Source organism: Ambystoma mexicanum, chromosome 1p, assembly GCF_040938575.1.
Source record: "Ambystoma mexicanum isolate Mex_15411 chromosome 1p, UKY_AmexF1_1, whole genome shotgun sequence".
NCBI lineage: Eukaryota > Metazoa > Chordata > Amphibia > Caudata > Ambystomatidae > Ambystoma > Ambystoma mexicanum.
This window is the reverse complement of record NC_090921.1, coordinates 619765682-619837770: the sequence shown is the minus strand read 5'-3', so window position 1 is coordinate 619837770 and position 72089 is coordinate 619765682. Positions and strand designations below refer to the sequence as shown.

The 72089-nt window shown below is 45.2% G+C and overlaps 1 protein-coding gene across 1 annotated transcript; it reads right to left on the bottom strand.

Annotated features, from left to right (window-relative positions):
- Positions 1-14658: 14658 nt before the first annotated feature.
- On the bottom strand, positions 14659-62494 carry LSM7 (LSM7 homolog, U6 small nuclear RNA and mRNA degradation associated). Its single transcript, XM_069649609.1, has 4 exons — positions 61784-62494; positions 31018-31108; positions 17311-17382; positions 14659-15087 (listed from the first exon to the last, which is right to left on the bottom strand). Exons 1-4 carry the CDS (start codon positions 61787-61789, stop codon positions 14945-14947), a joined length of 312 nt encoding a protein of 103 aa, XP_069505710.1. The 5' UTR covers positions 61790-62494; the 3' UTR covers positions 14659-14944.
- Between the last annotated feature and the right edge of the window lie 9595 nt (positions 62495-72089).

The following is a 72089-nucleotide window of genomic DNA, read 5'->3' as shown; positions in this document are numbered from 1 at the left end:
TTCAGTTATGGGAAAAAAATTAATCCGTCAACAGCAAAAGCAAATACGCTACCGCAGCAAAGGCACATAATCGCCATCTGCAAAGCAAAAAAAGTTTGTATGACTGCAGAATTGACAGTGCATCGTCTAACACCAGAGAGCTTGTTAAAATCTCAAAAGAACTTGAAAATCCCTGTCCTATCCCTAATGAAACTATAAAAAACTCAAAATGGTGTGTCGATGGTCAGGCTGCCCTGATAAAAAAAAAAGTGGTCTATTCGAGAAAATGTGGTAAACGGGCTGGCTGCTCAGGGCCCTGTGAGTGTTGATAAAAACGTGCCCTTATTGCCCACAATCCCCCCTATTTACCTTTAGAGCAGTGACTGAAGCTGACATTTCTAAGGTGCTATTCAAACTTAAAGCCACCACTTGCAAGGGAGAGATTTGCCTTGCACTGGTTTGTGAACTGTGCATTTCAAAATGCTGTCCCTGCATCGATTAAGCAAGCATGGATTTCTCTTTTGCTGGACAAGCCATCATTGGATCCAGATCAACCTGAAAACTACTGTCCTATTTCTAACATACCCTTTCTGCTCAAGATTGTTGATAAGGTCGCATACACCCAGATCCAAGACTATTTGGTATCACATACCATATTAGGCCTCAAGCAATCAGGTTTTAGGAGTGCTCATAGCAACACATCTACTCTGTTAGATCTGAAGTCAAACATCCGGCACAGCTTCGAAAAAGGTAGCACAGTACTCCTGAAGCTACTTGATGTATTGCAGCCTTTTACCTGGTGGTCTATGCGATACTCAGCCCACTTTTCTTGTGAGGCAGCACAATGGGTACATTTGTTCCTTTCTGGACGAAAAGCGAAAGTATTTTTCAATGAGTCAAGGGCAGAGGGATATCTGGTCTCGTGTAGAGCACCACGGGGGAATGCATATCAGCCACACTTTTTCAACATCTATACAATTCCACTCTTTGAGATGCTGGAAGCAAAATGGGTGATTTCCATAAACTACACGGACGACACGCAATGCCCTATTCCACTTTATGGGGACTATGTAAAAGACGCCAATAGTGTTAACATCTGACCTGGCACGGCCCCCCAGCTGCGTAAACTCAAGGAGTACCACCAGTCCTTCACCATTGGAGGTTGCTCCATTGCCACGTTGCCCAAAGTAAAAACTCTGGGTGCCATATTGGATCAGGAATTGTCTGAGGCCCTACATTAATAGCCTGGTCTCCAGCTCAGCCTACTATTTAAAGCTTCTGGCATAACGCAGGCCCTTTCTTAGCCCCTTGAATTGTGCCACCCTTGCTAGGGCAATTATTGGGGCTTGTCTGAACTATTGTGCAAGTCTCCTGCAAAGCATTAGCAAAAATGAAATGTCACACCTACAGGTGATCCAGAAAAACACAGTATTGCGGATAACCAATCAAGTCTCTGACACCAGAAGGGCGCTGTACTGGTTAGCAGTGGAGAGTAGAATCACTTACCGAACTCTGCATTACACACAAATGCCTTTATGGCATAAGCCCCAAGTATCTGTCCAGCAGACTCTCCTGGTTGCCGGCTCAGAGTCCATGATCTAACAATTCCCATTTGTTGCAAACTCCTAGATCCCAGCTGCCCAGCGTTGCTTGTGGGTCATTCCAATATTTTGCACCCAGATGTTTAAATGCACTTCCCCCAGATCTAAGAGCATGTGTTAGCCTCCCCACTTTCAAATGGGATCTTAAAACTGCACTTTCATTGATTTCTCATGATTACTCGTGCCCTGGATCCAGACCCTCCTTTTATGTTTATATGTACTGTGTGTGCTTCTTGTCCAGCGCCGCTATGGCCTCGGGCCTTTGTGCATGTGCTATATAAATTAAATAAATACATTGTCTCAACAACCATGTTGTTCTCTAAGCCTTCGAAAGATGATATCTGCTATTCTTGAAATCGGTCATTGTGGTACAATTCCACCTGCCTTGTAGGAACTGACCATATAGGATGTTGTTACGCAAGGCTTGAGGATGTTAACTACTCAAATTTAATATTGTGTTCCTATTTGTTTCTTTGCAATATAAGCAGACAGCCAATATACCATGGCGTTCTATTGTCAGATCCAAGAGGACTGTCTCATGACTACTCTGGTTAAGAGAGAATTTCAAGTTAGTATTTTGACCATTAACCCAGGGCAAAAACGTGCCAATGCAACCCTTGTTCGAATCCCAAATAATAAGGACATCACCAATGTAGCATTTTAAAAATTGCAGTGCTGGGAGAAATGATATGGCATTTATAACGCGCCGGTACACAAGTGTTTCTGGATTGGTTGTAAAAATAAACCATTCCTCAAACTTGGCCATGTATAATTTCTCAAAATTAGGAGCGAACACAGTACCCATGGCCGTCCCTTGATCTGCATATGGAAATAATTTTTAAACAGAAATACATGTTTTGTAAGGGTCATTTCCTAAAGCTCAATCACAAATTCAGTAGGTGCAATATGTGGCCTAGATTCTGATGATTTTCAAAGGCTCTCCTTGGGGAATGTTAGAATGTAAGGCTTCAACATCTAATTTAACCAGTAAGTCAGATGTCTAATCGAAGGAATATCCTTCTACTTGTCTTATCATATCCGTAGAATCAGCCAAATAAGTAGCTGTTTTGCAAGCTATTGGCTTCAAAAAGTAATCTAAAAACGTACCACTAGGTTCAAGAAGAGAACCACAAACTGAAATAGGCCGGCCTAGTGGATGAAGGCGGTTCGTATGTATTTTGGCCAAAATATAAAATAATGGTGTACGGGTGTCCGTAGTATTAAGAAAATCAAACTCTTTAGTATTTCGAAATTCCATTTCTAAACCTTTTGCGGTCACACAGGCCTTATTTCATGTGTGGCATCTCCTGTCAATTTATGATTATGATCGCTATTCTCAAACAAACATTCAACATCGTATGTTTCAGCATCCTGAACTACAATTCTGTCACCTTGATCAGCATTCTTGTGTAATGTACTGAATGTAATGTACTGAATTTGTAAAGCGCAAACTAAGGCCCAAGGGCATCTAGGCGCTGGGGGTGGTAATAGGACACAAATGACCTTACAAAAACCAAGGGTACTACTTAAAAGGATGTGTTTTTAGGGTTTACCGAAACTGCAGGTATCCTGCGGTCACCCGCAAAGAGAAACAAGGCATTCTAGTGGGGGCCAAGACCGAAAACGACCATCCCCCCAATCCGAATTTTCTGAATGCATGGAATTTTCAGCAGCAGTTGGGAATCTGAGAGCAGAGACAGAGTGGGTTGGTAGCACTCTAATTTAGCTTGAAAATAGGCTGCACCTGTTTTGTGAATAGCTCGATGAGTAATGCATCAAATCTTAAACTGGATACAGGTTTTAACAGGCTGCCAACAAGGCTGCCTCAACAGAGGGACAGATGGAGTGAGTCTTGGAGCATCTAAGGCCAAACGCGCTGCAGATATTTGTGCAGGCGTTTGAATTTGAAAAGCCGGTTGGCCTAGATAGATCCCATTGCAATAGTCGATTGATCCCATGATCGACTAGGAGACCACCTTGACCAGACAGTCGGCGGGTAGGAAAGGGAGAACCTTCCCAAGTACTTTAAGCTTGGTGAAGCAGATATTACAGACTGCAGTAATCTGTTCCTCTCTTGATCGTGAAGAAAGAAGCTCCACACCCAAACTCTTTACCAAGATACTGGGTGCCGGGCAGCGGCCAAGGAGAGCCTGAGCAGTATTCTGCACTCCAGCTGGCTTTCGTTGTCAGAGAACCAAATGCCAAGACCTCGGTCTTCATTCCATTTAACTTTAGCCAATTAGCTGAAATCAAGCTTCCAACTGCTGAAAAGACGGTATCAAAGTTTGTATGGTTGCTCAGTTATTTAGTGGCGAGTCAAGACGAAACACAAGTTGTGTGTACTCAGCATATGTGTAGCAGTGGATCCCATATTCAGAGATAAGGTCTGCCAGAAGACGTAGGTACCGATTAAAAAGCAAAGGCGAGAGGGAGGACCCCTGGGGCATGCTACAGGAGGGTGCAGAGTGGCAAGAGCGGAAGGAAATAGTCTGGGAACGCTCTGCAAGTAAAGATACGAACCAAGCCAGTGGGGTGCCAGAGATACCAGCCTGTTGAAGGTGGCACTGCAGAACGTTGTGGTCCACTGTATCAAAGGCAGCTGAGAGGTCTAGCTGGATCAGCAACCTGCATACCCTGTGGTGCTGGAGCATTGCTAAATCGTCCAGGAGCGAAACCACATCACACTGTGCCCACCAGAGATCAAAAGCCAGATTGGAATGGATGCAGACAGCTGTTTGTTTTGAAGAAAAAGGAGAAATATGGGGTTATAATCACTTGATGACCACTGAATCATCTCTGCTGAGTTATGAAATTATCTTGCTAATTTTTTTTAAGCTTGAATGTCTGACCATGTCCTTGCTGGTCAGATTTATAAATCTTATGAAACCCTTTTAAAATGACTCTCTCGAAGGCAACAGTATCTTTGGAGACCATGTTTTTTTGTTGGCGTAAAAAGGGATTTAGGCCTAAATGGAGTAGCTCCTTTTGAGGAAGCATCCCGACTTTCTTCAGTGCCAAAAGAAATCCCTTAGTCTGTCTTTTTTTAAAAACAACTGTCTCAGTTCGATCCATTTGAGAGGGTTCCCACATAGGGACAAATGCCATCCCTTTATTTAATACTCCCAAATCTAACTCGAGTTCTTTGGAAGATAAATTAAACACAGGAGTCATCATCTCCTGTGTGCCCTCCTTTGTGTTTCAAATGATTTCGGGAGGGCGGGGGGGTTTATTGTGGTGGTGGATCCTGGAAAAGAATCTGATCTTCGAAATTGGCCCCTATAATTTTGGCCTTCACCTTCCATATTAGCCATGCCTTATGGGATGGTAGCTACCGGGGTCACACAATTATATAGCCAAAGCATTTGGATACCATATCAGTGTCAGCTTGGTGAGCAGTGCTCCAGCCATGACAGGGCTGATGTGTATTAGTTGCTTGGCCTAGGTGTCCCCACAAAACCAATGGGACAATGCCCAGGAAGCTGCTCTTTTGAAACTCCAGACGATGGCCAATACCCACTCCCCACTCCCGGGCACAGGGACCCTTTCAGGGGGATGTCCTCTGGGAACCAGGGTAGGTCAAAGACAGTGTTCCGGGTGACAAAAGCCACACTCACACCAGAGTGCTGGTTTCTTGAGCCCATTTAAAATCTGCAGACTTAGAAGAGGGTGAGGTTTAGTAGCCAGGGGAGGGAGGAAGGCTGAAAGAGGGGATCCATCCTCTTGGTCCCTACTAGGGCACTATACACTTCCTTTCCCTCCCAACTTCTCGCAGACAAAGTGCAAAGGACACTTGTTACAGCATCTGTGCATGGATGCCTGAAAATATGCTTGCTTTGGACCAAATTCCTTTAAGATTTTCCCTTTATAAGCAAAGGAAACCCTTCTCTTTGTTGATTCATCTTTCGATTCTCAGAAGGAGGTGGATTCACTGGAATGCTGTTGGGAATACAGTATCTTGCAAAGTCCTCAGCGACAGCAGTGAAGACCGAATTGTCCTAGGCAAAGGCAAGCTCTGCTCTCTGCCCATCCCAAGGGCATATTTGGGGTGAGAATGCTGTGTAGAAAAGGCCTACTGTAACTGAGGCAATGGTACATAGGACCATGCAACTGGAGGTGACAGTAGCCCTGCAGTGCAGTCTACGAAACGTCTTGGTTACAAAGAGCAGAGGAAAGGACGCACTTTGCCCCTGGAGACACTGGACTGTCCCTCCCATCAACCAAGATTTCAATGTACAGCCCCTTCCCACATCAATCCACTTGTGAGCTACAGCAACCACAAGACTGCCTGCCTTTACCAAGCTTCCTCATGCTGTTGCTGCTTATACCGCACAGAATGTTGGACTAAGTCGATTTGCGTAACAACCGACACCAAAGCACCGCCTCAGAAAGTGCCTAGAAGCCTAGCTCAATACTTTTGACACCTAAAGACAAGATACAAAACGTATTTAAAGAGGCCCCGTTGCCCTGATCCACCTTAAAAGATCTTAGTAACTTTAAGCCTCCCCTGCCCAGTTTGCTTTTTTAAAGGACATATCCTTGAACATTAACATTTGCTGCTCAAATAATTTGCCTGCTCCCGTCACGCTGGGATTCATTTACAGGGGTGGATCTTTAGTGTTTTTAATTGGTTATGTGCATTGCTAGTTTGTAGTATGCCCTTGGCCATCTCCCAGCTTAATCTTCACACAATCGGTTGGTTGACCTCCATGACCATCAGTCTGGCTTCAGAGCTGCCAGAAGCACGGAAATTGCTCTCCTGAACATCCGTGAAGACCTGCTCTCCAACCTTAATTCCAACACCCCGTGTCCTCATCTTACTTGATCTCTCTTCTGCCTTTGGCACGGTCAACCACGCCATCATGCTCAACCATCACTGTGTGCAACCTGGGTATCACCGGGCAGGCCCTGGCGTGGCTGACTTCTTTCCTCTCTGATCGACCCTCCCAAGAACTTGGGTCCTTCCTCTCCTCTAGCTCTACCTGTGGTGTCTCCCCAGGGGTCTAACCTCTCTCCCTGGCTGTTCAACCAATACCTCTTGTCCACCGCATTGCCACCCTCTGCCCCAACTTTCAGTGATATGCGGATGACACTCCGCTCATTTTCATGCTACCCTCGGCCACCTCCTCTCCCTCCGTCATCTCTGTCTGCTATCCAGGAGTCGTGTGCCACCAATGTCCTCTGCCTTAATTCCAGTAAAACCGATTCTCCTCATTGGCACACCACCTCCCTCCTTTCCTGTCACTCTCTGGCCGGCCTCTCTTGGCCCTCTTCCTTCTCCCACCTGCAAGGCTAAAAACATCGGGGTCATCTTCGACTCCAACGCCCCTTCTCTCCTCACATCTCTGACATCTCTAAGAAGTCACACTACCAGCTGCACCTTCGCAGAGGTATTCTTCCCTTCCTCTCCTTCCCCCAGAAGCTCACCGTCTCCAGAGCTTTGGTCGTCTCAAGCTGGACTACTGCAACAGCCTCTTTCTAAATCTGCCCGCTTCCACTCTCCGCAACTCATCCAGAACAGGATTGCAAGACTTATCCTTGGCCTCAAGCCCAGGGATCGTATCTCTCCAGAACTGAAATCATTACACTGGCTCAGAATAGCTGTGAGGATTAAGTTTAAAACCCTCTGCCTTGTCCACAAGGCCTTCTGGGGCCTCAATACCTTCAACTCTCTCTTCCTAAATATCTTCCTTCTCGAGCTCTTTGCTCATCCACCTCCAACTCCCTCAGGGTCAGTGGCTTCTCTAAGCAACGAGTTGGTGCTAGATCCCTCTCCTCGGCTGGGGCCTCCCTCTTGAACAGCCTCCCTGAAATTTGAGGAGAACCATGTCCGGTTCTGGAAGCACCTCAAAACATTCCCCTTTGCTTCCGCTTTCTCCCCTCCTCTCCCCTGCTGAACTCCTGGTTGAAACTGTACTGGTCACCTGCCCACCTTCTGATCTCGGCCCCGGGTCCCCTGCCCCACCAGTACACACTGGCACTGCCGCCCTGGCAAACCCCACACTTGGGGACTGTTTTCTGTATCCCTACAGTCCCCCACCAGCACTTGACACCTGATGTCTGCACAGCTGGCCCTACTTCTCGCATTGTTTTATTTATTTTATTAGCCCCCCCCAACCACCTCCCCCCCACCATGTACTGCACTGGCCCCACCCTCCTCCCACTCTGCATTTTTCCTCTTCCCCCTTCCCCTTCCCCTACACTTGCGATCTGAATGACACCTGGCCTAGTAGGATCGCTGTCTCCATTTCCCTCCGTTACCCCTCCCTTGCCGCGTCGCACCTTGAAACACTACCGTGTATATGCACGGTATAAATGCCATGTCATATCCAAAGATCCAAAGTCTGTATAGTTGTTGGGCTGTGCCGGTTTCATCTTCATGATTGGGATCACTGCTGGTTTAGTGTGTGACTGAGTAGGCGTTTTAGACACTACTCCTGCAGAGCAATAGTCATTTTTTCACAGTAACTTTTGCATGATTGTCTATTGGATCCTTTGTTTTGAGTTTACAGTAACTTCACGGTTTAGGAACATTAAAACATCACTTCTGTGATTTTTGGAGGGCACCTGGGGGGGGGAAAAAAAGTAGACAAATAATGCAATTAAACAGTTTATAGATGTTGCTCTTCACTGTGTAATGTGTCCCGACATCCTGCCCAAAGGTTGAGATATTCAGTGTTTAGAGAGATAAATGTAGGTACCATGATAGAGAACATGCAGTACACAGCCCCAGTTCGGAGATAGGTTGGTGGCTGGGGTTAGCCCATGCAGTTAGGGAGATGTAAATTATGCTGAGCCTAAGGGGTCTCATGTGCACCAGCATGACCAATATCAGCCTCAAGCAGGAAATAAAACAGTGGATACGAGAACATGAAGAAAAGGGGTCTGGTGGAGATGCGTTTCCCTTCTAGTGGCTGAAGAAATTACTTTTTATTGGCCATACATACCCAGAAAAGTTAACCACTTCTATGCATATTCAATTAATGCAAAGCTTCTGAATGTAATAACCAAAAATCAGGACTACTTCTCAGCCCCTGAAATAGTAAGTTTAACATGGTTTCACTCTTATTTGAATAACAGTTTGTATTAACAATGGAGTAATCACCCTGCAACATGCAGCGCTGAACATATTACAAATATTTAAGATTGGGATTCAGAAACCACAGCGCATAAATGACAATGAAGAAGCCCCATTTGACATAAGTCAAGGCGGCATTAGGTCCAGCAAATATCAGAAAACAAAGTTTTTAGCCCTTCCTAAGATGTATTCACATAATCTAAAATGTTTATTTATTTTTCCCCCTTCTAACCTCCTGCCCGCAGTTCATGTTTCTCATAATAGTTACAGGTTGAACGAAGGGGAAAATCATTGTATTCAATATAAGATGATTAAAAGCTAAAGAGCTAAATTTGAGCATATTACAATCCAAATAAATGAGTACACGCAATACAAACGGGGCTCAAGGCACCTGTTCATTCCTATTGGCAGCTGTAAGGGAGGAAGGGTCTCCCAGGCCCCCCCCTTCATTCCTAATCACGCACATGATATGCTCATTCCACGGTTGACAGCACACCTCTGGCCAAGGTGTGAGGTAGCCATTGAATGACACATAACTGTGCAAGGCCTATGAACCACAATACTCTGTGTTAACTACTGACTCCATTTTCTACTAGGTCACACGTGAACGCTGAATGCCAGCCTGCACCTCTCCCCTTCATTCTCGGCGCACAGCCAGCATGCCAACTCCTCCACCTCCTCCCCCTCCCCCTCTGCCGTCTCCATGGCTGTTCTGTTCTCACAGAAGCTTGGGCGCAAAGTGTAGCAAATGAAATACTGTACACCTCCTCTTCATTTTACATCATTGCCCTGTGCGTGACCAAGGGCAGAGCTTGATCCTGGAAAAAAAAAAACAAATCAGTCTCTACAAACCTGCCTCTGCACTAGCAGACCCCTTCTAAAGAAATATAGACCCAAAGCTGCCTAACCTGACGCCTCATTTATGTAACAATTGCAAGCCTCTCGCTCCTGTGCCACTCTAGTTCACCCCCATACCACTAATCCCATGAGGCCATATATTCTTCTTGTACTGTACTAACAAAGAGTAAAGCACCAATGTTAGATTCAAAGAGATGCTTGATTAATGTGATTTTGAAATACTGTGTTAGATAAGACACCTAAGCCAATGTACTCTCACTCTTGACGGCTCAGGTCAAATGCTTAGATGTTATATATATTGTGTATTGAAATGTATGTATAATACTAAAATGCGTGTGGCCACAGGGGCAAAGAGTTAAATAGAATGAAATACAGCTAGGCGGACATTACCTGACCCTGCACCCCTCCCAGATGAGCCCATCTGACCCGCATGCTCCAAGAAGTTACAAAACCAGAGTTGACAAATCCTGGAGCAACATCCCTACAAAAAACATACTGTCCTGTCCTCCTTTGCCCAATGAACACTACTTATTGTATCCCCTATAGCACACGTCATAGATGACGTGTTTTTGGAATATAATGTGTATTTTCAGTTGTTTGGGCAGAGCGCTCTCAGTAGCAGAGTCATCTGCATGCCCCATTTTGACGTTATATAAAGACTTGTCTTTTACCTCACTTGCACTTTGTCCCGATCTCATTCCCTACTGGGGTGTGTCCATTAGTGTCTATTATTTAGTTATTCCTTTGTAATTGTGGGGAATGGCAGCTTTCATTTGGTGACCACGACGCAATAGCGTTCTTTCATTCCTTTGGTACGCGACGTTCCCCGGCCACAGCGGCGAGATCCAGGGCGCCCCCGTCAAGGCTGCCCACCTACTGCAACTGGTACCCTTAGAAGTGCGCACCTTAGGACAGAAGGTTCCACAGGTCCCGGCTTTGCAAATATCCGGCCGTACTGCTCTCCGGAGCTGGGTGTGGCAGCACCTTGACAGACCGGGTCTAGAGGCTCTCAGATCAAAACGGACACGTGCGTATCAAGTGCAAGAGATCCTAAAACAAGGTGGCGGGAAATGGGAAGGGAGTCAGATGGAGGTGTGTTGAGAATATCTGGTGGGGATAGAAGTGGGGGACTTTTCCTTACTGCCCTTTTCTTTCGTATATGGCCATTAGAATTTTATAAGAGGTTAAGAGGTGAACAGAGGTACGGGAACCTAGCTCCGCGTAGTACTATCTTGACTAGTACGGGGATTAAAGAGTGAAAAAGTGAACAAAGCAGGACTCTTGTATAAGGAGAAGACTGGGAGTAGTGTTTTAGAAACTATTTTATTTTTCTTCCTTTGTCTCTTAGAGGGTGGGCCAGGACAGGGGTGAAATAAGGGGAAGGGGAATAGGGGACAGTAGGTAGGCAGGCAGAGTTCATGTTTTTATGTTCATTAGACGTTTTGTTTAATGTTGCATGATCTATGTTGTGTATTTGTCAAACTGTGCGTTACATGGTAAGTGGATAATGTCCTGTTTAAATTGTGGTTCTAAAATGACAATGTGGTATCTAAAAGTCTAAGAAAAATTATCTTTTGAAGAACATTGCTAATTTGTTGAAGAGGCTTTTGTTAAGAAACTGTTTGAAATCAGCATTAGATTTCCATACTCGCACGCACACCCCATAGGTCACTCACGATAAAGGCATGATGGGGGCAGAAACGCCACTTATGAGTATATGTCAGAGTTTGCCGGTGTACAGTGAAAAGATTAAGAAGTTCCACGAACAGTGACACACAGATGAAAGGGGAAGGTATGCCCCAGGTATGGCCTGAAGGTGGGTAATTTGATAAATCAGTACTAGATATGGTAGCAACATATTTAACAATTAAATACAAAAGGTAAACAGGTAAAAAAAAGACGAGAAGTGTTGGATTTCAAAGAAATACCCCAAGCAAGAATAAGAGACAAGGCACACCACCCCAGGCAACGGACAGCAGTGAGGGGGGGAAGAGAAGGTTAAAGCAAAGATAACAGAGCCTACCAGAATATACTTAATGCTAACGAAACCTGCAGAGGGATATAGTGACCCCATGTATGTACCAAAGCCAAGTACACCCCCCCTGTCATCAGCAACAACCCCACCCCCATACGATCCAAAAGAGTCATTTGGGCAGATGTCTACCCCTCTGTTAAATATACAACAGCTCACCCAGGAGCTAGAAACACGATTAACTATGACAAAAGCAGAACTAACACGGCTCAGAGGGATATGTGAACAGAGTACACCCTTAAAGAGGGGCGAGCAGACCCAGTCACCCAAGACGCCCGGTAACCCAGTAAACATAGTGGGAGATGACTGGAAAAAGGGGGGAGATACTATTTTGTATTAATGATGCCCCCGGAAGGGGATACAGCAGGTGAAGTGTTAGGTCAGGCGTCACTGCTCAGAGGATCAGCACCCAGGGATCAGCATCCAATCTGGTCACAGCACATCGCCAAACTAACATGGGTAACAGCTCTTGAGAAACCAACAAAGTGCAATGCGAAATATCATACGCACTGTGCTTCCACAGAGAAGGAAAGTGCCCCTAGGAACAAAGAAGAACTGCAGCAAAACGCTCATTATAAACAGACATGAAGAAAGGAACAGCAGCGTTAATGGACACTTACTGAGTCTGCGGCAACCAGGCGTACTTGCACCTTCCGCAGTCATGGAGGGGCACTTGCGCTCTGACAACGCTGCACTCAGCCCTGATGGTGATACCATCAAGCCACATCCGAGGGGAGAGGGTGCCAGCAAAGATGGCCCAGGCACCCCCGTCAACAACCGAAGAACTCCCTGCATATGACGTCTTATCGGAAGAGCAGCTACAGAGCACAGTATCCCTAAAACGGGGATCATCAAACTATATCTCCACAGAATCCTCTGAACCGTTGGCGCAAATACCTGACAAATTTAAGTTATTTACTTCTGCAGCAACATTCTTCGCGTCCCCTCGTTCCAAGCATCCAAGCTCGAGCAAATGCAAAACGGATACAGATAATCCGCTGGGAACTCATCCAGCTAGCCAACACGAGGGATTTAATGTCAAAGAAGAACCAAGAGCCCTGCGGCTGATTACCATGCAGAACCGCTACGTCCTGGACCTCCTAACTGCAATGGACGGCAGTGTTTGCCCAAAAATCGCGAGTGCAAGTTGCACTTTCATACCCTCTGCCGATGCAGACAATATGACATTATCACACGTGATGGCAGCAGTGCACAATCTTTGAGAAAGAATGAAGGAAGGTGTTCAGTCCAGCACATGGTTCGACAACCTGTTCGAGTTGGTCCCGTCGTAGCTTGGGATGGCCGTGAAGCTGCCGATACCCATCATAGTCTTTTTCTTACTCATTTTTTGTGTGTGCCAATTGGGACTCCGGTGCTGGGCAAAATCTATTCCTAACAGTGCAATGATGATGGTGACAATGGGCAACGGAGCAGGGGTAGTACAAGTAACACATGAAGCCCAGGTTCAAACAGGAGAAGATTCAGAACCCAAGTACAGAATGACTGCTATATACAACACTGGATACATTGTAGATCCGCTATGGCACACCACAATTAAGGAACCCAGTGAATTATAATGGTACGATGAAGTATGGGTAGATCTGGAGGGGGACAGGGGCTGAATATACATGAGCAGGGAGAGCCTTGGGGCGGTGTGTCGGGCCTAGATGCCTAGAAAGGGAACCCCGCCTTGGGATGAAGCAATAGCTGAGGAAAATGAACGGAGATGTTTGGGAGAGTTGCAATATTCGTTACTTAAGTAACAAAAGGGGGAATAAGGGATGAAGGGTCTCCCAGGCACCCCTTGATTTCTAATAATGCACACGATATGCTCATTCCGCGGTTAACAGCGCACCTCTGGCCAAGGTGCGAGGTAGCCATTGAATGACACATAACTGTGCAGGGCCTATGAGCCACAAGACTCTATTTTGTGTTAACTACTGACTCAATTTTCTACTAGGCCACACGAGAACGCTGAATGCCAGCCAGCACCTCTTCCCTTCATTCTCTGCACACAGCCAGCATGCCAACCCCCCCACCTCCTCCCCTCTGCCTTCTCCACGGCTGTTCTGTTCTCACGGAAGCTTGGGCGCAAAGTGTAGCAAACGAAACACTATCTCTCCTCTTCCTTTCACATCATTGCCCTGTGTGTGACCGGGCCAGAGCCTGGTCCTGGAAAAAAAACATCTGTCTCCACTAACCCACCTCTGCACTAGTAGACCCTTTCTAAAGAAATATAGACCCCAAATCCCCCCCAACCCCAAGCCTCATTGATGTAACAATTGCAAGCCTCTCGCCCCTGTGCCACTCTATTTCACCCCCATATCACTAATCCCATGTGGCCATATATTCTTCTTGTATTAACAGAGTAAAGCACCCATGTTAGAGAGATGCTCGATTAATGCGTTTTTGAAATACTGTGTTAGATAAGACACCTGGGCCAATGTACTCTCACTCTTGACTGCTCAGGTCAAATGCTATATATATATATTGTGTATAATACTAAAATGCATGTGGCCACAAGGGCAAAGAGTTAGATACAATGAAATACAGTGACGCGGACATCGCCTGACCCTGCACCCCTCCCAGATGAGCCCAGCTGACCCGCGTGCTCCAGGAAGTTACAAAACCGGAGCTGACCAATCCTGGAGCAACATCCCTACACAAAACATACTGTCCAATCCCCTTTGTCCAATGAACACTACTTATTGTATCCCCTATAGTACATGTCGTAGATTATGTGTTTTTGTAATATAATGTGTATTTTTTGTTTGGGCAAAGCGCTCTCGGAGTAGCAGAGTCCTCTGCGTGCCCCATTTTGACTTTATATAAAGACTCATCTTTTACCTCACTTGCACTTGGTCCTGGTCTCATTCCCTACTGGGGGGTGTCCATTAGTGTCTATTATTTGGTTATTTCATTTTCATTGTGGGGAATGGCAGATTTCACAGCCCAGCACAGAAGTATTTGTGGTTTTAATTCCTCTAATATATAGCCACTCAAGTGATTTCTCGCCTGATCAAACTATGTACACTTCTCTTCAGGTGATGGGGCAATACATCACAGTAAAATTTAAAGGGCACCCTGAAAATAAGACATTGTGGCACTTGCGCTTCGGTGAGCCGTAAAAAACATTTTATTAACCTCTTTAGGATCCACACTTATGTAATGCCTAGTCACAACTAGATTGAAGTCTCCCAACAAAATATTTATTGTACAAAGAAAGGTTTGCAGAACTAAAATTGCATACTTCTGCTATTTAAAAAAAAAAAAAGATGTATGGTCTACCCAATTGTCTGTGTAAAGAAAATGTATTAAAAAAAACAAACATGGAAACTTTCCAAGACACACTTATTGTCCATGTGGTCTTAAGATCTGAGCAAGCCCCAAGGCACATTCTCATCCATCTTGCTGCTGGATAAATGGGTTAGGAATGGCCTCCATGCCATCCTGCGGACAGATCAGAACCACTGAAGTCCCTCGGCACACAACCAAGCCTAGCTGTCGGGTGTCTTCTGTCAATTTGTATTGGTCATCTGGATCTGAAAAGAAATAAACGAAGCACTGATTTTTAATAAAATGTGGTAGTCCGTTGAAGATACATTTTTCAGTTCCTGTTAGGGGGTAGACCCAGTATTGGAGTTATTCACCGAGAGCATTACGAGTAACCTGTTCTCATTTATGTACTGCCAAATGTTGATCAACTGGCCCAATTTCACTAAAGGATCCTCCAAAAAAAATAATGGTTACATGCAATACTGGATTCCATGAACATTTGCCAAGGTTTTTCTTCACAAAAGGCAACTTTGCCGCATTTCTTTACACCACAAACAGCAGGGAAGGGAGCGGGGGGGACACCACACACACACACACACACACATCCCATTATATACCTTAAATGAAATTACCACATCAAGCATCCAAATAGAAATGCAGCACAACCGAATAAGCCAAAGTTGCCATTCGGGAAAAGGGAGCAATACACAACATTCTGCCTTAAGAGAGCATAAAAGCAGTTTCCTAAATGTATTACATTTACCCTCCTTTCCATATCGTGTTCTACAAAGAATTACCAAGTTGCACCTCTAGTACTGTGAAATGTCGTTCTACTGCTGAAACGTTGCTGCATCTGAATACTGTCAGTGTGATGGGAATTTAACAATTTTACTATACATGCCATTGGTCTAAATAACATGTTTGTAAAAGATAAATTAGGATACTTCTTGATGGGTTTGTTAATTGTGCAAAGGGATTGAAGCTCACTTGTGCATTTAAGTAATAATCACTACCTTTCACAAACATGCATGTGTGTTTGTCCCTAACACACTAGACAACCCCCCCTGCCCTCCTCCCGGCCCCCCTTACAACCCGTAGCAATGCTGGGGGATGGAGATTGAAGCTATATGGGATACGTGTCCCAGGCCTAGCAGAGGCTTGGTGCCAAACTCAGATAAGAGGAGGCACTCTGAACTACAATGGGCTGCATGGTTGCCAATGGCTTTAAAACAAAAGATTGGTGAATAATCTTGCAGGCAGAACATTTCTGTGCACGTTCCCCTCTTCTTGGCTAGTCTGACAACATTTAATTAATATGCACCAATTTAAAAGATGTACAAAGTAAAATTGTTGTTAAACAAAACAAAAGAGGCGATGTCTGGAAGGTTTGGAATTAAATCTAAACTCTGCCATTGCACTGGGCAACCCTCCAGACCATTATTCTTCAGCCTGCCAAGCCATTACAGAAGGAGAAAGACCATCTGCAAATCAGGCTTGGTCCCAAACCCAAAAGCAGAAGTCCAGCCCGAACTGCTTGGTCACATCCCTTCTTCCACGAGAACACAAGCATCCCCAGACATGTCTAGTGCAGAAGGGATGTGACCAAGCAGTTCGGGATGGACTGCACCTTTTGGGCTGGGGTCAAGAGATTTGCATATGGTGTTTTCCCCATTTCATAATGGCTTGGAAGGTGAAGAACAATGGTCTGGAAGGTTGCACAGAGCAATGCCAGCAGTTGAGATTAATTCTAAACCTTCCAGCCATCACCTCTTGTTTTGCTGTAGTCGCCCCGAGTGGGCCGGGTATGCCCAGACGTGGGCCCCATGCTGGGCCCTAGAGACCCAAGCTACTTCTCAATGATGAGGCCGAAACATGTCTGGGGATGCCTGTGGTCTCATGCAGAAGGGACGTGACCAAGCAGTTCGGGCTGCACTGCCCCTTTTGGGGTGGAACAAAGTCCGATTTGTATATGGCATTTCGCTTTTTTAATGGTTTAGCAGGCAAAGAACGATGGTCTGAGAGTTGCCTGTCCCGAGCAATACCAGAGGTTGAAGTTAATTCTAAACGTTCAAACCATCACCTCTTGTTTTGCTGTAGATCATTGTCACACCATTCATTGTTTTCATGAGACTATTTCAACTAAATAGCTGTGCAAAAAAAGGGAGCAAAGAGGCAGCAGTCATCAGGCCACCTATGAACAAGAACTATATAAAAAGAAAGATACAATAGAAGTTTAGTTTTTTACATTTGGTCCGTTGAACATCAAAGCCATCAAGTAAAATTGTACTATTGTGGAATACTATTTACATGTATTCTTCGGTGGAGCACTGACCGTTCTACTGCGCAAAGTAGAGAAGACGTGTTAGCCTGAAAACGAACGTTGCAACAATCTAAATGCTGAACTACACAAGACAACAATGATGCAATAGCTCAAATAGATGATTCTCTGACCAGCACTGCTTAATGTACTTGGTCGCAACGTTGCATACCTCTCATATACTCTATTGTGCCATCAAGTACCAGGTTCAGAAGGGGGTCGAAGCCTTTCAAGACACCGCTTGCTAAGAATTAAAATGACAATGATTTAGTTACAATTTTTCGCAGATTTTTTATTCGTTCAACATCACGCAAAAATAATTTCCATATGAGAGAAATACCAATTTTACAAAAATAAGACAGGACTCGTTTTTACATTCAATCTTTTTCAATGACTTAAGCCAACGGTCCTAGGGCTTTGGAACACAACTGCTGAGCAGAAGAAAAATAAACACCACCGCCAGGGATATCACTTCCAATGCATTCTGAACATTCGGTCTTCAAAAGTAAACACGGAAACAACAATGGAATTTCCAGGAGAGATTATTTTCAACAAGACACTTTTTGCTGCAAAATCCTACTTAACACAACAAACAGAAAGCTAAAATTTAGGAAATTAATTTACTTTCTTATAGCGAAATCTTCTAGACACATAATGCATTCCTTTTTAAACCAGCTCCAGTATAAACAAGCTTGCAATTTAAATGCTTACCGAAGATAATCTTATTTAAATACTACAAAATAAATATACATTTAATTTACTAACTCTGTCTATTAACTTTACTTACTTTTAAAAGTAAAAGAGCGTTTTACTTCACCATGAAAACTCGAGAACATGTATTGGCATTAGCACTATGTGCTAATAGCCTTGTAGGATTCGGGAGAGATCATTATCACTGTGGCCATACGTTTGGGGGGGGGGGGGGGTCATTAACCTAAGGCAATAACTTGGTGTTGGATTATTATCCCGCGATAATGACCCCTTACTCTGTCTATAATGTGACAGCAATCTTCTTGCACTACCTCCTGACAAACGTTAGTACGTTCTGGAGCAGACAGTGGGGGATTTTCGGACAGCCACAATGACACTGTGCATGGTTCTGACAGACCAGTAGAGCACCAGTGTGCAATACTCAAGTGTTTTATAGATATAGACACTGAAATGCTCCTTGAAACAAACATTGCACCCATTAAAATATCTACTTCACCCCCGCTTCTACCATGCAGATGCCATTCAAAAAAGAGACACAGCAATGGAAGGCACATTGAAGCTGACTGCATGAAGATATATTCTTTCCGAGGCAGAAATGTCTGATTTAGGGAGGCATTCATGGGTGTAAGGCACCACAGAGAGCAATGGATGTTTGCTGGATTTTAGGGAATAAAACAGGCAGGTAGGTAGGTTGCTTATCTGGAGGGCTGGCTTTATAATTTGACCGAGTTTTATTATGCTCAAATTCGTGCAAAAAGATTAATTCTTCACTACCCACACCGAGATTATAATTTCCTTCATGAGTCTGGCTGCTTTGTGTGCAATATTTCATTAAGAGTGGTTTATAAAATTGGTGTGTACTGGATCATTGTGCTTTAGCTATGCCTTAAATTGGAGCCAGGATGCAGTTTGGGGCAAAAATCCTAAAATGTGACCCCGTTTGACTCGCCCAATTTCTGCTTGCCTTGGCCTGTTTTGTTACCCTTTGAACCCTAATCGAAGGCCTCAGTGGAGAGGAAACGGTTGTGACCCCATGTCCCACTGATTCCCATAACAGTGTGTCCCATTAGTCTTTTCACCAAGCATGCCCGTCCCTCTCAGAGAGCAGTGTTGATCACTGGTTGATGGCAGTTGTGTGTGCACAATGCTGCAACAATTTCATCCTTTTCAGGGAACAAGGGCTTGTTCCCTGCAGGTCTACCTAAATTGACAGTGTTTCTGAAGCCCAACACCTTTGTCGGTGAAATATCCGCTCTCCTCGACAAAACTAAAACTAAATTCACAAACAATCATCCTAGGCGACCTTAACTTAAGTCGTGGGGACCCAAAAGATCCCGTGGCACTAGATCTGGAGAATGCCCCAACTGATCTCGGCCTCACCTTGTACATTCAAGAACCCACCCATATCAAAAGGCAGGACCCTTGACTGGTTAGCCGTCTAACTGCAATATCAAGGTTCTCGACAACACCCCTTGCTTATGGTCTGACCATCACATCATAACTTAATAATGAAGCAACCCGGCGAGCCCCGACCTCGATAACCCCAGCCCGCCCCACTAGAAGTAAAAAGGACATAACTAAGGAGAAACACCTCCCACTGTTACTCCCATCCCTCAATGCGGCCACCAACACCTGCTCTGATCCCACCTCCCTAGCAGACACCAACAACCAAATTATGCGTACGGCTATAGACTCTGTAGCACCCATCAAACTTAGGAAGGCCAAACCACGAGCACATCTTAATTCATGGTTCACCCCACAGTTAAGAATGCTCCGCAAAGTTAAACGCTGTGCTGAAAATCGCTGGAAAAGCCACCCTTCTGATGAGCATAAAGATGGTTTCCTTCTTGCCTCACTCGCCTACAAAGATGCTATCATCACTGCTAAAAAAAAAAAGAGTCTCTTAATAACTGCATTCTGCAAGCTGACTCGAATACAAAGGAACTCTTCAGGATCCTAAAAGAGCTAGAAACTCCAGCCTCCCCCCCCAGACACTTGCACTAAAGATAGTAAATGGTGTGCTAACATTCAAGCAGCCTTACTGAATAAAATCTCTAAGCTACAATCTAAAATTAAAGACAAGCAGGACAGTCTGAAGCTCGACAACCGCCCACTCTCCCCTGCTAGGGCCCTCCCTCTAGACACTGCTAACACCAAACCATTTGCCTTCTCAAAGGTCACCGTCACTTAGGTAGAAAATACCATCCTGATAATTAAACCATCCAACTGACAAGGTGACACTTGCCCAGCTCCCATCATTAAGGACTCTGTACATGATTTGGCCCCATTCATTACGGCCTTCATCAACTCCTCCTTTAAAACAGGTATTGTCCCGGACAATCTTAAGGACGCTTGGGTGATCCCACTGCTCAAAAAACCATCCCTAGACCCAAGCATACCTACTAACTTCCGACCTATCACCACGGTACCGTTTTTGCTTAAGATTTTAGACCGTGCAGCATACCTTCAGATCCAAGATTACTTGGAATCTAACAATCTGCTAGGTCTACGACAATCTGGATTTCGTCCCAGACACGGGACGGAAACTGCTTTAATAGACCTAAAAACCCAAATTGAGGTATTGAAGGATAAGGGCAAACTAGCAATGTTACTTCTCCTCGACCTCTCTGCCGCATTTGATCTGGTCAACCACCAGATCCTATGCAGGCACCTTCACTCTGCTGCCAACTTCTCGTTCTCTGCTGCGGCCTGGATCCAATCCTTTTTGAGCAACAGATCCATGAGGGTCTTTGCCCCATCCGCAGCCGCGGACCCTTGCCCTATTCATTGCGGCGTACCTCAGGGATCCTGCGTGTCACCTACACTCTCTTTCACGAAACCACTCTTTGATGTGCTTGACTATCTGGGTGTCTCCTACACCAACTATGCGGACGACACCCAGATACTCATACCCATTACAGGTGATTATCTAGCTGACACCAAGGCCCTTAACGACGTCTACTTGGTCATCCAAGCCTGGATGGCCCAACACCCGTTATGCCTAAATGATTACAAGACGGAGCTCCTTATCCTGGGCATCTCGCAACGCCTGAGCAAATTAGAGCCATCCTATCAGTCATTCACCATAGACGGTAATACCATACGAGTCTCGAAAGACAGCAAAACATTAGGTTTTTACCTTGACGCCACCCTATCCTTATCTCGACAAACAAATGCAGTCAGATCTGCCTCTGCATACATGTGCAAACTTATTGCAGCTTGCAGACCGTTTCTTACCACCCCTAACAGTGTCACACTAGCTAGAACTCTCATTATGGCCAAAATTGACTATTGTAGTGCTCTTTACTTAGGTACCAGCCAAGAGAACCTGAATAAACTTCAAACTACCCAGAACAATGCCATTCGAGCTGCCCTAAACATCCCCCGTAACCACATTTCAGAATCCAGAACTAGCACAAAGTGGCTACCTGTCAAGCAGAGAATCTCACTAAAAACACTAGCCCTCACGCACAAATGCTTGGCTAACAAGGCTCCCCCCCTCATCTACCTCTGCAGTCGGCTGTCTCGTCACTCGACCTCTAAGAACTGCCCAGACCCATTGTCTATCGATCCCTAGTTTCAAACTCCAAAAAGCGGGGGGCACTAGCTTCTCTGTCCTAGCTTCTAAGCTATGGAACTCCCTCCCCGCTACAATCAGATCTGAAGACTCATTCAACACATTCAAGCCCAAAACCAAATCTTGGCTTTTCGACCAGCACATGCTCTGCGCCCCTGTCTTACATACTCAGGCCCGCTGACCTTACTATTTTCTGTACACCCTATGAGTATATCCACTGCTAAGCCTTAGCAGCACTGTAATTTATGTATATAGAAACATTGCTAGCATTGTTAATGTAATTTTTATGTCTGTATATAAGCATTATTGTAACTTTGTACAAATTTCGCCCCAATGCCTCCGGGCCTGATGGTTTGCACGTTATAAATAAAACAAATACAAAACAATACATCACAGCTGAACTTGGTTTACCCTGTGTGCATGGAAACAAGTGTATGGCCATATACGGTCTTTGTAAAACATTATGTGACCGATTGTAATGATTTCTATTCAATAATACAAGGGGAGAGTGATACTAAAGTGATAGAAAGTAATTAATGTTAAACAGACACAACCAAGTAAAAATAAAATTCAACAGACACTCTTCTCTAAGAAAAATATACCATGTCTGTATTCTGTATGTTAATGTCAAGTACAGATTTTATAATATTCAACAGATCCATTAATGCCCATTTGCTGCAGAGATATGTGCATGACATGAAAGTCATTTATGCATTACACAGCCCACAGTGAAAAGCAAAACAGCTTGAGCTGGGGTAACATGCTTACAAATAAACCAATGGAATTTAAAATACATGGAATATTCTTAAAATTATGTTCTACCTACTTGACTGTTGGCTGCAAAATGGAGAAGCTGGCAAAACAATATTATTTTCTGCTGACCTCAGGTCACGAAGTAGAATAGGCCCATATATTTTAAGCACTCCAGAAGTGCAAATAACTTTTCAAAGAAACCCCTAACAGAACAGATGTCCATTGTATCCTAGGTCACAGGATAGGCAGGAAGAAACAAGGAAGGAGTTAAGAGGGACTGAAACTGAATCTCAGCTTGTTGTGATAATAAGTTTTAAAGTGAACTTAAGTGCTGAACCACATAAAATGCCATATCTTAGCCTTCCAATGGCCTATAAAAAAAAAAGATGTTAGGGAGATCTGTTTTTATGCTTAATCTCCTCTCCTATTGAGACCCCCACCCACAGCACTTTCTGCTAAACTTACGGACCTTTTCCTTTCTCTCCTAATGAGGAGAGCCTTTCTCCCCCTCATTCATTCTTATTTTCTCCAACTTTTGCGCACTCTGTTCTTTGTTTTACCTTATTCTAAGGAGTCTTGTTTTCCTCCATATCTCCTAAAGGCATCTGTGTTTAACGTTTGCAGCACACAACATCCTATGTGCAGTGTAGCTGGGAACCCTTTGGATTCTCCTTGGATATTCTTGGACTACTGTTCTTAAAAATAGAGGGATACTTTGTATTGTGAGGAACTCATGGTGGCAACAAGTAAGACAGACAAGTGAACACAGTTCAAGGGCGTTGATATTGAACAATGAAATGCTGTATGCAGGTTGGAAAAACACCCAACCTAAATCTAAGATGGGAGCAAGAGTCAACCATCAAATGAAAAATAAGGCGGTTCTAGTGCTGTTGTGTTAAATCAAAGGGCCTATACTAAGAAGCCCATCGCCAAACCTCACAACTAATACAAAAAAGGGTGTGGGTTAGTTCTCAAGAAAAGAAAGAAGTGTTCTCAAATAATATGTCAGGATGCGATAGCTTGGGTCTCCCTTCCCCACGTTTAAGCATGGGGTAGGATGAGAGCTTGGAGCACAGCACAGTCTCAGGTTTCTCCAGCACGAGACGACAATTCCTTAGTTTGTAGATCCAAGTCTTTCAATTGTACAGGGATTTTAATAGACCTCCTATGACCACTTGGACCTCTTTCAGGGACTCTCCTACAGCCTTCTGGCACCTGTAGTTTCACTCATATGGGGATCGACTAGAGTCTCTTGAATTAGCACCCACGTGGTGCCAGTTTTCCTTCTGCAACTGGCCTCCCCTTAACTCATTTTACAGTTCATCAAACTTGGTTCAAACTTGCCACTTTGAGCTTCTCATTCAACACAGCCCGGTTCTTATCGATTCTCACCTCGACTCACCGGCTGGGAAGAACCGCTTGGCTTTTGGCTATCCTGGATTCAAGGCCAGTACCACAGCGCGGGAGCTTCCCTCGTTCCAGCTAATCAGCGTAAACTGGCCCCGTGTACCTAGACCCCTGCTGCAAGACACTTGTGCTATTGTTCGCGGTCTTAGGCTCTCTTCCACGAAGGTTCTGCGGGTCTGGGACAAAAAGAGCAAGGTCACTTCTCTCCTCGTCACCTTCTCGATTCCTGCCGCTTTTCTGCTTTGTTTGAACTGCCGCACCTGCTTAGCCGTCTCGTCATGCTGTCTGCCGTCCACGACTTGCTCATACTGTGCTCTCTAGCGCCATCTTTTCTCCCTGTGGCGAAGGGAAAGGGCCGGTAGGTGTGTGTGATTCTGATATATTGCCCGACTTGGCCCGTCCCTTGTATTGGGACATGTCAGGTACATGGCTCTAGTGTTAGTCTGTTGTCCTTTGTGTTGTGCAAAAGTGTTTGTGTTGGAAAAGGGGGACGGGCAGCGATTTGGAATGTCCTACGTGAGAGGATGGGGGAAAAGGCGTTAGGAAGGGGGATACCGCATCTCCCCCATCGGTGTCCCACTCCCAGAGGAGCCAACCCCCCCCATCCAGGTGATCCTCCCTCACTGTTCCACCCCCAGGAACTGGATCCAATAGCGATAGCCGTGTCCTGGCCATCTGGATGACAGATCCCTGGGGACTAGCTAGGGATTCAGGTTTCTCACAGTATCCTTCCTAAAAAGTTAATTTATGAGAGATTAGCAATTTATGAGAAATTAGCACACTCCACTTTATGTGGAGTGCTAAGGGGACACCAAGTAGCCCCCTTCTATCTGCTCCCGTGACTTTTTCGTCACAGTGACAACCCTATAAATATGTCTGGTGGCAGTGGACGTGTTCTACCAACTTTAGTGCTATTTTCTACTGCAGGCTGTATCCCCAATCCCGGTTATGCACAAAGGGGTCACCTATGTTCTAACAAGGTGGCTCCTTTCTTTTTTCACCATTTCTTGTGTGGTTGTCCTTTGTTAGCCCTTCTTCTACCATGCTGGGAAGGGAGGTCTGTGTGCGAGTTTTACCTTTGGCAGGAACCCTTGTGTCCCCTCACCTAGGCGCCAGTGTGTCTGAGGACAGGAAGTAGGCAACTAGGTGCCGCAGCAAAAAGCCAGAGGACCTGCTCGTGAACTCGCTAATAATCACACGGACAGGGACCAGCCCCTTCTATATATAGAACGGCTTCTTGTGAGTTACCATACCTGACCGTTGGCTACCCATAGTTCTGTGACTAGGCCTACTTTTGTAAGGCAGTTTGCACAGAGTACGTCCGTTTATTGGAAATTGATCCAACATGGGGATTTTCTCTGAATGGTGATTTTGCTGGGCTACCACTAAATAAGACAATACACATTTGACTGTGTACGCTAGAAACTGTATTTCGTTCTGATGAAGGGCGCAAACTTGTGACACAGCAGTCGGTGAAGAGACGGCCGAAGCACACTGTGAAGACCTTTGATATACATCTACCACCAGCACTGCTTAAGTTAGGGCAGGTTTAACACAAAGAAAAAAGTAACTGAAATAGGACACAGTGTGACTGGAGTGCGATACCAGGTGTTTGGGTGTCCACCCACACACCTCTTGCACAGGCTTAACAGCTTGTGCGCTTTTAGGGAGCCCTTTGCAGGGTCCTTAACTGTTATCCTACTAAAGCATTTTATTTTAAGTAACTGAAGTATACTGAGGAACTTTACCTTTTCTGCCGCTTCATAAGACTTTTGCTCCCCTCCTACACTGACTTTGATGAACTCTTGAATAGTTAGGAATTGGACTGCTAAAGCATTTAAAGCCTTGAAAAGTGTTGCTAAGAAGTAAATCACTGCTGATAGAATTGATTAACCCTCCTTTTCCTTTCTACAGACTTTGTGTGACTTTGTAAATGAATGAAACTGTCATTTCACAGTAACAAATGCGGGTGTATGCCACTATTTAAAACTGTCATTACTGTCGTAAGCGCAAGAAACTACTATTGAAGCAGTCACCTATGACAAGTATGGTTAATATCTCCTGTGTGTTGGTTAGTCTAAAATAGTATTTACCTACCTTGCCTTGTATATATAAAATAAATGTATATTTTATTATAACTTCCAGTGTGTAAAGGTTTCTTTGGGCTAATGTATTGACTGAGTTCATTGTACTTACCTACACCTCACATCCTCCTCATAAGGTAAGCCTGATTGCTCTGCCATTCTACCAATCCTTTGGGTAGTACAGACTTATACTAAGAGCTGGGGACCTGTACACCAAGGGATAGTTTTATAGAGCCTTATCTCCAAGTGGACCTTCGGATAACTCACCGAACACAAGCATATGTGCAATATTGTGACCATTTTCCGAATTCCTGCATATAAGGATTACAGACATTAAGTGAAGTTTGAAACTACAATATTATAATCATATCTTTGCAACTGTACATAATAGAGCAATTGGTTAAAATGGGTCCCTATTTACACAGTGAGAGACTCATGAAAATGTGATTTTATAAGCTACGAGTTTCACAAACTAGGTTTATAAAATTGTGAATTTATTCCACCTAAAGTCTGTAATTTAGTGAGGTCATATGCTACGAGTTGGACTTATAGGGAAATTAAACCAGATTTTTAGACATACACTTCTGTAGCCAGCCTTCTTAAGTGAAAGAGCCGATAGGGAGGAAATGGGTATGGGATGTGTCATGTTCATGAACCAATAAGAATCAGCTACAGGCATCTTCCCCTCATGGGTAGAGTCACCTGGGTATTTGATCTCAAACTCATAGGAAGAGAATAAGAGTAAGGGAGAAGCAAGAGAGCCCATCTGACATGAGAGAAGCAGATTTGGATTTCAACCGGATGTAGCCGATGGGGCAATCTCATTAAAAGGGACGTATGCAGAGGCCTTTCCAAAAGCAGGATCAGATTACCCAATAGAGGTTGTGGAGCAGGTGCACAGACTGGGAGAAGTGATCTTACCTGATGAGGGCTACCTGATGCCAGTCGGTGTCCCCATCTATTCTGGGCCTTTGAAAAGCTGGCAAAAAGTAAGTACCCAAGATTATTTGGATCATTTTGACCGAGAATTAATTCAATGCCAGATCGTATTTAAAAATATTTTGGGATCATGCTTAAAGTTTAGATCATGAAAAAACAAAATATAGTGCAAGGTGTATGTGCTTTGTGATTTAGAATTAAAACTGAAACCTTACATAGCATTGTAGTATTCGGATTGTCTCTTGCAAGATGGGATCTCAAGAAGCTTTCGACATTTCAAATTGAACATGGAATAACACGTCCTACGATAGGTGTCGGTCATCGTTCTAGTCATGAAACATATTCCCTTCCCCCTTTCCGGCAACTACACCAATTATTCAAACACCATTAACAAAGTCTTCTGCACCATTCAGTCCTGGATGGCTACCCACAACCTTTGCCTCAATGACGAAAAGACAGTTAATAATTGTGGGCTCACCTGCTCGTCTAAAAACCCTCGACCCTCTTATGCCTCCATCATTGATGGCTCTACCATTCATGTCCCCCAAACATGTCAAAACCCTGGAGGTCTACCTGAACGCAGAACTAACTACGATGAGGCATGTTAATGATCTGGCATCCTCAGCCTCCTACACTGCCAAACGTACAATTCTTGAGCCCCAACAATTGCCTCGCGCCATCTAGAGCCATCATTGTGAGCAAACCGACTACTGCAGGGCCTTATTCAAGGGCACATCCACGTCCATTCTAGCCAAGTTACAGCTGCTTCAAAACAAATCCCAGCGGGCAGCTCTGGGACTCCACAAATCAGACCACATTTCTGCAACCCGCCGAGAAGTCCATTGGCTACCAATAAAAGCTTGGATTGACTTCAAAACCTTGACGATAGCTCACTGCTGTATCTACAATGAAGCCCCCATATATCTGAACCACTGCATCACAAAGAAACAGCACCGTCGCTCACTCTGCTCCTCCAACCAGCTTAACTTAGTTGTCCACGCTATAAACAAGCCAGAGCAGAGGGGGTTAGTTTCAGCACCATGGCCCGAACTGTGGAACTCCCTACCGCCACACTTAAGAAATGGAACCTCCTACTCAGAATTCAAGAAACTGTTGAAAATCTGGTTATTCAATCAGTATGACTGTCTCCTACTTTCAGGGCCGGTGCAAGGAATTTTGTCACCCTAGGCAAACTGTCAGATTGGCGCCGCCACCACGATCTTTCTGGGTCCTAACCCTTCTCAACCAACCGTCACCATTTTGTTACGGATTACTGCAACCCATTACATTACCGTCACCTAACACATTGCTCACGTCTTCTGCTGTGTATGGATTCCAATGCACTTTCTTCACATTAAACTGCAAGAGCACTAGCATGTCGCTGGTACACTGTATCCAGGCTTTGCCCCAACTTCTTGATTCTATGACCTGTAACGCTTTACTCTGAAAATACTCTGTACAAACGCTGTGGGTCTCGGCGTCACACAAATGTTAAAATAAAAAAAGTCAGGAACGTAATTTAAATCCATTACTTAATGTACTTAAGCTACTCGAGTACCAACGTAGGTTGGTTGATATTGTATCTAAATACGTTCTATGTAAAATACTTGGCGAAATCGCCATATAAATAACACCATCATTAATTAACACATTGAACACCAATGTTGTGAGGGTGTACGCAATTTCTTGCAGTCCACTGTCTCAGCATTCCAAACGGCTTGGGGTTTCTCATGATTTCTGTTGCTTTATAAATTATAAAAAGCAACAGAAATCATGAGAAACCCAAGCCGTTACAATTATTTTCAACATATCCAGAGAAGAGACTGTTGTGTAGTTTTGATGCCCAAATTAGGAACCAATATTTTATCAAAGTGAATGTGCATTATTTTAGATTTAAAACCACCCAAGTATGAGAAATATTATGTGAGCTGTAACTGCAGTAAATAAATTGTAAACTTGGTTACAAGGACTGCTTCTCCTTTTGATTTTATAGCAGGTGGGGTTGAAAGCATAATTGTGCAGATTGATGGTTTCACAGAAAATAAAAGCAAACTGTTAGGTTGTATGCCTAAACGTAAAGTGAAGTCAACCCTTACATTTGATTCAAATTGTGGTGCAAGTGCAGTCCCAATGAAATTCAGGCGAGGGATCATTCATCAAATTATTGTGATGCCATTTTAGGTGATAATCAATTCATATTCAAACATGCTTGTTTTTTGTTCGACAGTGTGAGGGTGGGATTGTTAGATGCTAAATTATTAACCTGGAGATTGTCAGATTATACATTTCGGTGGTTAGCTTTTAGGCTTCCTTGGATAGGGCGTCTCCCAATTGATTTATACATACTCTGCCATGAAAAAGCGAAAGGTTTGAACAAGACCTTTCTGCGCCAAATAATACTTTTATGTGTCACGATTTATGGAGACTAGCATGTATTGCTTCTGGAAACACTACTCCAAACACACAGTGTATTCTTATGACAAAATTGAAATACAAAAACACTTGCACCCCTCCGATATCATTATTAACCTTGCATGGGCTGTTCAAATTGTAGTAGCAAATCAGTAATTTTCCCCAATCGTCTTTTTTTAAATACATTATATAACCACAACAAAAGAGAACATATTTCCATTTATATTAGGGCATTTATTTTCTTTCTATTGTCGGGTTGTTTGATTGCATTTAGCCACACGCGTTTCATCCTCCTAGGCATTTCTCAAGGCTATAGGACTTGTTCATTCAATGCTATGCATACCTCCTCTCGCTGTGTGAAGTCGATCCGTACAGTAGCATATAATGCAGCATTTCAGGAAAGTATTTACTGATTATATGTCCAATTGCTAATGCAAGTGAACTTTCAGCACATTTCTCCGTTTCCACATAAAAAATATTCTTACTGGTGAACCATGTTACTGTATTCTGTGAAATGTCCATCCCATGCTACCTATGGTAGCGTTCGCCATGTCCGGCATGAGCCTGAGACTATGTTGGACGCTCAGAGAAGCCATTACTGCATCATGTTGGGTGTGTAAAGAGGCCATATGTGATTCAACGCTGAATCCACATCGTCTGCATTTGCCCAGGAGGGTTTAAAAATGTTGCAGCCACCACCAAACAAGGTGGATGCAAAAAGTGTCAAAGGTTCAAAGAATGTGATTGGAAGCTGCACGTGCATTCAGCTGCCAAGAGTGTTGCAAGAAAAGGAATGTTGTACATTATGCTGGTCTATCGCTGGGACATGTTTTGAAGCAGCTAGAAGACTCACCCAAAGACGACTATGGTTACAAAGTTTAGGACAGATCCCACAGCAGAGCCTCCCAAGGCAAAGTGCTGCTGGCTTCTGCAGAATTAGCAACCAAATATAAATGAATTTTTAGTTACTTTAATGTTTTTCTCAATTGCCCTGAAGTGTGTAGGGTTTCTCAAAGGGTATTTCAGTTGTGGCTTGCGGTTTATAAGAAAATTAGATTCATATTTTCTGATTTTGTACAGCTACACTACTGAAGCTGCAAATGTTGAAGAAACTGTATCAGACTTGACTTTTCTGTTTTTATTGGAGATGGTTGAAAATGGCATTTGCTACACAATTACCTTGTTTGGTTGCACTTCAGGAAGTTGCTTGCTACTGACGATCGTGTTTTAATGTACTGTAAAAGTCATAGCTCTCAGCAGGTTTAAAGCATATGCATGACATGTCTCGAGGTTTTCTGAAACTGAACTAAAAAAACATTTTAAAACTCAACTCGGGTTCAGCATGTTATTCAATTTAGTTTCAGGTGTTACTTATATAGTTTGGGTGCAGTATTGGGTGACATGGGTGGGATTTCTAGGGGGTCCACAGAAGAAAAGGACCACAGAGAAAAGGGATTAAGCTAAAAGGAGACATGGCCCATAGGAGAAGTTGTAGTTATGCTTCTCTGTGCGCCATTAAGAAACCTTCTAAGAGGTCAATAGGACCAATACGCAAAGGCAGGCCAGTAGTAGGCACTCCTATATTTACTTTGAAGTAAAACTGGGGGACGAAGGGCATCTCCGGTAAGCCTTGGATGACTTGGCAATACTGAGAATTCCTAGTTTACAAATCAGTAACTACTGCCACTTTTATCTACTAACAACTGATAGTTGAAATAGTGACCTTGGTTTATGAAACTATGCTGTATTCAGCATCATTGGTAAATTATTGAACCACATGGGTATAATCGAGCAGTGCACTCCCTGTACTTTAGCATATTTGTTATCTTTATTGAATAAACGGCAAGGTCTCATAACGCAAACCACGTCTCATCCTAACTCCCGGCAGCTTTGATAAAATAAACATTACAGAAGAGAAATCCATTTCAAAACATGCTTTAGAGAATAATCGATTGGTAGAGGAAATGCTATACATTTTCAATAAATGATCACCTACCTTCTCTGCCACCTTGAAATTTCACTCTAATAGTTTTGTCGATATACTTAGAGAGATCCAAGATACTCTCCTTCTTCTTCTTCTCTTTGTCCTGTACCAAAACATAAAAGGCTGTTGAATTCAAACACCACCAAGAAAACAGTCAGTGCATGTGGGTTAATATTCAAGCTATGTGGCGTGTAAGGCTTGCCTTGAACACCCTTCTCCATCTCGCCTATCCGCCCTGGGTGCTTTCAGATAAAGTGTAAATAGGTATACAGCAACAAACATTGCTAAATGAAAGGTGTTTGCTTTACATGCTTGAATTCGAAGACACTCAGCAAATAATAGGTCACAGATCTATTTTCAGTGATGGTTGCAGAGCGGGGGGAGAAGAAGGGCAAGAGAGAGAAGAGCGAAAGGGAGCGGGAGAGAATATATATTATATATACACACACACACATACAGATGTTATCACTTGAATAACGCACTGAAAAGTTAGCAATTGGTGAAATGTTGCTTCTTTTAAAGATATCTCGGCTAATGATCATTCTCAAAAGAGATTTTATAATGTATTTATGTTTTAGTTCAAATCAGAACTTTTCATAAAATAACACGTTAATTTCACATAAATTAATAAATCACAATTGTTAGGCAAGGTTTGTATGCAGTACCCTCTGGGACCACTACACACAACTAGGCCTACAGGTGTAAGCAAAACCAAACTTTGGTATAAGTTTGGTACCACACAGTTTTTGGTAGCGGGCTGAGCAGCCAGGCTTATCTCAAGAGGGAATGTGAGCTTGTAATGAGGTTACACAGATGTCTACAATCACAAGTAATCAAATAGACTCTTATACTCAAGGTTTCTTGGTAAAACACTATTAATTTATTACACAGTTAGAAATTAATTCACTAAAAGGAGGCAATCAATATCACACGAAAATATACTACAGTACTTCACACTATCCGGTTCGGAGGCATTTAAACTACTTTGAAGGAGGAGCAAAATGGCATTCAGAGCATTTGTAGTAGGAGCAAAAAAGCATAATTTAATAAAACTAATAATAGAGTTACTCTTAAACAGTGCAAATAGAGTTCACCAGAGAAGTGGTTCCAATGCAATAGATAGGCCAAAGTCAATGGGCTAGAGTCTTGTATAAGAAAAATGGTTCTGGTAGTTTAAATGGTAAGTCTTTGCCACGCTTCTCAGAAGTCGTTCATAGAAGAAAGAAGAAAGGTTTGTATGTCAGGTCACAAGCTGACTAGGCCTGCAAGTTGCCAAAGTTTCACGCACTTTTGCAGTGAGAGGTAAGTTCTCTCGGTCGGGTTTTCACAGTACGTTATATTGAAGAAAAATATGCAGCTGAAGACTTTTGTTCCTAGCAGTTCCTGCAGATTTCACTGTTCCTGGGCCTCAGTCATGAGGACAAGAGGGAGGTCGTCGGGGGGACTCCTGCACTGCACGGGGACAGGTTGCAAAGCTGGCAAACTGGCAAATCTTCGATTCCGGTAGCTGTCGTCAAGCACACAAACTGGTGTCCTTCTCCCTGGCTATTCAGTTTCCTGCAGCACGCAGAGGAAAATACAACCAGCTCCGAGAATGGTGTCCAGGTGGCTTATGAGTTAATTGGTCAAACCAACTCAAAAGGGAGAAGTTGTCCTTGAGGGGCTTTTCTGTCGAGATGAACTTGGCGATTCGGACCTGCAGCAGGGCTTCACCAGGCAAACCAACGGTCCAGGAGTTGCAGCAGCCGTCCTCTTCCAGCTCATCTTCGGTTCTTTCGTTCCAGTAGTCTACTCTGCCTTCCAAGCCAAGAGACTCGCCTTTTAGACAGTTTTCTCCCATTCATTCCAGCCTAATGAATCCTCTCCCAGCAGGGAGGCTGTCCTTGCCGGACAGTCAGCCAGCCAATCACGCCAGAGTGCATTTGGGTCTCCTAGGAGACCAAGTACAGGGAGTTCCGGGCACCTCCCTCACTACCTGTCCACCCCAGACACTCGGGTGCCAGAGGCGGTCTTCAGTCCTGAAGCCTGCCAAAGTCATAGGAACAAAAGGACCAAACCTGGTTTGGCGCACAGAGAAACTCTAGAAGGACCTTGCCAAAAACAAAATGGTGAAAAAAGAAGACCGGGACAAGGGGGACTCATACACCATCTTGAAAAACATGGCTTCCGTGATTTTTAGCTACTGGTGTTCGTGGTCCGGAAAAATCATGGTAGTTCGTTGTGAAACCACTGCCACCAGCCATTTCGATAGGAAAGGGTAGCCTTTGAATGCTACATGAGTTTCTAGACATAGGGGATAGTAGGTAACCCCTCCAGCACTCTATTGGAAGATAGTGTGTGCTGGGTCTAGGAATTTAAAAAGACTAGTAAAGTCAATTTAACTTTACATTCTCTGGGAACCAATAGTTTATCCCAGAGAAGGTGTTTAAACCTTGTGACAGCCTAAAAGGCTTCCCTGTTTCACTGCACTGAGGGTGCAGTGTGACACCTGAAAAGATGATGCCTATGTAGTTGTCGAAAACTCCATTATCCATGAATACAAGAGTAAAACACACATCAAAATACAGGAGAGTGGGAAAAAAGGCTCACACTCTCTCCAGGTAAAAAGATCAAGTCCTCAAAATCCAGTAAAGTTGCTGGGGGTCTCTAAGGTGAAGGGAATTAGCACATTTTTGAGAATTCTCCCCAACAATAAAAAGGAACACAGTCCATACTTATGACATTGTTGACATGTTAGAAATTTACAATTAATCAGTCAGCAGACTTCATGCATATGACCCCCCACACAGCCCTTGGTTTCAGGCCCTCATAGTACATAAAATATTTCTTAGTGGGCATCATCTGGCTTACAGACATGAAAGCCGAGAGCTTCCTAGACGTTCTTGCATGTTTGTCCATACCCAATAAAGTGCCATGTGTGTGTGGTCTGTGTTTAAGCAATAGTTCCAAAAGTCCAAACATTTTATGCTCTCATAGTCTTGGATTAGTTTCCCCAAGAGAGGTCATGTATAACGGCTCCAATTCAGGGCATCCAGTAAAAACAGGTCTTGCAGTTTCTGCATTAGTGCGACTTTGGAAATTCCAACAATACCTCTCGTCTTCGGGTAAACCCCATCTGACTCCCCAAATGGTCCGCAGTGGTAAAAGATTACAGCGCAACATAATGCGCACCTGTCAGACTCCTGGGTGGGGACACTGAACACAGTACCCCCAGGGCTTTCCATAAGTGTGAGTCAGTGTTTACTGCTGAATAGCCTTTCAGTTTTACCAGATGTGTGTATTTACAACACCAGTCCCATCTGGTGAGTTGCCTTCAGAAGACCCCTTTTACTGTTTCAAAGTCGTTACAGCGGGCTGGGTCCGGGTGTCATTGCATTAAATCAAATTGCTCATTATTTAATTTCATATAGATTAAGCCTCGCAATAGAGGCTCCATGTGCAAGCTTCTACCCTGCACTGCTAACACTGGACACTGCGGAATAGAGATGTTATGTGCAGTATTCTTCTTCTTAACGCTGTACCAGTCAAAGAGATCAAACCTAGTTCTAGGCGCTATTATTCCATTTGGGTCGATCTAGGCAGCCCCAAGACATTACGCCAAAAGTGCCCCTACAATCCATTTAGACAACTAAAATCGCGCATAGTTAGTGCCTCCAGTCCATATAGAATCACTGTTTGTACCGCGCATGCTGGCTGACAAACTTACCGCACAGGGCACGCCGGTGCTTCGCTTTTCTAGTTTTCAGGTCTATAATGTTTTCAGGTCTATAATGTTGGAATAATTGGCCCTATTTGAAATCATGATAGCCAGATATTTGTAGTAGTCAGCATACTGAATCACTACCAGAGTTGTGGTCATAACGGGGCGATTGATTTTCCGTGGGAGAACAACATGATCTTCGTCTTACTTAAATTTACAGCCAGCCCATTGGCCCTAGCATATCTCCCCATTCATTTGACATAGCTTTTAGGCCTGAAATGGTCTGGTCAAGTCAAACATGACCAGGTAATAAGCATAAAGCATGGCAGGCACAGGTTTACTTCCAATTTTGGGAGGGCATCTAGCTAAACTCTCCAAACAAGCTGGTAGGTCCGCCAGGTATAAATTAAACACCAGGGGAGTCAGCACACACCCTTGCTCGACTCCCCTGTTAATGTTTACTAGTCTAGACAAATTACCATTGTTGCCCAGAGAGAAGTGCGCCTTGTTGTTGCTGTGGAAACCATCAGAATTTCCAACAGGCACTCGGGTCAATTCTTTACCCTTAATTTATCCCACAACCGTGCACAGTCCACCTGTAAAATGCTGCTCGAAAGTCCACAAACACAACATATAGGGGAGGACTTTTTATACTAGCTCTCGACACAAAGGCGTCTAGGAGTCTAATGTTATGGAGTGTACTGGAACCAGGGCAGAAGCCAGTGTAAAAGGGGACCGAGAACGTTCTCCCTTTCGACCCAGGATGGTAGGTGAGTCCGTACACAGGAGGTAAACAGTTTCCCAGTAACATCTAACATAGATAGTAATCTATGGTTCTCTGGTCTCAGTCTCCTGCTTTATACACTGGCAACAGAATGGCCCTTTCCCAGGACGATGGGATGGCTTTTTCTCTACATACTCTCTCAAATAGCTGTATCAACAGCATTGCCCATCCTCTGGGATCTTCACGGCTGCCGACAGGGCATTTAGGCCTGGAGCTCTCGAGTTTTTCAGCCGTTCTTGTAGGTCTACTATGCTGGGAGACAAGGGTACCTTGCCATTTCCCCCCCATCTTCAGGTTTTTTGTTATCTCTACACTGAACCTCTGAGGAGAACAGGCCTGTTCCCCAATAGAATTTATCCTGGGCTGCTCTTTTGCACTTTTCGCCCGTGTCAATACTTGCCACATTGTTTGCATGTTTTTGCTGCATACGGCTAGCATCATATTTGACCAGTCCCCGTTTAACCCTTGACATTTATAGTGCTTGAGCCCATTCCTATAGTCATTTTTAACCTTTTTTGTTTCTTTCAAGGTTTCTGCTATTGGTTTGTCTATGGATTTAATTTGACACAGTGGTTTTCTTAGATTGGCTTTAGCCCTCTTAATTCCAGGGTCAAAACTGTGAGTTTTCCATTTATCAGAACAGTCCTTCAGCTGTCCCTTGACAACTCCCCACCACACACGTCATTCCATATATCCACTCTTCAATATCATTAGCTGTGGCTCTATAAAAGAAATGCGGGGTTGAACTAGCTACCACGCTCAGGGCAGAGCAAGGTTTAAGAATATTCGAGTGGGACCAGCTTATGCGCTTGCCACCAGAATTCACCTCCACCTCCCCCAAACTCTGTGTGTCTCTATCCTCCCGAGCACCCCAGCTCCAGGCACAACATGGCGTGATCACTACAGAGGTTGTGCAATTACTGAGGTTTATATTATCAATAGTACCAGATAACTTTGGCATTGCTTTCTCAAAAAAAGAAATCTGGGTCACCTCATCCAGAGATTCTCCTTACAAACCATTTGGCTCCTGCTTGCAGGTTAGAAGAGCTTGCTGAACTTCAGACTCATTTGTGAACGTACTTTTGACTCCAAGGCATGTGGTGCCAGACAAATATATGCTTGTGACTTTACACTAGTGTTCTGCAATTTGGCTTCCAATAAATACTGCACCTCAACCACATTTCTAATTTTTTTTTTTTTTACTACTCCGCATGATTCACAAAACAGTACCATTTTAAACGTACAATACCACAAAAAGTAAGTATTGCTCATAGTAGTAACAGGGATCGAAATTTGGATTGGATAAGCAAAAGCTAAAAGCAGCTCCTGGGTAGCCAGCATTAACAAGTGAAGGAACTACCACTGGGGAACATAGGGCAACTACATAGAGTTCTGCAAGTCTTACTTCCACATAAGATGCAAACCTACAATATTGTCCATTATTTATGACCCTTATGCTTTAAATGCTGTATAGATGTGCCCTAATGTTTATTTATAGATTGTCCCAAATGCACAAAGTCATAGGGGTGTGCATGTTTCACATCAGTTGGCCTGGGAAGCCAAAAGGAGCTCCTGGTAGCTGCCTCAAGCTATCCAGGCTCTTCTAGGCTACAAGCAGAAGCTAAATGGCTCCCCTGAATTTCGAGCCCCGAAATAATAACAGGATTGGTCACCAATAAATCGCAAACTAGTGTACAAATAGGATTGTAACCAACAATGTAAGGACATATGTTCCTGACCTATATATAACTGTACACTTACCAACTAATATCCACTAAACTGTCATGATTATGTTTCATTACAGCCTTATTCTAGTGGGGCATCTCTTGCAATTGATGAAAATGTACCCTAACTATTGATGCTTATGTTGACTTCTGTATTCTTTTGTTCAAGTTATAATGTTATGGGAAAAATCTAATTCTACAATTTAGCTGTTTCCTTCTCCTTTTCTGTTTCTTTGACTGCAGAATAGACTCGAGACTTCTGCTCTATTTCTATCTGCTTATTTATTAATATATCAGGACATCATATGTTGTGTTTTGTTGCTTTGATAAGAGAAGCTTTTTGTAATAATATTGCATCAAAAGAAGCCGTTTCTCCCATTTAGATTGAGTACACTTGTACAATGCAATATATTTATCATGTTCACCCTTGGGGTTTCTAGACTACATCACTAGTATAAACGATTGGTGATTCATTGAAAAAACACCACGTATTTAATTGTAAATAATTACATATTAAATCTTTAGTATGTTCTAACTTTGTTTGGCGGCTACCCCTCTTCTGATACTCCAAAATAACAAGCAGATACCCATTCATTCACTTTGGTTTTATAATCGAATTGTAAGCACAGACATGTATGGGCGTTCTTAATGGATTATATTTCAAGTCATCTAACATGTACTTAAGGATATTGTGTTAATAAGATTGTTTTTATAGACTTATGAAAATCGGCATTGCCTAGTAGTCAAGTTATGTTTGCAGCGTGCGCTGTGTGCTACTGCTAATGGCACCCTGGTCTCCAGAAGTAGCAACAGCAATGATGGACTACCTTGAGTCTAGACCAATGGCAGCTATCGTCCCCCTGCCCTAAACAACAGTCATTGCCACGGCCTTGAAACGTCCTATACTTAACAATACTGTGCATTACGCCTGAGCATGAGGTGTTGTACTCACCTGGTCATCAGAGTTCATATGCTTGGTTTCCACTTCATTCATTATTTGGCCCCTCAGGTGTTTTGGACTTCAACTAGCATCATCTCTAGCCAGCAGAGGATAATGGGATTTGTAGTCGAAAACATCTGGAGGGGCACATAATGACTAACCATTCTCTATGGTGTCCAGGATACAGGAGTCGTGACAATGCTTGTGACAGTTCTGGCATTTAGTAGAATTAGTGAGAGCAGGCTTGCCTTGTAATTTCTGAGGAATGGTTATATCTCGAATTCTATATTTCCATCAGTTTTCACTGTTTTGCGGATGGTCTCGTCCAAAGGCCTCAGAAAACCCTCAGAATCTCCACTGACTTCAGTGCAGTGTTATCATTATGTATTACCTAGCTAATCACTCCTTGTACACGCCAATTCCTTCCTCTGTAATAGCCAAATGGTGTCCCTCTTTCACGAGGCAGGTCAGTGGTGTGGAATTCCAATACACCCTCCCAGGACAAGTTCTTTGTTGTCCGGGACAAGAGGATTTCATAAAAAAATATTGTGCCCTTGGCAAGTAGACCGTAGGTAAAGTTTGTTTAGGCGTGTCAGACTTCAAAATACTCTGAACTATTGTGGCCCTGGAAGGATCATGGCTACCAAGTGTGCGGTGGTGGCTTGGCTGCACGGCTCCAGTAACTCTGAGGGTTGCGTTGTGATTCGCGAATCGTATTGCCGGCTTGGGTAGGTGAAGAAAGTGAACACATTGACTTGGCCACATCGACCTGATATGGTATCCCCATGTCCACAACAGCACCCATCAGCAGTAAACGTATATTCCATGCTATAAACAATTCCCTTTTGGATAAAAGAAAACAAAGAATCGGTTTTCAGAAGCTGCTGACTGTATTTACAATTAGGTTCAGTGCGGCGGGACACTGGACCTCGTTGTCAGGTCCTTTCCTCAAGTCTGCTAGCCAGTGCTGTCAGGGGCCAATTTCACCTGATTCATCTTGCCCGCAGCCCCTCGTTTCTACTTACGGAGAGGCAGCGACTCCTGGCAAAGGGGACAGGAGACAGAGCCGGTGGCGATCTTGCACCTAGCCGGTGAACATTTGTGCACCGGTTAGCTGCAAGTGCTGAGGTGCCTCTGTCGGTACTACTACATGGCTGCTCTGCCTCTACACTGTTTGGGACTCTTCTATACTCACCACAGTATCTTTGTATACAGTCTACTTGGTTGCTGGACAGCTGTGTGATCGTGGGTGTGTGCAGTGACTGCAGGGCTGACTGCCGCTTGAGCCGTCCTCAGACTACTCTATTGAGACTGTTGCACTGAACCTCCACATTGTTTTACTCAGCCTATCTGGCTGTTCGATCGTTCTGACGGCAGTGACTGTTGGGCCGTCCCCGGGCTACAAAGTGCAAGGTAAAGTTCAGTCTGCAGGCTGCCGGTGGTTTGGCAGGTTTACAGAGTCTGCATATCAATTGCAGATTGTTAGAACTGTAATACAAGGAATTGCCTGAAAGGTCATCTATGCACTGAGAAGTGAAAGTGTGGGGTATTCTCCCTTTGCTGACCCCAATCATACGCCCATTAATTCTGACCCTCAGTGCTCAGACTTGTCCTATTCGACTGAATAGGTCTCTATGGTGGAGCAGCCGCACAAAGCCTGTATTATATTGGACCAGAGCCGGGTAGGTACAACGTCTATGGTTAAACCTGCATCTACGACCCTGGAGCTCATCACATCGTCAACCCAAACTGCTCCTAGAATAACAGACTCGGCTGTTCAGAGAGATGGATCTTTCGGAATCTCCGAACCTATTCAATTCTGGTAAAAGCAATTCCATCAGGTCATTTGGCCCCTTGAGATTTTCCTATGAGCCATCGCCAACTCAAGCTCATTCACTGAAGCTCATAGAGCCTCTAGGTGAGCAAACAACCCTGGCCCCAACCATCCCTCCTTGCACTAAACTTTGTATTGAACTCTTGTGAAGCTGCGTGAGAATCTCTCTGAGGAGTTCAAAACAACAAAATATTATTTTAACTTTCAACGCAAAAATTCCATTCTTAGAGCATCCAACATAATAAATAAACTCTGAAGCTCCCATCATAGGGACGGAAAACTGCGATATTGATCCTCCTTTTTAAGAAGGGTGACGGGGCCAGTTGAGGCGATTATAGACCCATTGTCTTACTTGACTTGTGAGCAAGATCTTCTCTGCTGTTTCCTGATGAATATCAGAATTTGGATGGCAAATAAAAGTATGGGATAGTAATCAGTCGGAATTTAGGGCAGGGTTAGAGAAAACATCAAACACCTTTATTTGATATCTCTTATTTAGCAATAATCCAAAAACATTGAATCAACCCACTGTAAAGACTTGTAGGGGGTGTCTGTACTTCCGCTCGCTATATGGTAGAGGAGAGCCACACAAGACCCCAGCCAAGATTCTCTATTACGGTAGCAATGGACGAGCAATCAAGGCCTAGCTTCTCAGGAGGTGATGCAGGCTGGTTCTTAAGTACAGTGTAGTCCCCAAACCCCCACAAAGGAATGTCCACACACTGTATTACTGAAAACACAGTCTTTTTATAATTAATATTCAAAGGTATGTACCCGATCACAATAACGCACTTGGCACTCGGAAGTCAATAATGTTAAATATATACAAGTCTAAAGTGGTACCACTAATGTTATTGAATCTCATTAAAGTGCATCAACTGTACGGTTAAAATGTCACACAGATTAATAACGAGGAAACCAGCAATAGAGATAGGCAGGAACGTAAGATGGTTGGAACAATAGGCAGAACACTGACCCCTACCACTAGGCGCAGTTCTGAGTGGAGATCCCCTCACCTGGGCAACCTGTAAAACAAGATATATAGCACAAGCCCAGTCCATATAATGTTCGATAGTCTTACTTCTTCCTATTAAGGTTTTACCCCCCCCCAATGTACCTGGTGGAGTAGAGTTCTCTGACGATGCGCCGACCGATCCTTCTTGAGTTCCTCCCTTTCAGGCGGGAGCCACGGATCGTCGGGAGGTGTCGGGGAACTTGGCGTTCGGTGTCAGGGAATCGATGGCCCTTCTCGAGTGCCCTCCCTTTAAGGCAGGAGTCACGGGTCGTCGAACGTCCGACGGTGAACAGGGTGAACTACGGCAGGGAAGTGGCAGCTTCGTTCCTAGCGGTGCTCGTCGACGACACAGCGTTGGCGTCCTGCAAGGAAGAGGCGTGCGGGGCACCTCGGTGACGATAGTTCTGGACCGCAAAGAGATAATGAAAAACTGTGGCCCAGCAAGGGCGTTGAGTCGTCGGCGTCTCTGTGGTCTTTAGGTGGCGGGAAACCCACCGGTGGATGCTCCTCAGCGCGTCGACGGTCGGGCCTTCTCCAGCGGGAGACAAGCGGATGACGATGCAGACGAGAGAGTCTGATGATCAATTGAAGTTCTTAGGCAAACGGGAGCACGGCGGCTCCGGTCGGCGGCTCCAGTTGTCGACAGTGGCGGACAACAGTCCGAGTGCTTCTCCTTGGAGTTCCGCAGCAGTCCCCGTATCGGGTCGGCAGCCTGTCGAAGGTCTGTTTACCAGGGAGCCCTGGCAAAGATCAGCTGTGCACGATGGTCCGTCGTGGCTCGGGAAGAGGGCGCCTTGCCAGGTCCTCTCTGGGTCAGTCCTTGGAAACACAGCAGCCTTCAGATTGCGAGGGAGAGCCACAGCACTCCTTCTCGTCCAGCGGGGGTTTCAAGGTCAAGCATCAGTTACTCCAGTTACTCGTCGTAGTGGACTTCAGCTTCTGAACACGATTCCTAGCAGCGAGAGGTCCCCAGATATACTGTTGATCTCCCATTCATTCGGCTGGGTCACACTCAAGCATGCAATCACGACTACGGGCATTCATGCAGGCAGGCAGTCAATCAGGCACACAAGGTATTCAGGCCATTCACTTCTCTCCAGACACTCACAACAAGTTATGTGTATTGGGACAAGTACCGAGCCATTCAACACTCCAAGCTGCATTCATACCGGTTTCGGGCAGGGCTGTCTCAGTCATTGTGTCAACCACCAGATACTAGACACCCACAACACAGAATGCATATTCGTCATACACTCTATTCACCCAGGTCCCACCCACAGGAGGTACCCAAAACATACATCACCGGGAAGGCTCCAGCTAGTCTGGCCAGGCCTTCACAACAACACCATATATGGCATTTCCACCCAACAGCTAGTCAGGGGGAAGGGACAGAGTCAGGGTTTACCAGGACTTTGGGAAAACAAGGTAATGGGTAATAGAAAGCAAGAGGCCACCGGGGCCATCTTGTTTTCCATCAGGAATCAACTGATCCCAATGGCAGGGCCGGGGTATCCCAAAATGGAGGATACTCCGCGCACCTGTCAAATTCAGCATGGCGCTGCCACCAGCCCATACCCTGCTCTGCGGGCCACCCACAGGTGCCCAAAAACATACACTAGGGGCACAGGGTTGCACCCCCAACCCATGGATGCCATAAGGGTATCCCACGGGTCCGTTCACCAAACCAAAAGAGAGAGAGCTGCACCGCCAGGAGTCCCACATGAACTCCTGCACGGAAAACACGACAGAACACACGATAAAAAGCAGTAAAGGACAAGGATACGGAAGCCCTGTCCCTCCGATGCATTTCCAGCATCACACCCACTAAGTGTTATTTTTGCAAGCTTTTGACAAGTGAATCGCATTAAGCGATAGGGAAAGTTACACAACACGGGTTGCCCTACATCGTTGATTAACATTTTGAGACACCTAGATACGAACACTAGGATTCAAATCTGTTTGGATGAGAAGTGCTCCCAATCAGAAACAATTCCATAGCATAGAGGGTTAAGATAAGGGGGCGTATTAGCTCCCGCGTTATTTAGCCTCTATATAGCAGAATGGGTTTGGCTTCAGCGTCCCGCAATACTCATCCCCCAAAACTGTGCCAATGGCAGGTGAGGCACTTGGCTTATGCGGGTGGCATAATTCAGCTAGATCAGACACGACGGGACTCCAGCGTGACTTGACCACAATCACGAAATACACAAGAGATCTGGAAATAAAACCGCCTAAAAACTAACATTAGAACTTTTAACCCAAACAAGATATTAAAAAACAACCATTTTGACTGGTACCTGAAAAAGAAAGCTAGAACAAGTATCTAGATGGAAATGCCTGGGTGTTTATTTGGAACAACCAATTTCATTTGTGATAATTAGACAAAGGAAAAGTATGCCTCTTATAGCGCAGATGAAAAAAATAGACAATAGCGATGGTCATTTCTCTTTATTGTATTTGTATTTATTTTATTTGTATAGCGCACAAGGCCCGAGGGCAACCGGGCACATATCTTCAGACAGTACATACATACAGGGTTACAGTTACAATGAAGCAGATCTTCAGGTGGTACAAAATGAATGGAGAGGATACAATTAATAGTAACACTCAGGCAATAGAATACAGGAATAGTACAAGTTGGCTGGAGATAACAGTAAGTATGCATACTGAGGTGGCAGCGATCAGATGGCCTGAGACAGTTGGTCAGATGCAGTAGCTAACCCGAGCTTCGCTTAAATGTTTGAATAATAAGTTAAGTGAGGGTAAGGTTCTAATGGTAAGAGGCAGTCAGAGTTTGGCTGCCAAAACTGGGAAGCTAGCACCTCCGGCTGTCTGAAGCTTGTATCTGGGGATCATGAGGCAGTGTGCTTGGGCGGATCTAAGTGACCGAGTTGGAGCATGCCGAGCGAATCGCGAGGCTAGATAGATGAGGGACTGGGGGCCTGGTTGTTTACACATTTCTAAGTAAGGGACAGGGATTTCAGAGATATCCTTTGGGTGACTGAAAGCCAATGTAAGCTCTTTCTAGTTTCAGTAATGTGTGCAGATTTAGGAATGTTGAGGGTCACTTTATTAAGATCTACTGGGGGGGTGGGAGGGAAGATCGCTCCTTCCTCGATGTAAGCGGAAGAATCTTTACAATTGAAAGCACAATGGAGTAAAATGGAGGGCACGATATGGATAGCGGCTCCAAATCTGCCTAAAGGTGTGCCCATTATGATTTTACAGTCGGAATTCCCTTGAATTTCAAAGACGATGGAAATCTTTGACTTTTTTTTTTTTAAAATGTATTTGCAGGGCACATCAATGAATTGTGGAAGTGCAGGTTATTTATAACGCGCTCAGGTTTTTCAAGCGCGGATCCAGGCTTCAAACCTGCGTTTGCTCAGAGTGGTCTTGCTTCCAAGACCCATGCGTTGCCGCATAGCTATCTTCCTGTCACATATATAATAAGGTGTTAACTCTTCCAACTAAATAATTATTATGGCCTTAAGTAAAAATTCTGCAGTAATTAGACTGGATCAAAACTAGACAGTAAATTCTCAAATATCAACTTTTATGCATCCAATGGAAAAAAGGTCTTGGCGCTATTCCTTGACACACAAGAAAATCCTCTATTGGTATGTGGAGGTATAACTGTCTAAGGTTTAGGCATAATTTGCTTCAAACCCACAAGATTAATAACATCAGATCTCAAGGGGTGGAGGAGGGGATTATATGTAGATATTGCCACGAGGAGGCAAAGCCAGAAACTTAGACCACGATTTTGGCGTGTACCCATTTGCAACATAGATGCATAGTACATTTTAATACATTTATAGAATAGTTTAAATTGAACAGTGATGAGATCTGGTCTAGGATTATGAGCGGGAACCAAATATCCCTTTGCATTGCTGTGACAAATTATCTTAATGATGTTTTAGAACTAGATTGGTATAGTAATGCATTGTGTTGGAATTAGTAGTTTAATCGTGAATCCCTTGTGTAGAGGAAGTATTACGTAAAATAGGTTTGAACTGTATTCTGTGGTATATACAAGGTTAAAGTTCACAATATACTACTTTGTTGTATGGAAGAATGATTGTAAAAATGTGATAGATTTTTAATTAATGGTTTATGTGTAGAAGGTTTGATTGATAAACCAAGCAACACTAAAAAATAAAATATTATAATTATTTTTATTTTTGTTTTTAAAATGGGCGAGAGGCGTCTTTTCTCCACGTGGCAGCATAAAGTCCCAATTCTCACCCATACAGTTATTGGAGACACAGACCGAGCGCCACATGCTTCCCACACTACCATTAACACATAAGAGGAGAGAATGCATTGTCTCCCTCACAGTTTCCAGCAAATTAAGACAATCACCTGCAGATGCAGCCTCCATTAGAAGAAGCAAGGGAAATGATAGCAGCAATGCACCAAATAAAAGACGCTTTTTCCAACCCTCCCCCACAGGAGCAATGTGTACTACAGACACTGAGCTGTTTGAGACAGGTAATCAAAACAAAATGAAGAATGAAAACTACCCTACCCGAGACAGAGGTACAAACCATCAGCTCCATCTCAGCCAGCAACTAACACAGAGTGTAGTGGGATCCAAGATGACCACTTTCCCCAAGATGCCCCTTTCCCCATGAACTCAGAACTACAAAGCATTGCAGCCATGGAGCATGTCCAGAGTGGGCATATGGCTCCTCCGGCCAATCAGCAGAAAGCTAGTGAGTCCAAGCAATATACAAGAACCAACACCATTGACAGGAGTGGAAGGGAGTTTTGTGGTACAGAGAAGGTAAGTGGTGGTGTTAAAGAGGAGGAAGATTGCTGGAGCAGAGGACGACTGCTAGGCTGGCTGTAAGAACAGATTGCAAAACTCAGGAGGGGAAGATTTCTGGACAGATTGTATGACCTGGAGCACAGTGGTGAATGTCAACTCTTGGAAGAGAGTAGCCGATTGTGAGACTTGGATAGGAGGGACTGATAGTAAAAACTAAGACCGGAGGAGTATGAAAGCTGGAGAATACAGAAGGAAGGAGATGAAAGTGGAGACCAAAAGGCAAGTGAAGAGAGACCTGGTCACAGGCCAAGTCAAGAAAAGGGCCAAGGTAGCAAAAGTGGAATCCTTTGATGCCTTTTTATTCTTGATTTATTTTACATTGAAAACATCATTTTCTGTACCATTTAGGCAATGGGTCTATCTGCTGCCTTGGCGCACGATTGGGTGCTGCTTTACTTGCATGCACTATAATTTTCAAATTATTTTATTTTATTCTCTTATTTTAATTATTTTTCATTTCCTTGTAACCAGAATTGCTGTCTGAGGCTCGGGTGCTGTTTCTTTTCATTCTTCGCATGCACCGACTTCCTGAGTCTGCCTTCTACCTCTATCAGGCAAGACAGCGGATTGGCTAAGGTAATACCATGTGCTCCTTAACTGAAAGACCCACCCGACAGTGCAGGGGTTGAGCGCAACGGGAAAGGGCCTCACACGCCGAAGTTACACTAAAGTCAAGCCAGTCTGCCTGCCCGGGCCAAGGACCGCCCAGGACCACGGCATTCTAATAAAACCATTCTGGATTTGGCACCACCGACCACAGTATTTCTTGAGGGATGGGATGTGCCTTCTATCAGCCCTAAACACGTGACTGCGATACATATGCCATTCTCCCGAACACAAGATCTTTGCAGGCGCATGCACTCTCCATTAACACCTTGCTGAGTAATCGCTCTCCGATTTTCCATTTCTAACAGAAACCTGGTTGACCGATTTGTCAGCACCCACACTAGTGCAAGCTCTTCTGCCCGAGTATACAATACTCCATCTTGATCGTCCATCCACGCATCCTGGCAGAGGGGTGGCGATAATCTTTAAAGCTAACTATTAGGTGGTTCAGATTGACTTAGGCCATCTAGTTCCTATGGAGGCACTGTTGGTACGATGTGTGGCCTCAGCCTCCTGTTCTTGGCATTTTATGGTCGGTTATAGATCCCCTGGGTCGGCTACCGCGTTTCTTGAGCCATTTGTGAAATCTTGTTGCAGAGCTACAGGAGAATTTTGCCCACCTTGTGATTTTAGGTGATCTCAATGTTAAACTGAACTCCTCACTACCTCCAAATGTTAGCCATGTTGTTGATGGTATGTTAGATATGGGTCATAGATATGGGTCATAGATATGGGTCATAGATATGGGTCTTAACCAAATTGTAGAAGAAGCTACTCAGATTGGGCAACATATTAGACCTACTGTTCGCAAGAGCCTGTTCTATGGTCAGATAATTATCTGGTCTCTTTTCAGTTTAAACTCCCTAAGTAACCTCCTAAGATTTCCTTACCCAAGGCTTTACGGCAGAAGTGGCGTGATGCAGACCTGGAGACTCTGGTTGGCCTGGTTAATGCTAGCTATAGCTCCACGCCAATAGTTGACATTTCAGTGCTTGCCAGCTCTCTGCAAAGAGTAGCAGATATAGTTGCTCCTCTGAAGAGCGTTCAGACTCGCAAGCGTCTTTTAGAACCATGGTTCTCTGCGGAGCTTAAGGATGCTCGCCTTGTCCTTAGGCAAGCAGAGCGAAAATGGCACGCTGCCCATGGAGAGGCAGAAAAAAAATAGCCTTTAAACAATGTACTAGGAACTATTTCCCTCTAGGTTCCAGCCTCTCTCCTCCCTTTATTCATAAAGTCATTGATAGCACTAGTGTCTCCCCTTCTGTCCTCTTTTCTTGAGTCTTCTGGATTCTTTAACCCCCGTAAGTCAGGTTTTTGACCTGGCTGGGGCACGGAGCTTGTCCTGGTTTCAGTGATGGGCGACATGACCAGAATACTTGATAAAGGCGGTGTCGGGCCCTGATATTATTAGATCTGTCTGCGGCCTTTGACACTGTGGATCATCTGCTGGATTAGAGGGGACTGTCCTGGCCTGGTTTATGTCCTTCCTGGCTGACAGGGGCTAAACAATCTCTTTGCCTCCATTCCTCTCTTCCTTCCTCTTCACTTTCCTGTGGTGTTCCGCCGTGTCCCCGATACTTATTCAGCCTCTTCTGGGTCTCATCCGCTCCTACGGCCTCAGGGGCCAATCATACGTCGACGACGCACAGATCCTGGCCCGTTTAGATCTTGACCAGGCAGAGATGTCGTTCTGCCTGTGTCGGTGCTTGGAGGCCATTGGGGCTGGATGAACCAGAACGGTCTGAATCTCAACGGGGACAATACGGAAATGTTGGTTGTCGGTGCACCGGCGGGTTTGTCACTCTGCGCGACTACTTTTTGACCATCGTGCTGGGCAACCTCCCTATTCCAGCTTCTGTAGAAAAACAACTGGAGTGATTTTCTGCCGCCCTGTCCATGACTCGGCAAGTGGCTGCAGTTTGTAAATCAGGGCATTACCAACTTAGGATTTTGCGCAAGGTACTCCCTTTCGTTCCTCCCCACCTTCGTCCACCAGTGGTAGCTGCCCTTCTCCTTAGTTGAATAGAATATTGTAACTAGCTCTATCCAGCCCAGCCAAAGGGGCGTGATCCAGCGGCTACAGCAGCTGCAAAACCCGGCAGCACGGGTGGCCACTAGCTCCCCCTTTGGAGCCCATATCACCCCCACCCTTCGACGCTTGCACTGGCTTTCAGTGTCCAAGCGCATAGACTTAAAATCACTGTCTAGTTCACCAGGCCCTGCTGGGTCTTGGGGCTGGCTATATGCAGGAATACTGCACAATCTACACTCACGGACAGATGGCTTCTGGTGATCCCCACCTATAGGCGTGCTTGGATGGGGGCTGAGCATTCTCAGTGGCAGCGGCCAGATTGTGGAATGCCCTGCCACCCGCATTAAAACAGATTTCATACTGTTTTATTACATGCCGAAAGCCCGGCAGGCATCAGGGCGTTGGAACGCACAGGACACTACTAAGAAATAACACAATGTACACAAAGCTCCAAATTCATTCGACAGTAGGATAGCAAGGTGAGCAACTATTCAAACAAGTGTTTTCAGGCCCTTTCGAAATGAGGAGAAGTTGCAATCCAAACGTAGATTAGTTGAGTACAATGTCCTTTCATCGACAGTCTATGCCAAAAAACTCCGAAAAATATAGAAGGGGGGGGGGTGAGTTTTTTTGGTAAAAAATATTTCATAAAAAGCCCATCGAAATAGGCATGGTCGATGAAATGACAGTGCCAATTAGTTGGCAGGGGTTCCAAGCAGATGATGCTATGTAAGGAAAATATTTTTCATTGGCTTTCAGCCGTTTAGGGCGCAGACAATCTAGTAGCATAGTGTTTCTTGAACGCAGCGTTCAAAACAGGCTGATAGATGGTAATTGTTTTCTTTGGGTATTCTGGGGCTGTGCCATAGACAGCTTTATGAATAAAGACCACCATTTTAAATTGTATTCTGGCTTTCACAGGGACCAGTGAAGGCGCCTTCGATGTGAAGTAGTGTGTTCGCCACAGGTACTTATTTGTTATTTTGTACCACTAGGAGGGTCGTGCAAGTTCTTTTAAGACGCAACTTCAAGCAGGGCATTGCAATAGTCCATTCTCGAGAGAATTGTAGCCCTCGCCAGCATTTTACAAGTCTTTTCCGAGATCAATGGTCTAATTGTTCTCAGATGATTCAGGTGATATTGTCTGGTATAAATGATCCTATTCATTTGGGCATCAGGGCTAACATTCCAATCCAGGACTGTGCCCAGGGTTTTGATCACACATACATCAAGCATAACGTTTGTGCATCTTTAGTCCAATTTGGATCTCTGGAGGGGAGAGCTGAATAGCAGAAACTCTGATTTGGCATCATTAAGACACATCCAATGAGCCACCATCCAATGCGTTACAGTTTTAAAAACCGTCCTTTCATGGAGTCCTGTTCGTAGTTTCCATTCAATCTCAGCAAAAGTAAAGTACTGCTAGCATAGTTGGTAAAGCGGATATTCAAATGTACATAAAAGCTTTATGTGACTGCTATAAGCACATCATGAATAGGTTACTGTATATGTACAACTTCATATTAATGTGCATTGGTGTGTACCTTAACAAAACCCAATCAATTGTTCTTAAACAGTCTGAGACCCACCAATCTTTGTGTGATTGGACCAACCTCCCTTGCTCCTTATGCCCCCGCTTACACGACTTCCTACTAAATTCCACACTCTATGCTTCGCACTAACTAGCCCGCCCCTCCTTCATGCGCCCCCTTTCTCTTGATGTCTCTGCTAACACGGACTAGCAGGTAATTTTGACTACTGGTCTGGTCATGTGCAACTTGTATTCACAGAATGCATGATCAGATTACTGAACTTTAAGACATTCTTCGAGGTTACCATTACGTTGAGCAGTGCCAGCTCTGTGAGGCCCTCTTCTGGTTTGTCATAAACTGGCCAGTAGTCTGGACGTACTTAGCTTTCTGCTCTGTGTGGTCACTTTCTGGTTTTCATTGAGGAGTCAGTGATATTAGTAGTGATCCATCTTTCAGACCTTAAAGGGATGGTCTAGTAAAAATTTTTATTTAAAAAATAGATAGGCCACATAAAAAAAATACTAGCATCCTCTGTTTTAAAACTTCCTATGTAAAATTTTGAGCTATTCAAGCTCAAAATTCGAAAAAGCAAGCACAGGGGCGCAGCCATTTTGTGAAATGGAGGCCCTCCTGTGCTGGCTTTTGCGGCACTAATGAAGGAAAAGCCAGCCAGCTGTAGTAAACAAAGTCTACCGCTGGGTGGCTTTCCCTTCATTAGTCCCGGGACTCTGAGGACGCGGGCCGGAGACCAGAGCAGGAAAGCTGCAGCTGAATCTCGGTAAGTGCTATTTATTTTTTTTACAAAAAATAAGCACTAGCTGCGTTTTTTTTTCTAAGTTTTCCGGGCTGGAGGAGCCCGGAAAACTTAGAAATAAAACCGCAGCTTTAAAAACGTTGTATTTATGTTTGCGGTCGCTTTTGAAGCGACTGCAAACATAAATACAACGTTATTGTGTTGGAAAACGCTGCGTTTTTCGTTCCAAGTTTCTCAGGCTCCTCCGGCTCGGACACAACCGCGTTGTGTCTGCCTGAATCTGCTTTACCATTTGGGGCTCTCGGACTCCCCACGGGGATCCTTTGGATGAAAAATGAGCCCTCCGCGTATTTAGACAGATCCATGTGCATATTCACCGCTTTCAGTGTCCAACATGGGGAAAAGGCCTCTGCAGCTTCACTCAGTCCTTTGTTTAGGGATGTGATATCTCTAGCCTACACAATTTAGGGTCTCAGGCATTTGGGCTAACTCAACCACTAACATAGCCACTTGCTTGGCTGAGTTCCGAGGGATTGCCATTCACAAAAATGATGTCATCCACTTAAGCCTCCCCTTTGTGTGACCCACAAATGTAAGAGCTGGTTTCATAGTAATAGGTACTTGAATGAATTTCCATGTAAATTTGCCATAATGTTTGGTTACGAATAAAACCAATTCTGTAGCATAATTTTTATATTGGGCATGTGGGCCGAGACTATCTCCGATACTCCTAAAATATAAGTACTGCACTAAGGAAGAGGAACCAAGCACTCATTCTGGCAGCATCAAGATTCGGATGCAAAGATAAAAGGGTTGCAACATCAGTCCAGACTCGAAGACAAGAAGAAATGGCGAGGAGAGGGAATAGAAACTCAATGGGGCTGCAGTAATAATGCATCACTGCCCAAGGGCTAGCACGGTTACTTGGTGCTGCAGTGAGCTGATGTGGGCGTTACGGTTGCCAAATCTTCCATACTCATGCAGGTGACACTACAGGACAGCACTGCATTACCTCCTACAGGACAAGCTTCGATTGGTAGATCTAGCCATTTGGCCGTGTACTAAGGTTGCTGCTGATCCTGCAGCAAGGCCCACATGAATATGTGGATGCCATTGGTGCCATGTAGGTAATGCAGGTTGGCTATATATGGCCCCTGTTCTGCAACTGCGCCCCTGTGCACTATAAAGGGGAAATAGGTTTCTGACCCTAACTGGTAAGAACTCAGTGAGCTTAGGTCATATTTGCAAGTAATAATATAACCAAGACTGGAATAGCCTATTGTTGGGAACAGTCACTCTTTACTGCACATTTCCTTCCATTTTTATGGACCCCCAAACTTTGTTTTTATTTTTGGTGCTGACCTGTATTTTTTTCAGTACAGCACAGTCTTTTGAACATCTGTTATGGGGAAACTGACATGGCCTTCAGTCTGTCAGTACTGGGAAACAATGTTTGCCTTAGTCTAGTTACTTTGTTACTACTTTTAGTAACTTATCACTTGTGGTAACTATCATTGTACAATGCATCTAACATTGCTGTACAATGGAGTACACTTTTGTTCTTGCCCTTGACTAACACTCAGAGGATTTTTGGTTACTCTAGGTGTGCTAAATGGACAAGCTGGTGGCAGCAGTGACCTTTTACCATTTTCTGGCGCTTTTCATTTTAGCCTTACCACGATTGGCTACTAACTGTGGCTAGTACCCAAAGATGGCTGTGCCACAGGGTTTTTCGCTTGCCCTTTAGCCATCTTCCCTTTTAGCCTTCTTCCTGGCCTGTGAGGCCAGGAAAATCCTTATATGGACTTGCAGTGCCCAGGAAAGCAGAAGCTTTTGGCGGGCTACTGGAGGGCTATGTGTGTTTGCTGGCAGGATGTGGGCTGGGACTGTCTGGTACCAATCCACAAACTGTTTTCAATGCATCTGAGTGTTATGCAGGAGTGTTCCCGCCAGTAGTCCTGATTGGACCATTGCTGGGGTGTGTGTGGGGCTAGTTCTGCTATTGGGAGTTTCGGCTAGATTCTGGCTTTTTGGGTAAGAAGAGGAACCCTGCAGCCAATGTAGAGAGATCCTGGAGTAACCTGAAGGATCCAAAACTTCTGTCCAGCTTTGAGACCCATGAATATACCAGAGACCCGTCTGAAAGTGGCCTGGCGACCAACTTATGTTGCTGTCCTGGAGGACCCCTATCTTGCTATCGATCTTAAGCAGTCCTGCGAGGGAGCTGCGACCCGTGGAGTGGAGGGAACATCCATTCCTGACATCTACTCGGTACCCTGAGAAGAAGAGCTCTCGGAAGTGTCCCGGGACCATCCTATGGCTGACCAGCTCTGTGTTTGGGCTACCATGCTGCAGACGACGCTGTTCCGTGTTGGGGGATCCTTAGCTCGTCCTACCAGAATTACTTGAGCAAAATTTTGAAGTCCTAGCGTCAAGGGGACCCGAGATAGGAGTGACAGTCTGACTGCGACAAGCGAGTCCCTTTGTGGCAGTGTGCTGCTGTGACCACGGTCCGAAACTGCTTACCTGAGTAGAGTCCAGTCCTGAGAGGGGTCCTGCACCGTGTTTTTCTGCATTCTTCATCCGAGAGTCCTTGCACCAGAGAAAGACACTGACCGGAGATCAGCTCGAACCTGCAACCCCTGCGGCCGAGACCGACGGCGGGAAAAGCAAGCTCAAACCTTCTTCAATCGACCTGCCAAGTCCTGGGAAGAATCAGAGTACGGGCGTCGAGTTACAGTGGTTCTTACCTGCCCCAAAGTTTTCCTAACTTTTATAAAACTTTTGCTATACTTTGCTTTGCCATTACTTGTTGCCACAAGACTTCCGAAAGTTGGGGATACTTTAGTTAACTAGTTTTACTTTTTCTCTTGCTGTTGGAATCGTTCACTGGACCCCAGAGACCCTACCTTCATTTTTTGCAGCGTTACAAACTTGTGGAAGTTTTCCTGAACTTATGGCCAAAAGGCCCCAGACAACTTAGGGCTGGACTTTTTAAAGCTAGGGTTAATTCTCTGTGGACCTACAGTGCATAATGTAATCTTGCCTTTCCGTTACTGGAGTCTGATTTATATTATGCCCTATAATAAGTGATGTATGTATACAATGTATTATTATTAGAGTTGTGTGATACTACCTGTTTGTAGTAATTTTTCATAGTGATATTTGGCCATAAATAAATAAATGTCTTTTTATAGATACTAAGTGTAATTTGTGATTCCCATTGTGTGTACTCATTGTGGACCCTTTACAAGCTCACCACCTCTTGACCTCTCGTCACTGCTACCTTGAACTGGTTTGGCTACAACTCCCTGAATTGTCCCTATCACAATATAGGTTAGCCTTCTGTACATCTGTCCACCAGGCCAGGTTATAGAAAATCCGTCCGAACACCTATCATGACCCCATTAAATTAATTTCCTTTCAATTTCACAACGCTGATGCAGAGAATGCGGTTTTCCCTCTCAAAATGTCCTTACTTCTTGAGAATTAAAATCAATGACCTCATTCTTCTGTGAGTGCCAAGACAATGCTTAATTGTGTTTGCTGGCCACAGATTGGTTGGTAGCTGTACACGTTTGTGTTATGGTATGCACAAGCAGTAATGTTTAACAACAAATAGAAAATCCCTGCAGCCTGAACCACTGGTCCTTTACGCGGTTTGTCATAAATGCAGCACCCATGCAGGGACTATTTGCGTCCTACTCATCTCCACAGTACAGACTCCTGCAGGGCACACACAATAATATTTGACACTAATAAATACCAAGTTAGAACTGAGAGGTCGGATAGAAAGAAAGACTGTCTCCACGCCTGCCCCACTACATAAATCCCTCAACACCAATCCCCCTACACAACACCACCACCTGGCACACAGCAAGCTCAACTACCTCGCTGCACAAATCACCCACCACCCATTACACTATACAAATACCATACCTGGGGCTCTGCCAACCCACTCAAAAACACTGTACCTGGATTTGTGCAACTCCACTGCACAAATACCGTATCTGAAATCCTGCTTCCCCAGCCACCACACTACACACATCCATACCATGCTTCATAACTCTCAGCCCACTACACAAACTCGTTCACACACATCCCACTACTCAAATGCCAAATGGGACACTTGGCATCCTGCCTACTAACCTACCCAATACACTACATGATGGACTGCTTCCCTGCCCATCCCACTATACAAATAACCTAGTTATAGCCTTGCCACCTAAATACACAAATACCTGAGCTGGCGGTTCATGCTATTACACAAATCGGCCCCCAATAACACCACTTAATTCTTCTACCTGGCACAAACTCACACATTTCACCCCACCCACTACACAAATCACCCGCTTGTCCCCCAGCCTTCCCACTCTTCTCAATACACAAATACCCTACCTAGTGGCCTGCCTGCCCATCCATCTGAATACATAAATGCCCTACCTGGGACCCTTCTTGCTCACCCGACTCAATACACAAATACTCTGCGTGGCGTCCTGCCTCACCAACCCAACCCACTACACAAATGTATCTGGTGCCCTGTCACGTCAATACCCTACTTGGTGTCTTGCAAAACCCAAATACAAAAATATCCTACCTGATATCCTGCTTCCCCACACACTACACAAATCCCTCCCACTACACAAACACCCTACTTGGCACTGGCATCCTGCTTCCTCAGTTTACACAAATGACCCCAACTTCCAGAACAGGCCAGTTCTACGCTCAAGACCAACATCCAATGCATAAAGATGGCTTTTATTCACAACTTATCGACCAGGCCACGTAGCACTACTGCCATGCTATAAGCTCCTACCCGCTCTAGATCAGATTGTGTGGCACTGCTTACTACTACCAAGGTTACAGCTGCCACCCGCTCTCGATCACGTTGTGTGTGACTAATACCATGGTCACACCTCCCACATGCTCTCTATTATGTTGTGGGGCACTGCTCACTACAATGGTTACAGCTCCCATTCGGCCTAGATCAAGTTGTTTGGCAATGCCAACTACCAGGGTTACAGCTCTAAACCCCTCCCGATCAGGTTCTGTGGCACCGCTTACTACAATGGTTACAAGTCCCACCTGCTCTTGATCCGGTCGTGTGGCACTGCCAACTACATGGTTACAGCTCCCATTCGGTCTAGATCAAGTTGTTTGGCAATGCCAACTACCTGGGTTACAGCTCTGATCCACTCCCGATCAGGTTGTGTGGCACTGCTTACTACCATGGTTACAGCACTAATCCGCTCTGCTGTCAAAAAGACATGCCAGAGATACCAAGGTCAAAGCTTAATTTTGCATCTCCCCAACCACAAATCTCTAACTTCTACATCACCAAGAATTATTATTATTTATTTATTTTAAAGGTGTAACACTTTTTATAGGATAAAAACTGTATTTAAGGGTTCCGAGACAGGCAATGAATAGTAAAAGCGTTTCTATGGATATAGGAAAATATTAGTGTTGCTTTTGTTCCTTTTTATTTATTATTATTATTAGGGTATTGATTAAGCGTGAACCATGCTTTCGGAAGCAACAGAGAGCTTTAAAATCATAGGGGTAAGAAGAAGGTTACAGAGCAGAGAAACAAGGGAGTGATGATGTAAAAACATGAGAGGGCAGCAAGTTGTCAGCAATGGATGTACAAGCAAGGAACAGTGGGGATATGATCACCCAGTCTCAGGTAAGTGGAGAGTTTGTGGACCTAGGTGTTAAGGAGGAGCCATTCCTTGAAGAACAGGGTCTTAAGCCCCTTCCTGAACTATAGAAGTGAGGGTGTGAATCTGATGTTGATGGGGAGGAGGTTCAAGAGTCTTGGGGCATAGACCAAGAAAGCCTGTCTTCTGTTTATTTTTCCTTCCTTCCTAGAACAGCAGAGTTAAAAGTCTTCAGGTGTCCTTACTCATGGTGGGTCGGAGCCCTCCAGAGCTGCAGAGTTTCTCAAGTGAAATAGCCTGGAGACTTCAGGGTGACATCCTTGTATAGGATGCAGCAGGATTTGCAAATAATACAGGCTTGCAGCGGGAGCCAGTGCAGTTCGATGAGGGTCGGGAGCTGTGGTCGAATTTGCAGAGTTCTTTGATGAGTCATGCTGCAGCATTCAGGACACATCTTAAGGGGGGCCAGAGAAGTTACCAGAAGGCCTTCCAGAAGGGCATGGCCATCATGTGGGAGAGGACCAAGGCTTAGGCAGAAGATATGAAATTGTTTTCTGGGGTGATTTTCTGCAGGAGGGAAAGTTGGTACCAATCCATTTGCGTCTTCCTTGCTATGTGCTGTTTGAAACAGGTGTGTCTGTCCATGTCAAACCGAGGGACTTGGCTCAGGTGGTCAGCTGAGGTGTGAAGCCTTGGAGGTGTATAGCAGATAGCCAGGTCTGACATATGGTTCTTCGGTGGTGTTGGTCAGCAGAAGGAATTCTGTCTTTGATGTGGTTGAGCTTCAGGGAATCACTGGACATCCACGACTGGATCAATGAGAGCCAATGGATGTCTTCAATGGAGGATATCTTGAGGTAGAGTTGCAGGTCATCTGCGTATTGCTGAATGTCGATGTGTGGAGTGAGGAGGATTCCAAGCAATTACAGGTAAAGATTGTAGATCACGGGGGAACTATGGATTCTTGTGGAAATCCACAGGAGACTGGGAGAGTTGGTGATTTGGAGGAACCTATTTGTACAAACTGCTGGTGATTAGCAAGGTACGGTTTGAACGAGCAGAGTACAATCTCGCTGATCCCCATGCAGGGTGTGTAATTTCTCAGTGAGTGTCTGGTGGACTGCTGTATCAAATCCTGCTGAGAGGTCATCAAGGAGAAACAGGAGGCAGAGATGGCCATCATCGAGGATCTTAAAAGCATTGATGATCACCTTGATGGTAGCCGTTTGTGATGCATCTGGGTCTGAAGCCAGATTGGTAGAGAGGTTCTTGGCTTTCGAAGAGTTGGAGAAGGTGTGTGGCTACTGCTTTCTCAAGGATCTTAACTAGAAAGGGAAGATGGGTGGTGGGGAAATAATAGTTGCTGAGGTCATCAAGGTGCAGTGTTGGTTTCTTGAGAAGCATGAGGATTTGTCCGCTTTTGGAGGGTTGAGGAGAAGGTGCCTGGAGTTAGCCGTTTACGATGGTCATGTTAAGGGAAGAGTGCCTCAGTCGGAAGAGTTGAGTACATGGGCAGGTAAGATGTCTGCATAAGATGGGGCCTTGAGCGATACTAGGATGAAAGTGAGGTCTTCCATAGTGAGTTTCTTGAAAGTTGTCCAGGTAGTTGTGGTTTTACGAGATGTGATGAGTAGTGTGCGGTCAGTTGTAGCGTTGGCGTCTATCTGTTGGCGAATCATGCAGATCTTATTGATGAATAAAGAGTTAATGGCAGTGGATTTTTGGATGAAGTGCAGTACAGTTGGTCACGTAGAGGTGTGATGCAGTGCTTGGTGGCTTTTGAAGAGGGCTCTGCTTTGGACTTGGCTACAGTGTTTTGGTAATCATTGGCCTTGATAGTAATGATCGGTCCGCCGAGTGTAGCGCAAAGTTCCTTGAGCAGGGTATGATATATGATAGGTTATTTATTTAGCGCTTAATACCCAGAGGTTTCTAAGCGCGGACCCGGGGATCGAACCTGTGGTGCACCGCATCGTCTTGCTTCCAAGGCAAGCACGTTTCCCCTGAGCTATCCTCCCGAGACAGGTATGGTCAGATGCGCTGAAGGATCTTTACCACGCCGTCTTTATTTTCCGATGGTTCATTTGTTGATGTTGAGTTCTCGAGTGTACCAGGGTGCAGAAGGTTTAGGCTTGAGGGTGTGCTTCACTGGGACAGGGAGGATGATGTTGGTTGTGAGGGTGGTGTTAAATTCTTAAGAGAAGCGAGTCGCAATCCTGTTTCTTCAGAGATAGATCGCCCCATGTGAAGTGGACTTTGGTGAGGTCTTATGTGAGAGCCTCCACTGGGAAGTTCTTGAATGATCTGAGGGCTTCTTTGCTGGGTTTGCTTGACTGGGGTGGTTTAACCAACGTCAAAAGGGGACTGCCAGATGGTTTGACTAGTCGAGTGGGATTAGAGAGCTGTGATGCAGGGTGGTGATGTTTAGGTCAACGATATTACATTTCCTGTGAGTTGATCATGTGCTGTGTAGAATGTGGGTAGCCAGCAATTGGGTTGGCATCTTTTAACAGTGGTGCAGTACTGTGAAGTCTGTGTATAGTTATGTGCGTCCATTGGAATTGGACAGGTGTTGTTGAAGGAGCCATGTTTTGAGAGATTGGAGAATTGTGGGGGCATTCCAAAACGACACTGGCGTGGAGTTCCAAAGGGTGGGTGCATGACAAGAGAAGGATTTACGTGTCCTCTCTTGGGCATGAGTGAGCAGTAGAGACCAGTTTTCATTGACTTAGTTGCCAAGGATGTTGAAGTCACAGAGGAAGAACTTAGCGGGTGGTATATAGATGAGGTGTAAAGTGTGTGGTGATGACGTGTGCTGCACGGTTGATTTCTGAGTAGACATTGGCGTGCAATACTCTGTGTGTAGTTGTGGATGATGGATTGCTGATGCGGTCTACGGTGACCTAGGTGAGATTGCTGTGATGCGGTGTCCATGATGTTGTTGGTGTAGGACGTGTTTGCCGATAAGTGGCGATGGTAGGGATGCGCTGCTGGAGAGAGTGACAAAACACATACTGGAGGGAGCTTACCCAATGTTAAGAGGGGTTCTGGGTCCTCCCAGTCGGTACAGGTTCAAACAGTAAGTGCCCTTTTCTTTGACCACCCTTTGCTTCAGACATCTGGGCGAGAGACGCTATCAATCTAAGAGTTAAAAAAGGAAAGGAATGGGTAGGAAAAAGTGGGTGGGTGAGGCTTAATTCGTGTGACCAAGATCCACTTCCACCTGCTCACCAATTGCAAAGGAAACGAGGCTGTTTGGAAGGTGTGAACACTGGCAGTGGGCAGCACAACCAACTGGCAAGGCCTGGTCACCTGTCCAGCAGCCTCGTCAAAGCTATTCCTGTGGACCAAGGTCGTGGTTTGGAATATCCATCCATGAATATATGCAAATAATTGTGTTCCTGTGCATCAAGGTCGTGGCGTAGCATTTCTATCTATGGATATAGCAAAATACTAGTGTTACATCAGTTCCCATGCATCAAGGATATGTTTTAGTAGTTTTGGCTGGACTAGGATTGAGACCGATTTGTCTTTAACTCGCCCCCTTCTGTATTGGCACAGATCTATTTGGAAGGCTGCCAAGATCCACTCAGCACAAGGAAACGGGCAACACCACATCTTTCAGGCTTTCTGGGCCTTATTAGTGAGGTGCAGCTTGGTACCATTTGGAGCAACATTTCTACGTTTTGTCCTACTCCATACCACCTAAGGAGACAAAATAGGAAAAATACGTGATGGAAGTAAAGGTTTTGAATTAATCATAATCACTGGCATTGCTCTGTGGGCATTTTTCCATCCTACTGTGTTTTAGTCCACCAGCACCATTACAGAACGTATGGAAGGTTGCCCGGAGCAATTACGGTGGTTATGATGAAAGAAAACACACCCACTCCTTACTTTCACAAACAAAAGCAACAAGATATGTGGCAATACAGAGTGTACCCTAAACAAATCAATATTATTATAATGCCTGGCCAACACTTTATACTGTATACGTAAATCGTTTTATGTATTACGCACAATTCAATCAAAATACATTTTGGATCAATAATCCACACAAGTGCACACATGAAAATCCACATTTAAATATAGACAATACCATTTAAAAAGATCTCACGTAATTCCTAAACCACTCAATAACCTATATCCAATAAAAGATAAAAACGTAATAAAATGCTCATATACCATTGAGAACTAATTGACCATGGTGTGGCGTAAAACATTATGGGGTTATTTTGCACTCGGGGAGTGCAAAGTAAAATCAAGGCTTACTACGTTGACATTTTAATTTTGCCTTCCAGCTGTTCATGTTCTTTAAATTACCCAAACAATATCCTAACATAAGGGCACTGGGCTATTTCCATTGAACCCATTCCCCCATCCGGGCACCCCCTTCCTATCCTCCCTACCCCCGCTCCATAGTACGCTAAGTAGTGTCTACACATTTTCAACGAGAAAGAAAGCCGACAGGATTGTGTGCAGTTTGACATCAATGTGACATATAGATTATCACTGCATATTTACTGAAATGCTGGAGAGGAGCTCCCGGGACTGCTGCCCTTAGTTTTAGAGAATGGAGGTAGAGATCCACAAAAGCTATACGCATAGGTCCTGCAGAAGAAGTGTCAATAAGCATTGACACCTCTGCGTGGTTTCCTCGAGTCTTTAGCAAACTCTAGCTCCAGAGAGACCTTGCCCCTGACCACTGCCCGAACGAATTACTGCGGAGATTCAGACTGGGCTCGCTCAAAACTTCAGAAGCTACAATATTAAAGCAACGCACCAGCACCTTTATTACTACCCCGGGGTCACTTAGAATACACACGATTTGTGCATGGTGCTGTAGAAATAGCCCAGCAACAGAATTATGCCAGAGGATTTTTAAGAAAAGCGGGCTGATGGAGTTTCTTTGCTTTTGCAGGGGATCCCCGTTACAACTCACTAATGTGCCTCTGAATCATAACTTCCTTGGACTCCTGTCGGCAAATGATGTTTTATCCTCCCGTTTGTTTATGTGTTCATTGTGCACCCCACTCGCGTTCTTGGCTCCCATTGAGCTGCTTCTTATTGGATTTTCCCACCCTCAAAAAAAGCCTACCCACTTAATTACTGAGCAGACGAGGGGCGCATAGTTAGTATGGGGCTATACGATTTTTTGACATGTAGCAAAAAGTGACGTTACACCATATTGTCTTCAAGAGAGTAGTGCTCCCAATCCCGATGGATATAAAACTATTGAAAAGTGCAACGTGGGCTGCTCACCACGTTGTTCACCGAGCTCTCAGATCATTCGAAACTTGCAGAGCCCCGGCTCGGACAATTGATTTAATCGTAACAGAATCAGCGCGCACAGTCATACTCACCGCCATCTTCACGTTCGCTTCTGACCCTTTACCCCTGTCAATCCGTTCCGCAGCGAATAGTCAAAATAGAAAAAAGACTACAACTTGATGATAGAACTAAAAGAAACACTGACTGTGCAGACAGAGTACCAGGGTTACCAGGGTGGTATATTTCCGGCGCAATTGGGGTAATCAAAATCCAATTGTCCGGGAAATTACGGGAGTACGGGGGGCTACGGAATTGCTTTGACAAAGGTTTGTTCGTAAACTGCAGAGGTGGCAGTGCAACACAAAGGATTGGTAATGAACTGAAGCACCAGTTCGGTGTAAAGTGGTTACTAACTGGTTACCTTCAGTTTAAAATGTCACGAAAAGCAAAACAAATGTACAATCACCGCTGCTGCTCCATGCAGCATGCTCGTCTTATTTTACAAATGATGGTCTCGCTGACACACTGAGCATCGCCTGGGACTGCCGCGAGATCCTATAAAGGAGGTCACAAACACGACTCCTTTGTCATCAGCAAAACCTTTTTAATGACAGTGACGACGGAAATTCCGAATATGGAGGAGGCACCCAGATAACCCGGGCGGTGTCCTCTTCAGCCTTATCTCCCTTCCCCTCCTCAGGATGGAGGAGGGGAGGAATTCGCCGAAGCGCGCCAAAGCGGGGAAAGCCCGCGAAAACAAAGCAACGCAGCAAGATGGGGGAAAAAGCCCGCAAAGGGCTACAATGGAAAGGGGTGGGGCTACCCCCCTTTAAAGCAAGCGGGCTTCCCACTGCAGGCAGCATCCAGCCTTGGCAGAGGGAGGCCCGCATGCCAACAGAGGACTTCGTTTTTTTTGGGATTTGAGGTTGCTTTTATCCTTCTAGGGAGGCAGGGCTCCGGAATGTCTTAATTTCAGTGCAGTGCAGTGCAGTTCAAAGGCCCCATGTCTGTGACCTTAGCGGGATCAAAACCGCGGTGTGGGGAGCAGGTTGCAACAATGGAACTGCACATTGGGTGTTTGCATTCAAATGTGGGGCACAGCAGTACGGTAAGGGTCAATGTCGTGCTGTCCATAATGCCGCCGCTTTCAAATGTGGGGATTAGCTCGATTGGGGCCACTTTGAAGGAGGTCCAGAGCAGCGGAAGGGCTGAGTAATATAAATGGCGAGCGGGATGGGTTTTGCTTACTATTGTTGGATGCGGCCTGGGATCGGATAAGTCCACTAATTATGTGTGGTAGTCAGTAAAATGCAATGTTACATCATACACCAATATGTGGAAAGGGAATTGCTGGGTATAAAGCAGATATGTGGGCATTTTTGTTAAGTGCATACATTAGGGGATAAAGTTATTCTCGACCAGCAAGCGGGATACATTGGAGTACGTGGTTGGTGCATCACATTGTTCCTGGGGAAAGGAAGATCAAGATCAGGCTCACGCCAATGCGAGCAAACATGCTGTATCCTGGGTCTGGTAGTCCCATTCGATGACGCATCGGCTGGCAGTAGGCCATAGCGGGTGTGCTGATTGAGTTGGCAAACGCATACTCGGGAGGCATATACACGGAGGTTTGGGGAAGACGATTGTAAGGGCAAGGCATAGCTTTAAATTTTAGAAGCACATTTGGGGATAGCGCAATGGAACACAGATAGTGTGAGCTATCGGAGGATCTCAGACTGCGCTATTGTTAGGTGACCGGCGAAGGAAGGGGTGACTGCAGAGCGCATTTCTGGGTCGAAATACATTCGAGGGAGGATGATAGTTGTTTGCTCTGGAGAATGCACATGGGTAGTCCCGCCCATATTAGGTACATGCAGTATGTCATGTGTGCAACATACAAAACGCAGCAGTCTTGTTTCTTGATTTTCAGGGACCGTGGTGGTTTAAGGCCCACTTAGGTAGTGGTGTTCTTAGGGTGAATTTTTGCAGGGGAGTACCTTTGCTGAAAATGGCGTGGGGGACATGACATTTGAAGAAGGGGTGCCCCAGCAAAATGAAGGGAAATGAGAAAAAAAAAAAGTTACTAGGAAAGTTGGGGGGGACAAACACCCCGGTCCCATCCCTAAATGTACGCCCATGAAAGTTTGGGGCTTGCCACATACAAACGTGGCAGTCATGTTGCATGAATTATGGGGGACTTCGGCGAGGTTTAAGGAAAACGACACAGGTTTGAGGGCCACAGCCATATATAGAAGTAGCGGGGAAGCAAACGCATTATAAATAGAAAAGGGGTTTATTAGCCGAGCCATTGGGCACAGCCACCAGTGGCTCATGTGGTAAGTGCTGCGTCTTGCAAGGCGGGAGACCAGAGTTCCTATGCGAGGTTCGGAATCCTCTGGGCATGTTTATGGATTGATTGATGGGAAACCACCTGGATGCGGACAATGAGTTGGTTATATCTGGTCGCTGGGGGAATTATCCACGATGCAGCGGGGTGCAGCATGGGTATCGGCCGAGTGATATGTAGGCCTGAGGTATGGGACCTTGCTGTGGGGAATTGTCCCGACGGTGGGCAATGTTTTTCGAACGCCGTGTCTGATGTAAGTAACGTTGCTGGGGAACAGATAAAGGGTTGGCTCACCCGAAGCATTGCGTTATTATGGTTGGGGACAGTGATGGGTTAAGATGTAGTGCAGACCTCCATGCTAATGGGGCAGGATGATGGGTTGGGAGCACTAATATTGCAATGGTTTGGGAAAAGGGGGTAGCAAGCCCCCAAGATACGAAACAGCTTGGCGCAAAAGGGGCACAAAGATGGCAGGTATTAGGATAAGAGGTTGGGCAAGCCTGCATGCTATGATACAGGATGGCGTGCCAGGGGCACAGTTATTGCACTCGTGTGGGGGAAAGAGGTCAAGCAGGCCCCCATACTATGATACAGGTTGACTTGTGGGGGGCACAAAGTCTGCATAGGTTTGCGCTTAGAAACCCTGGGTGTTACGCACATTATACATAACCTATCATATCATGTGCCACCTGCTCTTGATTCCCTCTGCTGGTTTTTTGTTAACAGTTCGGCAAGGCCAGCCCGTTCTATAGATTTGGGATTAGATTAAGCAGATCACTAGTTGGGAGGTAGGACGGAGGGCCAGTGGTCAAGCGTACACACTTAACAAAGCTGCAACGTGATGCGGTGTTGGGAACAGTCTGGTTGGGGCTTAAGAAGTACTTGATATTAAACAACGCAGTGTGGTACACTGAGAGCAGCAGGAACATGTTTAAAGGCACAGGTAGCAGGGTCAGCGCACCCTTGCACCCGACCAATGAAAATGATCAGGTAACAGGGGTAAAGGTGTGCATGGCAGGTAGCAATATAAAGTTGTGGGATAGGACCACTAGGGACGCCTGAAGAGGGGCAGGCTTCTTGGTCATGGCAGTTGCCTTACATGATAAGTAAAATGGAAAGGGAGAGCCCTCTCGTCAATGTTGGGAGGTGGTGCGTACAGGACATGTAAAAATGGAAGCTGGGCTGAGACAAGGGGGAAAAGAAGGCAGAGGTACAAGTCTAACAAAGGACTAAAAAGTCGGCTTCGCCCGTCTAGGACGGCGATCCCCCAGTTGGTAGCTCGCAGCAGGCGGAGCAAGGTTAAGGCGGGGGGGCATTAGTCTATTAAAGGGGTGGATGAAAGGGAGTATGTAGCCCCTGGTTGAATATACAAGAGAGCGAGTGCACTGGCCAGCATGGGGCAGGGGAAATTTCACTGGAAATTGGGCACAATGTGCTCTAAGCTCCTGGAGATGTGCTACACAGAGCAGGCGTGGGCTGATCAACCCAAAATCTCCGTAGTATAAACCAGTGGAAGGCAGACATTTGTCAGCAGAAGGAATAAAGCTCCATAGGGGAATTCAGCACTGGGAAATGTAAAATGAGGAAAGATGACTCAAGACCAGGGATTCTTGTGGGGCGAGTTTAGCCCGAGAGGACTGAGGAGAGAGGGGAAGTAAGGCAAAGGTGGCGCCTGAGACTCTAACTAAGGAACATAAGCTCTACTTCACCCGGCAAGAACGGCGCTCCCCCAGCATGGTAACTGCTGCAAGGGCAGGCAGAGCAAGGTTAAGTTTGCTGGGGAGCTGTAGCCGAGTAAAAGTGGCGAGGAACCTATTGCGGGTGCAGTAGGAGGAACAAGTTGGAAAGGTGGCAGGGGCAGAAGTGTCCCAGAGCAGGCGCACCCGGGGCCGCCGTGGTTGAGGCGGAGCATGATGGAAAGGTGGCAGGGGCAGAAGTGACCCGAAGCAGGCCCACGGTGGTTAAGGCGGAACAAGATGGAAAGGGACAGAGTCGAAAGTGTCCCAGTGCAGGTACGCCCTGGTTAAGGCAGAGCAGGATGGAGAGGGGATAGAGAAAAAGAGGGTCCCAGAGCAGGCACGCCCTGGTTAAGGCAGAGCGGGATGGACAGGTGGCAAGGGAAGAAGTACAGCAGGCATGGCCTTAGCATCTTAAATTCCAATGAATAATCTCTAAAAACAAAAACAAAAAGGTGTTCATCTGTGGGCAATGGGAAAGGAGGTCTGGGTGTGAAGAGGTTTATCAGGCCGTAAAGAATATAAAATCGACATGCCACATTTTCTTACCTCTAGCAGCAGCCCGGAGGAAATGAGATCGGTCTGGGCAGGGTGCCGGGGAGGAAAGGGGCGCAGCTGCAGGGGCAAGTGCGCTGATAGCATTGGAAACAGCAAAAGATGGACATACTAGCCATACATCTGGGAGATACCGACCCGACAATCCTGGGAAGGGGGCTCTGACACGGGCAGGGGTTTTTGGCCAGAGCAGTCACTGCTTGATTAATTTAAATTCCCTTGTGTATCTTCTGAAAGATGGGGTACATTTGTCACTTATGGGGTTGGAGATATTCTTCTGGACCCTTTGCACAGAAATCCAAGAAATGTAGGAAGAGAGCAGGGGGGAGCCACGGTGGGCGGTAACCCACCTGTGGCGTGGCGGTGTTTGGGCAACCAAACACAAGAGACAGACTCCGGATGAGCCAGGAGAAAGCTGGAAGAGTCTTCGCTCTTCCCAGACCAGCGCCCCTTGGGAGCCTAAATGGCAGGGACGTCTGGGGGAACAAGGGCTCAGCTTCCCCCAAGGAAACGGCGCTCTCCCCGCCCACGAACACCTGCATGGGCAGGCGAGGCTCAGGTGCAAAGGGCTGGGAGAGTTGGGCCTGTGATGGACTTTTGGAAGGAAAGGGGGAAGCAGGTTTTTGGACACGGAGCAGTCGCCGCATCTTTTGAATTATTTTCACTAATGTGTACAGAGTGTTTTATGATATTGTGGAAAATAAATCTGCGGCCTTTTTATGCCAAAAAACAAAGCAAGACTCATGTGACACTTTTCTGGGGAAAAAAGAGGAATGTGTTATTGCTAAGTAATGGGTCCAAAATGGACAGATGCACGGGTTATGACAGTGAGAACGGAAATTCCGAATATGGAGGAGGCACCCAGATAACCCGGGCGGTGTCCTCTTCAGCCTTATCTCCCTCCCCCTCCTCAGGATGAAGGAGGGGAGGAACTCGCCGAAGCGCGCCAAAGCGGGGGAAAGCCCGCGAAAAAGAAGCAGCGCGGCAAGATGGGGGAAAAAGCCAGCGAAAGGCTACAATGGAAAGGGGCGGGGCTACCCCCCTTTAAAGCATGCAGGCTTCCCACTGCAGGCAGCATCCAGCCTTGGCAGTGGGACGCCCGCCTGCCAACAGAGGACTTCGTTTTTCCACCCACCCACCCTACAAACAGGACAAGCAACGAGGCCTGATCGTCGATGTCACAGGACGACAGGCGGTGTGGCGGTGTTTGGGCAACCAAACACAAGAGACAGACTCCGGATGAGCCAGGAGAAAGCTGGAAGAGTCTTTGCTCTTCCCAGACCAGCACCCCTTGGGAGCCTAAACGGCAGGGACGTCTGGGGGAACAACAAGGGCTCAGCTTCCCCCAAGGAAATGGCGCTCTCCCCGCCCACGAACACCTGCATGGGCAGGCGAGGCTCAGGCGCAAAGGGCTGGGAGAGTTGGGCCTATGATGGACTTTTGGAAGGAAAGGGGGAAGCAGGTTTTTGGACACGGAGCAGTCGCCGCCTCTTCTGAATTATTTTCACTAATGTGTACAGAGTGTTTTATGATATTGTGGAAAATAAATCTGCGGCCTTTTTATGCCAAAAAACAAAGCAAGACTCATGTGACACTTTTCTGGGGAAAAAAGAGGAATGTGTTATTGCTAAGTAATGGGTCCAAAATGGACAGATGCACGGGTTATGCGTGATGGCAGGGACATTTCCAGATGAAATCCCCCACAATTCCAGCAGTTGACAAGGAAGCATGTGCCAATTTCCAAAGTAGACAGAGTGAATAGAATGCAGTCAGAGTCGTACTGGGACAAGAAATTGGCCTGGACACCCAAGAAAAAGTGGCCCCTCGCATCAAAAAAGTGGCCCACCCCTCGCCTCACGGACCCTTGACCTCTGATGACATCACCCAAAAGTGACATCTTGAAAGCGATCTAACACAGCCTTTCACCCCTTGACAAAACAGGAAGTGGTGTCAAATAGCATTGTCCCTAAGTACACTACAAAAAAAGGTTATGATTTCACTAATGTGATATACATTTCATACAAGAATGCATCACCATATGTATCATTAATATCTGTGTGTATAGATCCATATTGTCAAATTACTGTGAATGCAAGCAGATGTCCAAGGCCAAATTATAATATGTTATTGTATAGCACTTACACTTAAGCTCTTTTTTATAGAACAAATATACATACAATACCACCAAATCTATGTTGGTACTCATTTATCGACCTCAGAAGGATGAAAGGCTGAGATGGTCTCGCTGGGATTCAAACCTGCAGATCACAAACACTTTGAAGCAGCGAGCGCTCAACTCACTGAGCTATCATATCGGTTATAGTAAAATGAGCAATTATTCTGTAGTGGAGACCATTGAACTGGTAGCTGAGATTTAACAGCACACCAGTTAAGTTCATCTGCAGGCCTGGTGCAAAGTTGGCCATATGTCAAGCCTGTGTGCATCTACTTTCAGGCTTCAGAGGTTGGCAAAATACAGAAAGCAGCGCACATCCCATACTCTGAGCACTCGTTACCTCATACTGTAAGTGGTAACGAGTGCTCAGAGTATGCAGACAAACAACCTGAACAGCATGCCAGGGAGATGGGAAAGATAGACACATTACAACAAAGCATGCATTGTGGCACAATGAAGTCAATGGGCACTTGATGTGCTATGGTCAAATATTTCTATACTGTACAGAAGCTTTTAGGCACAAGGATTTCGTCAAGTGACCGAGGACACCGAGATGGAATGTCTTGTGATGGTCATAACAGAGACAGCGGCAGGAAAAAAAACACGCTTTCAAATGTTTTATTTTTTTTCAATTTTTCTTTCCAAACCGGCCCAGGCTTAAGCAGAAACCGGCCCCCAGGGACTACACATGATTCCGACCCTGAATGCAGTCTTCTTTTAAAGAAATACCTGTACTGTCGCCTCATTGGCATTGCTAGATTTTGAGTTCGCAAAAGCATTTTTTGCTGCTTCTCTTAAATTATTAAACCCATTTTCACTATTACCAAGCCATAAATGTCATAGCTGTCAAGTTACCCTGTGTCGTGTGTGACCACTCAAGAAAGTCCTGGTTTTTCCATTTGCATGCTGGGACTTGTAGTTCTGCTTTCCTATTGAAAGTGCGGGCTCAACAAGCCCCAGCATTCAATAGGACAGACCAGGACCGGACTGAGGTGTCATGCATGACACATGGCCACCCATCCATCCATGAAGGACAGACGGCTGTGTCTAGCTTCCTTCGTCGTAGCACTTAAAATGGAACTAACTCGATGGTAGCATTGGGCGCAAATCTGTATGCACACACCCTTTGCTCTAATGCTTCAAGCTACTTCCTGAGCTTCTGGCTATTCTCGCAGCTTGCATCAGGGTGCGTGGCATGCATCAGGCAGTCCCTTCATTAGAAGCACCAACTTTTGCAGTTGATAAGGGTGAAGGGGAGTAAAGAGACTGGGCTGTGCAGAATCAACTACTGCTGACTGAAATTCCAATGGCTGTTGCAGGGACAGCGACAGGGCATCAGCAGTGTTCCACTGAGTCAAGGGCAATGAGTAGCTTATGTGACAAATCTAGGGAATTCTCCCCCTCTCCCCAAGGGGGTCCCACCCCCTTTGGGACTAGGGCGATGAGCCCGCTAAGCTTTGCACCCCCTATCGGGTGGGGGACCCTCCCCCCCTTGGAGGACAGGCCATCCCTTACCAAGGATATCTGCTATCCTCCCTTGTTCTAGACAGCTAATGGTTTTTGTGGCTATATGGGACTGCATCAGACAACTATAGAAAACTATAAAAAGCGGTATGCTGTAACTGGTATGGTTTCTGGCACTTTAATATTACCCTTATTGTGTAGAATGCACAACCAATGGACTGATTTCTGACACTTTAATATTGGCCTTATTGTGTAGCATGCACAACCAATGGACTGTTCTGTCTCCTCCCATGGAGAAATAAAAAGGGCCAATGAGATGAACATGGAGTTTGTGATTAGGAGAGATGCACGCAAGCCTCCAGAGATGGGACAGAGGGGGGCCAATCCCCTTCAGGCGAAGTCAGGAAGCAGTCCCATGCAAACAGCGTGGAGCGCGGAGGAGCAAGAAAGCCAGCGGTATGCTGCGCCCTGTAGCCAGACCTGAAGCTGGAAAAGCTCAGCCTGCCGACGAGAGAAGAGACGCAAACACACGACTTGTGTTCAAACGGCGCAGACTTGAGCTGATGCCAAAGTCCTGTCCGGAACCAACGGGAAGCACCTAAGCCTGTGCAGCGATGTGGAATTCAGAAGAGGAACCGCATCCACATTGATGCCTTCTCTGAAATAAGCCACAGTAGCAATCCAGGTACACAGTACATACAGGCAACTGGGAAGAGGCTGGGCAGACCCAGAGATACCCCAAGCCGCAGGGATGTCATTTGGGAGTCCCCAGGGGTTGCACCTGCGACCCCTGAGGTCTCCATTGCTACCCTTGTGGTCTCCGTTGCTACCCTGAAAAAAGAAATCTTTTTTTTTCTTTTTTTTTAAATTGTAGCTCCTGGGCTGTGGCCAGTGTAATGTGGCTCTTTGTTTCAGGAGTGGCTGGCTTTCTTGTTCAGGCCTCTTTAAAAATAAAAAGGTGGGGTTCTACAAGGGTAACACTGAGCAGCGACCCTAAATAAGAAATAATAGGAATAAGAAAGTTTGTCTTTTTGGAACTCTATACAATAATTGCTAGACTCATTAAATGTTTATTTCAGGCACACTTCAGGGGGTGAGTCACTGAGTTAGTCTGTTCTTAAACAACTCAAATTCACAACGCAGACAAAAACTTCCCAAAAGCATTTAGAGTAGAATTAGCAACCATTTTGGACTATGTATTTTGCTTTTTGCAATTATAGCATGTTTTTCTTGCCGTTGTCACGCTTACGATCATCACAAGATATTCCATCTCTGTGTCCTCGGTCATTTGACAAAATCATTGTGCCTAAAATCTTGTGTACAGTGTAGAAATGTCTGACCATAGCACACAAAGTGGCTCTTGATTTCTTTGTGCCACAATTCATTATTTGTTGTAATGTGTCTATCTTTCCTGGTGTCATGACCCTTGCCCCTGGCCCTCACTGGTAAGTCAGCCTTCCAGTTAGGGCCTGGTAAAGGCCTTAAACCCGTGTCCAGTTCTTTGATGCCAGCTTACCTGAAACCAAGGACCTGCAGAGAGAGAAAGAACACAACGAAACTTACCTGCAACAGTATCCTGTCTGCAATCCATTGCCGACTTCAGGTCCACTCACCTGAAGGTACGAACTCCATCATCCGGCACTGCATGCATCCTGGAATACCATAACCCGGAAAGAGTAGAAAGAAAGACAGCATTAGTAAGCGTTTACTCACGTTTCCTCCTGAATGAAGAAAGCCACACAATTCTTACCTGGGTAGTCATTTCCTGGTCAGTATCATTGCTGGAACATTACGGCGCTCAGTGAGGAACATCATAACCTACAAGGAGAGAAAAGACACAGGTTAGCAATATAAAAGGCAAAACAGCGCCGCGCATCGTGCATTACTCACCGGACAGCATCGCGCACACCGCGCTTTCGCCTACCGGCCTAAGCTTATATTCAAACTGCATGACACCAAAATACCTTTCCATACCTAAAAGGAAAGAAGCAAGACATTATTATTCGGATTAAGAGGAACATAAGAACTACATATAAAGACTGTAAAGCAGCAAACCTACGGAGTCGCAGCAGGCCTGGATTCCCACAGGGGGGCTTGCACCAGTGAAGTAACTTGGTCGC

Excerpts from the sequence above, each read along its gene's own strand:
- LSM7 (XM_069649609.1), bottom strand. Across the intron at positions 17,383-31,017 it reads ATTTCAAGGTGGCAGAGAAG|CAAGCGGTGTCTTGAAAGGC; the intron begins GTAGGTGATCAT and ends TTTAATTCTTAG. Across the intron at positions 15,088-17,310 it reads CACAATAGAGTATATGAGAG|ATCCAGATGACCAATACAAA; the intron begins GTATGCAACGTT and ends ATTTCTTTTCAG.